This window comes from Bidens hawaiensis, unplaced genomic scaffold, assembly GCF_021521415.1.
Source record: "Bidens hawaiensis isolate Kalapana, Puna unplaced genomic scaffold, B.hawaiensis_p1.1 tig00013080_1, whole genome shotgun sequence".
Classification (NCBI taxonomy): domain Eukaryota; kingdom Viridiplantae; phylum Streptophyta; class Magnoliopsida; order Asterales; family Asteraceae; genus Bidens; species Bidens hawaiensis.
The window spans coordinates 368361-440449 of record NW_027492104.1 but is presented as its reverse complement, the minus strand read 5'-3'; positions in this window follow the sequence as shown (position 1 = coordinate 440449).

Genomic DNA, 72089 nt, shown 5'->3' with positions numbered 1-72089 from the left:
TCATCTCCCCTAAAAAAATTTAAATTCTATCGCCCCAATCAAGTCAAAGTCTTCAGGTAAACGGCTATCCTGAAGATCCAATGGATCAGCTGGACCGACCACATACGAGTACGTGTCCTTCTAACTAAGTATAAACGACTACTTTTCAGCGAAAGAATAAAAACCCATCATAAACCGCCTCGGTCACTTTCAGTCATCTGGTTAATGGCTATCCTCATAATCTACTAGTAGAAGTATGTTGGTACATGTGTCAGTAGTTCATAGTCTAGCAATTTGTAATCGAGTCTGTAATGTAATTATGTTTTGTTTATGTTTAGTTATGTAAAACGCGAAGTTGTCAACAGGTTCGCTATGGCGAACTTGTTGAATCAGCGAAGTTATTGACAACTTCGCCTGTGGCGAAGTTGTCGTGTTTATATACTGTTCAGCGAACAGTTTACAAAAAAAAAGTTTTAGGGTTTGTTTCAGTTGTTCAGTGAACGTGTTCGTGTCATAGTCTGTAACAGTGACCTCGGGTCACGTGGTTGTTATTAATATAACGTGGTTGGTTTATTGCTTTCGTGTTCGATCTCTACATACTCTACACTCGTATCTACCCACGCAGGGATTCCGCACCTGCGTTGTTAGCGACATCCCGTGTACGATCCGTCCAGGAACCTACAATTGGTATCAGAGCCATCGGCTCGATTGTGAGGTTCGGGATTTCACGCGGGTGTAGAAAACGTCTCGTTTGACCTATTCGCGGGACGTGTTTTTGTTGGGATTGTGTTTTGCTCGTGCTTGATAGTCATTTTCAAGCCATTGCATTGATCGGAAACTGCTGGATCGACGAAAACAGATCTGAACAGTTTCCTTGTTCATCGGGCGAAGTTATCGTTCTTCGGGCGAAGTTACCTTTCTTCAGGCGAAGTTGCCGTCACTGGAATTAGGGTTTTCGGCGAAGATATAAGGATTAGCGAAGTTAACCACAACATCGCTTAACATCATAAGTTCGCCTTAGCGAAGTTATCCGCAACTTCGCTTCCCACCCAAGTTCGCTTAACTCCTAAGTTCGCTCATTCTAAGCGAAGTTATTTTTAACTTCGCCAAGTCTAGCGAATTTAAGAACTCAGCGAAGTTCTCTTTTCAGCGAAGTTAACTTTCAAGCGAAGTTATTCTTAACTTCGCCTACTGAGCTGTTTTAATATTTTTTTTGTATTTTCAGGTTTTTCAGGTTTTCGCAAGGATGTCGTCGATTAACATCTCCGATTTGGTCAAGATGGAAGTAGAAGCGGGGTCTGCCACTAAGGCCCCGAGGCTGATGAAAGGAACTGACTTCGTGGCATGGAAGGACAGATTCATCCAATACATCAAATACCAGGATGCCAAAATGTGGGTGTGCATCCAGGATGGATATATCCCTCCAACTGCGCAATACGAAGGTCGCGATGTGGTTAAGAAGTACAGCAAAATGGAGGACGAAGAGAAGAAAATGTACGAGGCCGAAAGCAAGGCCCATGCTGCGATAACAATGGCACTTCCTCAAGAGGTTCTCCATACGTTCCGAAAGTACACTTCTGCAAGAGAGCTTTGGGATGTTCTTGAAAATAGATTCGAGGGGAATGTGGGTATCCGTGCATCGAAGGTAAAACTTTTGAAGACCCAGTTCTCCGTCTTCAAATTTTTGAAGAACGAATCACTGGATGATATTATCACCAGATACTATCATCTAATGACAGAGCTCAGCAATTATTCAATTGCTTACCGAGAAGAAGAGATCGTTGAAAAGCTTCTCGATGCTCTCCCACCGAAGTGGGGAATGTACACCGTTCTTATGAGGGAAGACAGAGACTTTCCAAATTGTGATCTTGAAACGGCAGTAAACAAGCTCAGAACTTATGAGCTTAATATGGTTCGAAAAGAAACACCAACAGATCAGATACAAGACCCTGGTATGTATGGTGCAAAGGTTAAATCAGGCTCAAGTTCGAGGCCTGAATCTGCTGCTTATTACTCAAAAGGGGAGTCAGGTTCTGACTCTTCTCATGAAGGAAACGTCTCTGTAAACTCGAATGGTGACGTCTGTTTCGTTGCTGGAGGATCAAGTACTTCAAAGCCTCAAGCATCCTCAAGTAGTTTTTCTGCAAATGCCTCAAGCAATAATTATTCCAAGATGCCTATGAGTGTAAAATCTGCTGAAGAGCAGTTTGCAGTCTATGCATCATTTATTGCTTCCTACGAAAACTACATCCAGGGAAAGATTGTGGACCCTGCTGCTCTTGATGAGGATTACGACCAGATCGATGCTGATGATCTGGAGGAGATGGATTTGCAGTGGCAAATGGCAATGATTGTGAGGCGTGTGAAACGGTTTATGAACAAAACTGGAAGAAAATTTGTTGGTGGTCGGCCCGGGTTCGACAAATCCAAGGTAAGGTGCTATAATTGTCAACAGTATGGGCACTTTGCCAAGGAATGCAGAAATGAGAGGGTTGAACGAGGACAAGGTCGACCTACACAACATTCTGGAGTTAACAGAGAGATTAACGCCATGTTGACCAGAGAAGCAGGTGAGTACAACTGGAACTCGCATTCAAGTGGTTCTGGTGAGCAAGCGAACATGGCTGAGGCTGAAGTGAAAGAATGTGAGAAGGTTGAAGGAATTGAGAAAGCTACTGAAGAAGAAACAGCTTTCATGGCAGATGACAAGGATAATCGCTCCGAGGTAAGTACTAAGGATATTTGTACTAGTTGTGAGAATTTGTCTGAGCAACTTAAAACGATAACTGATCAGTATGTCCATTTAGATGCTGACTTTAAAACTATTAAAGAAGATCACCATTTTACGAAAGCAAGAGAAACGAGTTATAAAATTAAAATAAAAGCATGTGAAAAAGACGTTCAAAGCTTAAAAATTAAACTTGCTGAGAAAATTGAAATAATTGATCTTAGTTATGAAGTTTTGGAGGAAAAAACTAAAGTGATTGCTGATCGGGATAAACAGATTGCTGACCACCAGGTAAAGGTGGTGGAACTGAACCGCAAACTTGAGCAGTTCAGAAATTCCTCGGCCATCCTTGATCACCTCGTGAGTGATCCAGGTACCTCTGCAAAGAGGGGAGGAATCGGATATAATGAAGTTCCACCACCCTTTAACCACAACTATACTTATAATCCGAGTGTTCAGAAATCTGTCGATTTCGAAGTTCCTCAGACAACTCCAATCAAGATTACAAGTGTAAAACCAAGTGTTAGCTGTGGAGAAACAAGTTCGAAAGTTTCTAATGTGAATATTTCTGTTTTGAGTCCAGTCTCATCGGATTCGGATAAGTTGTCCGAATCTGATCAGACAAAAGAGAAGGTAGGGTTACCCACCGATGGAGATAAAAATAAAGTTTCTAAAAAGAGTTCTCCACTCAATCCGTACGTCCCACCTTATGTGAGACGAACGGCTGGTAACACTACCTCTACATCCAAACCAACATTTGACAAGAAATTGGAGAGTCGGTGTTGCTTTAGATGTAACAAATTAGGGCATTTAGTTGCAGATTGCCCTCTGGAGCCGAGATTAAGAGGTGTGAAGCCAAATAAAACTGAGTATAAGCGTGATTTTGTTACTGCTAAAAATGAAAACTTTAAAAAATGCCAAAATGTAACGAATTCAAGTTTTCATAAAAACCAACCTCAGTTTTACAACCAAACCTCAAGATATAACACCTTCAATTCACAAAGGTTTGGAAGGCATTACACACAATCTGCAGGGAGATTCCCTAACAGGACTTACAGAAATTATCCTGATGCTAACTTAAGAAAGCCAGGGTACGGGACGTATCGATCCAAGACCAATTGGTCTTGGGTCCTAAGATTCTAACTCTTTGTTTTATTGTGCAGGAACAGTTGAACAGGGCTGCAAACAATCTTTGGATTGTTGATAGCGGCTGTTCCAGGCACATGACAGGCAACAAACACTTGTTGCAAGACTTAAAACCTGTTCAGGGAGCTAGAGTTAGTTTTGCTGGTGAAAGCAGTGGAAGGATTACCGGTAGAGGAACTGTGTCGAATGGGAGAATGACACTTGAAAATGTAAACTTTGTGGAGGAATTAAAGCACAATCTGCTGAGTGTGTCGCAGATTTGTGATAAAGAGTACACTGTCCATTTCACAAAGAATGAAGCGATCGTATTGAAGCCTGGTTTTCAAATACCAGACGAATGGATAGTGATGAAAGCTCCACGTGAAACGAATACATATGTGATGGATATGAGGTCTACTGAAATGGCCACCAGAGAATCTTGTTTAATGACAAAAGCAAGCGAATCAGAATCAGAATTGTGGCACAGGAGAATGGGACATATTCATCTTCGGAAGATGAACTTCATTGTCAAGAATGGGCTTGTGATGGGCGTTCCCTTAAAAAGTTTTAACTTTGAAGACAAATGTATAGCATGCAAGAAGGGAAAGCAACACAAGAAATCCCATCTCACCAAGAAGATTAACTCAATTGCCGGTACTCTAGAACTACTTCATATGGATCTCTTCGGTCCCGTGAATGTACAAAGTCTAGGAGGTACCTCTTACTGCTTGGTGATCACTGATGACTACTCGCGATACTCGTGGGTATATTTTCTGAAAACGAAAGACGAGACGGCTCAAATGGTGAAGAATCTAATTACAAAAGTTGAGAACGTCATGAGTAAATCAGTTAAATTCATCAGAAGTGACAATAGGACAGAGTTCAAGAACTTTGAAATGGAAATTTTCTGTCTTCAGAAGGGAATTGAACATCAATACAGCGCTCCGTATACTCCGCAACAGAATGGAGTGGCTGAAAGGAAGAACCGAACGTTAATTGAAGGAGCCAGAACTATGCTGGCAGACTCGAAGCTTCCTGTGATGTTCTGGGCTGAAGCAGTTGTTACAGCCTGCTATGTTCTAAATAGGGTGTTAACAGTTAAGAAACTTGGAAAAACTTGTTACGAGCTTATGCACGGAAGGAAGCCCAACTTGTGCGGTCTTGAACCATTTGGGTCTCCTTGTTCGATTTTGAAGACTAATTCGAAATTTGGTGAAGTAGCTGATGAGGGAATCCTTGTCGGTTATGTTGTTGGGACTCCCAACAGACGGGTCTTCAATACGTCGACTTGCAAGGTGGAGGTGGTTTGTAACACCGACATTACTAGTTACCAACCGCCAAAACCAAGCAATGGACCTGCTGAGCTTTTCGACTATGTTAAACTTTTTAAGTCGTTTAACGTACCTAATTTGGAAATTTCTGAAGAAGACGAAAGAGCTGTGACGAAGATGATACTTGATGAGGAAGAGAATATATTGCAACATCAGATTTTTAAGAAATCTCAACCTTCCACATCAAACACGATCGATACCCCTGCGGCCTCAACTGAAGATGAATTTATTAATCCTTTTCACTCTCAGCCAGAAACAACCATAGATGAGATCTCTTCGAACTTGGAAGACAATTTACATGTCGGTGCTGTTCCGGCCACGAGAATTCACAAAGATCACCCATTGGAGAACGTTATAGGTGATGTGTCCTCGAGTGTACAAACAAGAAGTAGCTTGAATGAGCACACCTGTGTTTATACAAGCATAAAAGAAACGGGTATAATGAATGAATGTTTGTACTCCTGCTTTATAAGCCAAATTGAACCAAAGAATTATCAAATGGCTTTAAAGGACAGCTCGTGGGTCGAAGCCATGCAAGAAGAGTTGGCTCAGTTCGAGAAAATGGAAGTTTGGACCTTGGTTGAAAAACCAAGAAATGTGCATGCTATAGGCACAAAATGGGTGTTCAAATGTAAGAGAGATGATAAGGGAATTATCGTGAGAAATAAGGCGAGGCTGGTTGTTAAAGGTTTTAATCAGCAAGAGGGTATTGATTACAATGAGGTGTTCGCTCCTGTTGCCCGGTTAGAAGCGATTCGATTGTTTTTGGCGTATGCCGCATTTAAAAAGATGAAGGTATTTCAGTTGGATGTGAAGAGCGCGTTTCTAAACGGGAAAGTTGATGAGGTTGTGTATGTTGAGCAACCTCCGGGTTTTCCTGACCCAGACTTTCCTGATCATGTATACAGGTTGAGCAAGGCGTTATATGGGTTACATCAGGCACCTCGTGCCTGGTATTCAACGTTATCGGACTACTTGCTGGAAAATGGTTTTGAAAGGGGATTGATTGACAGTACGTTGTTTGTGAAGAGAGAAGGATGTGACTTCCTACTGGTTCAAGTCTACGTGGATGATATCATTTTTGCTGCATCAAGAGTATCCATGTGTCAGGATTTTGAAGCTGTCATGAAGAAACGATTCGAGATGAGTGCTATGGGTGAACTAACTTTCTTTCTAGGATTGCAGGTTGATCAGAAGAAGGACGGGATGTTCATTCATCAAACGAAGTACGTTCATGATGTGCTGAAAAGATTCAAGATGGAGGACAGCTCTCCATATGATACTCCCATCTGCGTCAATCACAAATTGGGTGCTGAATCAGATGGTGACGCAGATGTGGACCCAACTCTGTATCGGGCGATAATAGGTTCATTAATGTATTTAACTGCTTCTAGGCCTGATATAATGTTTGCTGTTTGTCTTTGTGCACGTTTTCAGGCAAATCCGAAAGAATCTCATTTGAAAGGTGCAAAGAGGATACTACGGTATCTCAAGGGCAAGCCGAAGCTAGGGTTGTGGTACCCAAAGGGAGGAGACGTTGAACTGGTAGCTTATACAGATTCTGATTATGGGGGTTGCAATCAGAGTCGGAAGTCAACAAAAGGAGGCTGTCAGTTTCTTGGAGGAAGATTAGTTTCCTGGCAGTGCAAGAAACAGACATCAGTTGCAATTTCAACATGCGAAGCTGAATACATGGCAGCATCCAACTGCTGCTCTCAGGTTTTGTGGATTCAGCAACAATTGCGCGACTATGGTCTGAATTTCTTACTCACTCCTATTTTAATTGATAACACTCCCGCCATCTCAGTAATTAACAATCCCGTGAAGCACAGTAAAACTAAGCATATTGACATTCGTCATCACTTCATACGGGATTGTGCTGAGAAGAAACTGATCAAGATCGAAAAAGTTGATACACTTGAAAATTTTGCTGACTTGTTTACAAAAGCGTTTGATAAATCCAGATTTCAAAACCTAATTGAGCTAAACTGGATGATCAATCCCGAGTAACCATGCCTTTGTGTTTATTTAAAAAAAAAAAAAAAAAAAAAAAAAAAAAAAATTTGTCATTATTGCTTAAAATTAGTCGGTTATCTCAGTTTGATGGACATATCCTCGGATATGTTTTGGTCCTCGTTTCGACTTAGAGAATGAGGATAGCCATTAACCGGAAGACTGAAAGTGATCGGGGCAGTTATGACGTGTGTTTTCTTTCTGTTGCTGAAAATTAGTCGGTCATACATAGTAAGAAGGACACATACTTGTATGTGGTCGGTCCAGTTGATCCATTGGATCTTCAGGATAGCCGTTTACCTGACGACTTTGACGTGATCGGGGCGATTGAAATCAAAATTTTTTTTAAATGGGAAATGAAATTACGTTTCAAGTCTACTACTTCGTAAGAAGTTCTTTGCTGTGTTTAACAGAAAATTGATCCAACCTTGGAAAATGATATATATACTGATTGTGTGTGCTTAACTAGTGAAGTTATTAGGCTTAAAAGGCTTTAGAACAGTCATTGTATGTCATGGTAAATTTTTATGGTGCGTAAAAGTGTATGTGATACTAACTTAAACTACTCGAATTTACGTGGAAACTCCTTAAGAGTTTTGAATGTCTTCACACATATCTTTCCGAATGATAGGCAGAAAAGTGACTACCCAGTCATACACGAGCCCGTGAGTGTTCTGATTCCCGTGAGGAAAGCATGTCAAGACACTGCAGTGATCCAGATTCGGGACTTGCAGTAGTTTAGTACTCCGAAGTCAATAAGAATGTTTGGTTAAAAAAAAAAAAAAAAAAATGTATATTTTTAGTACTTATGAGACATAATAACAATCAAGACTTCCCATGTCTGGAGTAAGAAGAGAACGGGAAGCTGACAACGAGTATATACAAGTTAATCAGACACTATGGGTCGAAGTCAACTCGGGATGACTTGGGTATAGCCAAATACGCTTTGAGAATAGATAGAAGACATCATTATCTCTGAGTTGTTGCCAACTTAAAATTTTGAGCTTAACTGAACCTTAATCCGTATCACAGAAACGATGAAAACCATTTAAGTTATTTACATGCTTGCAACCTGTTTCTCTATGTCATAACACAGCTAAACACGGATCCAAGTGACAGTCACATAGTTAGTATGATTCCTGTTGGGATCTTTTCTAAAACGTAGTGGTCCCTGACTAGACTGAAATTTGATCCCTTATTTCGTTAAAATTTTTATAAGTTTTTCTATTTTTATAGTTGTGTTATTATAAAACTGGTTACTTGGACATGATCATTTTTGTTTAACTCTTTTTGGAAACTTCTAATGTTAACTGCAAGATTATTCAAACTTAAAGGGCTGATTTTGAACTTACGGGCGAAGTTGTTGAATTCGGCGAAGTTGTGCTTAACTTCGCCTAGGCGAAGTTAAGCGTAACTTCGCCTGAACCAACTCTGCCCTATATAAGGTTTTTGATACTGGAACAGTAACATATTTTGAAATTCTCCGGCGAACATAATATCAAAACCATATTTATCCGAGATCTTGTTTACTCTCCGATTTCGATCTTTGTTTCCTGTTTCTAGTGTTGATTCACGGTATGTGTTGTTAATATCATTCCCAACCATACTCGTTCGGTATAAGTTTTACCCGGTTCGAGACCTCGGGTCGTCGAACCTTCAAAACCAAGTTTTTCACCTTTGTGTTACGTGTTCATGGACGTCCTTTACGTCTCAATGTCATTAACCTATGTTGTTCTTTGCTGATGGATCGTCAAATCGGTCCGAAATCATCGGATCTAAACCTTGAATCTGAACAGTCGCCGTTTCAGATTCAGGCGAAGTTAAGGTTTTGGCGAAGTTATCCACAACTTCGCCAGGAGGTTAATTTCGCCTGTGGCGAAGTTGTCCGTAACTTCGCTTTGAAGCTTAAGTTCGCATGTGGCGAAGTTATCCGTAACTTCGCCTTGAACTCAAGTTCGCCTGTGGCGATGTTGTGATAAGGCGAACTTATCATCAACTTCGCCTATACCATTTTACTTAACAGTTTTAGACGAAATTACAGTTGAAGCGAAGTTGTTCCTAACTTCGCCTCACCTATAAGTTCGCCTGTACTGGTTTAATCACAACTTCGCTCGTGGTACTTAGCGAACTTGTGAGCTGCTTACACACTGTCTAACTTGTTTTGTTTGGTGCAGATATGGCTGCTATTGGTGGTGCTGGTGGTGATGATGGTGATGAGCAACGACAATTCTTTCCAGCCCATAACCAGTACATCACGTTAGATCCAGACGCACGAGGCGTCGAAGACTACAGGGAGATTATTACGTTTCTCCTGCGATCAAGAGTCTTTCACGCGCTGACAAATACACTGCCTATTTCTCTGCCTAACATTGAAGACTTTTGGCAGACAGTGTACTACGATTGCAGGCCTGAGCCTCCGGTGATGCGAGCAACCGTAAATGGTCACAACATACAGTTTTCCTCGGAAGACATACGGTTGGCTCTGCAGTTCGGTGAAGAAACTAGAGATGACCCAACGGAGTTCGTAGCTCCTTTCCGGGATGGAGCTTATTTGAGGATGGGTTATTCGGGTCCGCTGGGGGACTCGCAGAGGAGGAAAGGGTTTCTGCTAGATCAGTGGTGCTTCCTGATGCATGTTTTAATAGTATGCATGTCCGGCAGGAAGGCAGGAACAGACGGGATGGGCGCGACGATGCAGTCGGCCATGATAGCGCTGACTTACAACCGCAGATATTCATTCAGTCAGCTAATCTTTTACGAGATTGATCGTCAGCGAAGGGCTGTGGCGCGCGAGCGATTCACTATGTATCCTCGTTTCTTACAGATGATTTTAAATCATGTCGCTCCGTCGCTGCCACAGAGACGCCCAATAAGATACGTAGAATGCGTGACGAAACGTATCTTTGCTCAGTGCCGCACCTCGAGCACTCGTAGCAAGCCTGAGCTGCGTCCCAGGCATACTCCTTTATTCGGGTATCTCATCAACCCGGAGTATGTTCCTGCAGGAGGGGACGAGTTCAGAGACCCCCAACCACATCAGGCGGCAGCACCTCATGCTGTATCAGCTGCGCCTGTGGTTTCTACTGTTGCCTCTGCTGCTGTGCCAGCTACTGTATCTCATGCTGTGTCTACTGCTGAAGACGTTGATCTTAATGCTGCCTTTGGCGTACATGGTGTGTTTGATATGGATGTCTCGGGTCCTCAATTTATGGATGTTACCAGAGCAGCTACTTCGGTAGCTGACTCTGATCTAGACGAGACGTTTGCTGAGGCAAGAAGACTTATGGTGTCTCGGGAACGGACTACGGGAAAGAGACCGAGAACGGAAAACGAGGATGAGGAAGAAGTTGATGAAGAGGAGGCAGTGCAGATTGTGCTTAGACGTTCAAGAAGAGAACAGAGAGGTATAGGTTCGGGAGCTGGAGAATCTTCAAGGCTAGTACGTTTTGCTCCACCTGCCTTGTCTGGTATGTCTCTTATTACTACTACAGCACAGGTTACAGCGGTCGAGACGTCGGCCCCAGCAATTGTGTCCCTACCACCCCAACCGCTTAATCCACCGGTGGTAGTTGCACGATTTGTGGAGTCGACAATCACTTCTACTGCAGGGTTACCAAGTGTACCACCTGCGGTCACTTCTGCTGATGTCCCGCCAACTCCAACGCCTACTTCAGATTCCGAGAGGATTATTTCACTAGAGCGGATTGTTGCTGATCAGACAAAGACCATTCAGAGCCTAGTGGAATCCAATCGACTACAAGCAGCCCTCCTGGTAGAACACGGTAAAATTATAGATGCCAGAAGACGTGTAGGGGTGATGAGTTGAGGACTAAACGAAGAGAAGATCATGACGATGATCCCAATGCACCAGAAGGTGCAGGTGGTGAGCTGCCAAGAACCTCTCAGGCTCTTGGGGCTTCCACAACTGAGGGGGAGTCTACAAATGCAGCTGGTGACGATGTTGTAACAGTTGATAATGATGATGATGTTGAAGACATGATAGATGCATTGAAAGAGTTGGATGAGGAGGATGATGAGTTTATGATGGAAGATGATGTGCTGCCAGTGGATGAGATTGAGAGGATTGGAGAACAGATTACAGTTGAAAACGTATTAGAAGAAAGTGAGATTGTTGATAACTCCGTGGAACATGAGATTCCGGAGGTTGACGGAAAAGGTTTGGGTGATGAGAATGCTGAGGAAGATGCTGAGTGGGAGGAACAACCGAACTGGAAGGAAGGTTGTGCCCACTGGTTCGTAAAGACGAAGAAGCCGGCGGTCCCTAAGATGTTCAGAAAAAGTTACAATATTAAGGGATACGCGGAAGCCAAGAAAGGTATTATCTGCTGGTTATACGACGAGCAGCTACGGCTCTTTGTGATCAAGAGGTACGATGGCGTTCAGTACTTCCAGAGAAAGTTGAGATCTCTAAACACACTGCCAGAATGTGAAGTAAAAGATCTAGCCAGATTGGGATTGGTAAACAGAAGCGAAGATAACATGGCTAGAATCATTGCGAAGATCGTGTGGAAAGAGTGCGTTAAAGAGAAAAAGTTTGAGCTACTGAAACCACAAAAATGAAAACTTGTCGAAGACAAGGATAGAGATCTGAGAGTTGATGGAAAACCTTGGATGGTTATGAAATACAAACCGATCCGGTGCCTTAAAGAAGTACCGATGAAGTTCATGCCCAAGGACGTGCTCAAAGATCTAAAATGGTGGTACGTAGATTGCGAGACAGCTGAGGCGGTAATGGAAGATGAGGATGAACAAGAAGTACTTCGGGTTTACGACCCGATGCATCTTGTTAATCTATCGAAGGCTGATCTGAAGGCGCTCAACGAGAAGAAGATCTTCTACATTCCTGCTTGGAAGGATCAAGCTAGGAAATATCAACGGGTGGTGTCGGTATGTGTTAGAGAAGGGGCGCACGCGTAGAGATGAAAGATTACAAGACTCAAGATTTGAAGATCAAGATATGAAGCTACTGCCAAGGGGGAGTCTGTTGGTACATGTGTCAGTAGTTCATAGTCTAGCAATTTGTAATCGAGTCTGTAATGTAATTATGTTTTGTTTATGTTTAGTTATGTAAAACGCGAAGTTGTCAACAGGTTCGCTATGGCGAACTTGTTGAATCAGCGAAGTTATTGACAACTTCGCCTGTGGCGAAGTTGTCGTGTTTATATACTGTTCAGCGAACAGTTTACAAAAAAAAAGTTTTAGGGTTTGTTTCAGTTGTTCAGTGAACGTGTTCGTGTCATAGTCTGTAACAGTGACCTCGGGTCACGTGGTTGTTATTAATATAACGTGGTTGGTTTATTGCTTTCGTGTTCGATCTCTACATACTCTACACTCGTATCTACCCACGCAGGGATTCCGCACCTGCGTTGTTAGCGACATCCCGTGTACGATCCGTCCAGGAACCTACAAAGTAAGGACCAAACATATCCGAAGATGTGTCCTTCTAACTGAAGCAACCGACATAATTCTAAGCGATAGTGATGTTTTTTTTTTGTTTTTTAAGAAAAACGGAAAACAAGGTTACTCGGGATTGATCATCCCATTAAGTTCAACAAGATTTTGAAAACGGGATCGGTCAAACGCTTTAGTAAAAAGATCGGCGAAATTATCCAACGAATCAACCTTTTCTAGCACAATTAATTTCTTCTCAGCACAATCCCGTATAAAATGATGACGAATGTCAATATGTTTAGTTTTGCTGTGTTTGACGGGATTGTTAGTTACTGAGATTGCAACAGTGTTATCAATGCAAATAGGGGTTTGAGTGAAATTCAGACCGTAATCGCGCAATTGCTGTTGTATCCAAAGAACCTGGGAGCAGCAGTTCGATGCTGCCATGTACTCTGCTTCGCAGATGGAAATGGCTACTGAGGTCTGCTTTTTGCACTGCCACGACACCAATCTTCCTCCCAGAAACTGACATCCACCGGTTGTTGACTTCCTGTTCTGATTGCAACCTCCATAGTCAGAATCTGTGTAAGCTACCAAATCTAGTTCTCTCCCTTTCGTGTACCACAACCCCAACTTAGGCTTGCCTTTGAGATACCGCAATATTCTCTTCACTCCCTTCATGTGAGATTTCTTCGGGCTTGCCTGAAAATGAGCACAAAGACAAACTGCAAACATAATATCAGGTCTAGATGCAGTTAAATACATTAAAGAACCTATGATTGCTCGATATTGGGTGGGATCCACGTCTTCATCACTGTCAGAATCAGCACCCAGTTTGTGGTTGATGCAAACTGGAGTATCAAATGGAGTGCTATTGTCCATCTTGAAGCTTTTGAGCATATCATGGACATATTTTGTTTGATGAATAAACATCCCATCTTTCTTCTGATCTACCTGCAATCCCAAAAATAAAGTTAATTCGCCCATGGCGCTCATTTCAAACCTCTTTTTCATGACTGTTTCAAATTCCTGACACATGGCGACTCTTGATGCAGCAAAAATGATGTCGTCCACATAGACTTGAACGAGTAGAAGATCACCCCCTTTTCTCTTGACAAACAGCGTGCTATCGATCTTTCCTCTTTCGAACCCATTCTCAAGCAAGTAATCAGACAGAGTTGCGTACCAGGCACGAGGAGCCTGATGTAGCACATATAGAGCTTTACTCAGTTTGTACACATGATCAGGAAAATCTGGGTCAGGGAAACCCGGAGGCTGTTCAACGTACACCACCTCATCGACTTTACATTTAAAAAGGCACTTTTCACATCTAATTGGAACACTTTCATCTCTTTGTGTGCAGCAAATGCCAAAAATAGTCGAATTGCTTCCAATATTGCCACAGGAGCAAACACTTTGTTGTAGTCGATTCCTTCTTGCTGATTAAACCCTTTTACTACCAGCCTTGCCTTGTTCCTTATGATTATCCCTTTCTCATCTCTCTTACATTTAAAAACCTACTTTGTACCAATAGCATTTACATTCTCTGGTTTTTCAACTAATTTCCATACTTTCATCTTTTCGAACTGTGCTAACTCTTTTTGCATGGCTTCGACCCACGAACTATCCTTTAGAGCCATTTGATAATTCTTCGGTTCAACCTGGCTGATGAAGCAAGTGTACAAGCATTCATTTATGATACCCGTGTCTTTAATGCTTGCGTAAACCCATGTGTGTTCATCTAAGCTTCTTCTTGTTTGAACACCGTCAGACAGATTACCTATCACATTCCCCAAAGGGTGATTTTTGTGAATTGCAGTAGTCTGAATCGGACCGACTTCCAGATTGTTTTCTAAATTCGAAGAGAGTTCATCAGTGGGTGATTGATGTTGAGAGTGAAATGGGTTGTAGAATTCTTCTTCAGTAGAGGCAGCAGGAGTATCAACGGCACTTGACGAGGAAGGTTGACTTTCGTCGTATTGCGGACGTTGCATAATATTCTCCTCCTCGTCATACAGAATCTGTGAAGCAATTTTCACATCAACTTCTGCAAAACCCAAGTAAGGCATATTAAAATATTTGAATAGTTTATCATAGTCAAAAGCTTCATCAGGTCCCGTGCTAGGCTTTGGTGATTTGTAACTCGTAATGTCAGTGTTACATACCACCTCAACCTTGCTGTTCGATAAATTAAAGACTCTTCTGTTGGGTGTCCCAACAACATATCCGACTAAAATACATTCGTCGGCTTTTTCACCAAATTTTGAGTTTGTCTTTAATATCGTACATGGGGACCTGAAAGGTTCAAGACCATTCAGGTTTGGCTTTCTACCATGCATGAGTTCATAACAAGTTTTATTTAAACTTTTAACAGTTAAAACACGATTAAGAATATAAAAGGCTGTGGCAACAGCTTTAGCCCAGAACACCACGGGAAGTTTAGCATCTGCCAGCATGGTTCTGGCTCCTTCAATTAGCTTCTATTCTTCCTCTCAGCTACCCCATTTTGTTGCGGAGTATACGGGGCGCTGTATTGATGGTCTATCCATTTCTGTAAGCAGAACATCTCCATCTGGTAGTTCTTGAACTCTGTACCATTATCACTCCTGATGAACTTAACCTTTCGCCCAACAATATTTTCAACCTTGGTAATCATGTTAATTACCAATTGAACTGTCTCATCTTTTGCCTTCAGAAAGTATACCCAAGAGTATCGAGAGAAGTCATCGGTTACAACCAAGCAGTATGATGTTCCACCTAGACTCTTTACATTCACGGGACCAAAGAGATCCATGTGAAGTAGGTCTAGGGTACTGACAATTGAGTTAACCTTATTGGAGTGATGAGGTTTTATATGTTGTTTTCCCTTCTTGCACGACAAGCATTGATCTTCAAAGTTAAAATTCTTTAAGGGAACACCAAGCACCAGCCCATTCTTGACAATGTAATTCATCTTGCGAAGATGTATATGTCCCATTCTTCGATGCCATAACTCTGACTCAGACTCAGTTGCCTTTGACAGAAGACATGATTCTCCTGTTGTCATCTCAGTTGACCTCATATCCATTACATACGTATTCTTTTCTCTTGGAGCTCTCATTACCACCCATGCCTCTGGTATCTTGAAACCAGGATAAAGGACGATTGCCTCGTTTTTAGTAAAATGCACCGTGTATTATTTCTCACAAATCTGAGATACACTCAGTAAGTTATGCTTCAATTCTTCTACAAAATTCACCTTCTCTAACTTCATTTTTCCATTCGTCACAGTTCCAATACCACTGATTCTACCTCCACTCTCTCCAGCGAAACTAACCCTACCACCTTGAACAGGTTTCCAATCACGTGACAAATTCTTGTTACTAGTCATGTGCCGGGAACAGCCACTATCCACAACCCACAGATTGTTTACAGCCTGTTCGACTGTTCCTGCACAATTAGAGAAAAAGATTAAAATCTGGGGACCCAAGACCTACTGGTCTTGGGTCGATTAAATCTGTTGACCGGCATCCAGCACTTTGGTTGCCCAGAGTCAGTTTGAGAATGATTTCTGTAAGTTCTGAAAGGAAACCTTCTCGAGGATTGACTATGAGGCCATCCAAAACCTTAGTGAATTAACTGAGTTATAATTGTTGGTTTGGTTGTTAACTGGGAAAAACTAAGACCGATTTCTTTGAAATCTTGGATTAGTCCAATATCTGAAATTTGATGAGTTCGCAATCTTACCCGTATTATAATTAAAATTCCTTTTATTCTCAGTTTTCGAAGGCCTCATACCTCTAAATATTCTCTAGTTTAGAGGACAATCAGCAATAAGGTGTCCTATTTAATTGCATCTGAAACAACTTCTGTGTTCAACTTTCGTCTCAACAGTTGTTGCAGATGTCGAGGTTGCATTACTACCCGTTTGTCTAACATATGGTGGGACGAACGGGTTTAGGGAATAATTCTTTTCATCAGGCTTATATTCCTCCCCACGTTTTAGTAACACTACCTTTTCTTTTATCTCACCCTATTCGGATGACTTGTCCGAATTTGATGAGACAGAGCTAGGAACAGAAATCTCAACATTGGAAATTGGCTTACTCGTTTCGCTCTTATTAACTTCAGGTTCTTTAGTCGAAATTTTGACTGGAACTGTCTGACTAATCTCAACATCAGCAGATTTCTGATTACTAGGATTATAGGTATAGTTATTGTTATACGATGGTGGAACTTTAGAAAATCCAATTCCCCCTTTGTTAACTGGGGAACGTTGAACACTTATGATGTGATCAAGCATTGCTGAAGAGTTTCTAAATTGTTCAATTTTTCTGTTTAGTTCCACCACTTTTACCTGGTAATCAGCTATCTGTTTATCTCTTTCAGCAATCAGTTTGGTTTTTTCTTCTAACACTTCATAACTAAGATCAATTACTTGTATTTTATCAGCTAGACTTGCTTTAAGACTTCTGATATCCTTTTCACTAGCTTTTATTTTTACCGAGTAACTGTTTTCTCTAGTTTTAGTGTAGTGATGATCTTCTTTTAACGTTTTAAATTGTGCATTCAAACTAATAAACTGATCAGTTACTGTTTTCAATTGTTCAGACAGATTTTCATATTGTATACAATGAGGTTCAGAACTTACCTCAGAGAGCTGATCGTTCACTTCTGCCATATATGCTTGATTTTCTCCCATCTCCCGCTCACTTCCTCCAGTTTCGATGTTTACCAAATTAGCCTGTTCGAACACTTCCTCAACTTGTATATTCCAGTTGTATCCACCATTCTGTCTAGATACCATAGCTCTATTCTCACTACCACCCCCATTCTGTTGTGCAGGCCTGTTCTGACTTCGTTCGACTCTCTCATTTGTAAATTCCTTAGCAAAGTGACCATTCTGTTGACAGTTGTAACATTGAACCTTTGATTTATCAAACCCTGGTCTTTCTCCAACGAACTTTCTACCCGTTTCTTCATGAATCTCTTTACCCTTCTTACTATCATAGCCATCTGCCACTGCAGATCCATCTCCTCCAAATCATCAGCATCGATCTGATCATAGTCTTCATCCAAAGGTGCAGGGTCGACTATTTTACCTTTGATGTAGTTCTCATAAGATGCAATGAAGGATGCATAAAGAGCAAACTGTTGTTCAGCTGATTTAACACTCATGGGCATCTGTGAGTAGTTGTAGCTTGGAACATTTGGCGAGAAATTTCCAGTTGTGGCTTGAGGTTTTAAAGGATTACTACCTCCAGCTACGAAACATACGTCGCCATCCATATTGAGAATCACATGACCATCACGAGTTGAGTTTGAATTTGATTCTCCCTTTGAGTAGTAGGCAGAGGATTCTGACTTTGAACTTGAACTTGAAGTGACTTTCGCACCATACATTACCGGATCCTGAACCTGATCAATTGGTGTCTCCTTTCGAACCATGTTAAGTTCAAAATTTCGTAACTTGTTGACTGCTATTTCCAAATCAATATTGGCAAATTCCTTATCCTCTCTCATCAAAACCGTATACATTTCCCATTTCGGTGGAAGAGCATCAAGAAGTTTCTCTACTATCTCTTCTTCTTTGTATTCAATGGAGTAATTACTGAGTTCGGTCATCAAGTGATAATATCTGGTGATGATATCGTCAAGTGATTCATTTTTCAAGTACTTGAATACAGAGAATTGGGTTTTTAGCAGCTTTGTCTTGGAAGCACGTATCCCCACATTACCTTCATAACGATTTTCTAGTGCTTCCCATAGCTCTCTAGCAGTTTTGTACTTCTTGAAGGTATGAAGAATCTCTTGTGGAAGAGCCATGGTTATTGCTGCATGAGCTTTACTCTCTGCCTCATACATTTTCTTTTCCTCCTCCTCCATCTTACTGTACTTCTTAATTTGATCACGACCTTCAAACAAGGATGTTGGTGGAATGTATCCATCTTGAATGCAAACCCACATCTTAGCGTCTTGATACTTCACGTACTGTTCAAACCGATCTTTCCATGCAACGAAATCGGTACCCTTAAGCATTTTTGGAGCTTTAGTTGCTGAACCGGCTTCAACCTCCATTTTTACCAGTTCTGTAATGTTTATCGAAGTCATAGTTGAAAGAAACACGTCTCGAAATACAAAGAAAGTATTTAATTTTTCTTTATTTTGAACAGTGATCAGATGGCGAAGTTGTGCTTAACTTCGCTTGAGCTTAACTTCGCCTGCTTAACTTCGCTGCTTCTTCCTATCTTCGCTTGTCCTTAACTTCGCTTGCACTATAACTTCGCTTAACAACTTAACTTTGCATAACTTCCCAACTTCGCTTTCTCCATAACTTCGCTTAAACCTTATAAGTTCGCTTAAACCCTACAAACGATGACGGCAACTTCGCCTGATGAACACAAGGTTTTTGCAGGTTTTAATTTGACGTATTGCGAGGTATGTGAAGGTGTAATGGGTTATATTTGATGGTGGGAGATGGGTAAGACACAAAAACTAGGTATTTCAATGTAAACTTGTTCCACGAATAGTCAAACGGAACGATCTTGACACCCGTGTGATAATCCCGAACCACATAATCACGAGGAGCAAAAGCTCTGATACCAATTGTAGGTTCTCAGCCGGATCTACACAGGAGTATCTCGTAACACGAGGGTGCGGAATCCCCACGTAATACGATACGAGCGTAAGATATATAATACGTTGAGAAGATACACAAACACACGTTACAATACTAATAAATACGTTGTATTGCAACTCTTCAACACGTGATCTTGAATATCACTTACACGTACTGCTAAAAAAAAACTTTTTCTAAACAAGCCAAAGTTAGGCATATATAGGCCTCGACAACTTCGCCTAACAGACTAGGCGAAGTTGTCTTAACTTCGCTTGTCCACAAGTTCGCTTACATCAGGAGAACTTGTGTGACACCATATCTAAAACCAAAACAACCAATCTAACATGATTACAGACACATACAAAACACTAGATACTGAACTACTGACATTATGCACCAACACATAGAGAAAAAGAAACGTAGAATTTTGTAAATAAACTAAAGGTTTATAATATTACTTTCTAAGTAAAGGTTTTAAAGTAAAAGAGATTTTGAACTAAAAGTTCATCGAGGTAAAGTTTATAATATAAGACTAAAGGTCTTAAGTCGGATTGTATATCCGAATAACAAATGGTTATACTCGTACTATAGGTGCGAGATAGCAAGGGGAAAGACCCTCGGACGGTGTTTGAAGCCGATCCAAATTGAAAAAGGTGAATACGCCCCAACTTTACAAACTTGTTTTCAAACGAGTCAAACATGTTATATGAAAAACTTTACATTAGACTAAGTGTCTCTAAAACATTTATAAACAAGGGTATAAACACTGGCCTCAGGCTATCGTGTACGTTTCTCTGGATCCTTACATATGTGATAGGCACATCACACCTGGTCACAATTACGCTCGCTTGCGAGGAGTATGACCTTGTGTATACGTATAGGCACTCAACTAGTCGAACGATGCAGTGTTTGCTGGGGGATCCGAGTGTAGAGACTTGAGTTTATGAATTGTGTTATTTTAACTTGGTTATTCCTAAGCCACGATGGGTCGAGACCTACATTGTCTCGAGGGGTGATTAAGTAAAGAAAATATTTTTAGCGTAAGCATATTCACCAGCATTCGTTGCTGACGTATTTTCTTAACATTTTGCGGGTGAACAAAACTAGGGCTTGGAGTAGCGAAGTCTCAAGATATCCGATAGCTCGGATCTTTTTGTTTAACTTTTCATAAAATGCATGGTGGTTTTGTATACATAAAACAAGTAATCTTTTAACATTAAACGGGAAACTTTTAAATCTCGTCTTTTGTATGTAAATATTATATTATAAATCCACATGTTTATAAAGACTTCCGCTTTCAAATTTAACTCTGATTTAATTACAAATGCGGTACCAACATATGAGTCACACGCCTAGGCCATAGTTTGGGGTGTGACAAGTGTTAGTATCAGAGCCATCGATCTTAGCGAATTAGGTATTACAAGATAATACCTAAGCTTCGATCCAAGTATAGGAAAATATTTTCATTACTTGTTTTATTTGAAATAGGGATAAGATAATTTGGTAAGCCTTGTCTTTCCCTCCTCACTCTAAACCACCCAAAATGTTAGATGCCGTTCAAGAACATGATGAAGAACTATGTACATAAAGCAAATGAGGCTGGAATTGCTGAACGTCTCCCCAAACATAATATGAGTGAAGACTATTATGAAGCATTTTTTGATCAAGACGTGGAACACGACCTAACCAAACCATTTCAATTTCCCGGTACTAAACAAAATCCGATCAACCTATCTGACAATACACCATGGCAAGGATATCAAGCACCGAGGCATTCAAGCTACCACCCACCAACAATACCCATGTACCATCCATCTGAAGTTCCAACATATCACCCATCTGAGATCCCAACACATCAACCATTCGAGATACCACCGTATTACCCAACTGGAGTTTTGACATACCTACCACCAAATCCTCACACATCATACGCTTTTCTCTCCAACCGACCAATCAAGGAGGAACAAAGATCTCCCTCATCTGACTGGATGCAAAGCCATTCTGATCAACATATATGGCACAATGGAAGCTCTGCCTTTGACTCATGTCCCAACAGAGATGAAGGACCATCCCGTAAACCCAAGATGAGAGTAATGAAGCCCTACGAGAGTTTCCGAATGCCCCCGATTGTGAAAGAGACTGTTAAATTAATGGAAGAAGAAGAACCTGAGGAAGAATCTGAAGAGGACCGGAAGAGGAATACCCTGAGAACCAAAATGAAGTGTCGACCCCAAATGAGGAATTATTCTCTCCCCAAAACCTGAGTTTTGGCTCTGTCGATCCGTATATGCAATACCTTGAGGAACTGAGAAACAAATCATCAAGTTTCCCACCCTTCCAAGGCACGATCCCCACGAAGGAAGAACAAGCAGACGAAATCTGCCAACATAACGAAGGTGCCGAGGCGTTCTTCAACTACTCATCTGATGTGACTGCATCTCCATATCCGGAGCCGAAGAACCATTTCGATTTAGTCCTGATGGGTTACCGTGACCCTCCGCTAAGATACGGATATCCCAATGAGATCCCTCAATCGCAGGAAGAGCACCTGGATCGAGCTTTGCATGACACGAATGATTTGAGGAAGAAAATATCAATGGATGAGAAGAAAAAGAAGAAGATAGGAGACAAGCTTCTTCGGAAGTGTAACAAGTTGACCAAAATGGTGAGAATGTTTATGAAGGACTAAAGATGAGAGATGGAAAGGAAGTGTGTGTGTTAAATGTAATTTTGTGTGATATATGTGTTATGTGTGGATAAGAATAAATATATACATCAAGTAAGAATGTATATATATGTTTGTGTGATGTAATAATATATTTATATATCATATACGATATATACATATGTTGAATAAATAAAACATGTGTTTAAAGAAAGAAATTTGTTAAAATTTAAGATAAAAAGAAAAGTGGAAAAAGAAAAAGAATAATGTCTCAACAAATTAATAACATTGAAAAAGCTCGAAATAATGCTGATAATCGAAAAGAAAAGGGGAAAGACCCCGAGAAAGAACAAGATGAACCAATTCCCGATAAATATATGAATCAAATTCAAAGAATAATAAAAGAAGCCGTTAGGGCTAAGTCCGAAGCAATATCTCAATCTAAACAATCAAAACATTCTCAATCTGTTGAGCTCTCGCGAAAATCCGTTAAATACCGTCCGAAACCATCCCATGTTGAGGAGAGTGTTCACGAGTCAAATGCTGATGGTGTTATTCGTCAAGAATTTAAGAAGTTAAATATTGGTGGATGTTCGTTCAAAGACTTCAAGCATTTTGGGCCAAAAGAATTTCATGGAGACAAAGGAGCTATAACGACTGTTAGGTGGCTCGAGGAGATGGAATCGATTGTTATTATAAGCAAATGTTCTCAAGTCAAGAGATGATACAATACTCCGCCCAAATGTTCAAGGGCGGGGCATTGGAATGGTGGAAGTGGAACACACTTATCTTGAGCAAAGGACTTCAAGTTTTATACAATCTTTCATGGGAAGAGTTCAAAGCAATGTTAATGGCGAAATTTTGTCCGATGCACGAAACTGACCAAATCCAAACGAAATTCCTAAATCATAAGGTCGTAGGGACAAATATTCAAGAGTACAATACGAAGTTCCATGAGTACTGTCGCCTGGTTCCCCAGCTGGTTAACCCTGAGTCCAGCAAAGTCACGAGATATATATAGGGATTGCCGCGGGAAATCCGCGACATGGTGAGGTCTCATCTTCCTCAAACTGCCGACTCCGCGATGGAGTTTGCTGGATATTTGATGGGCGGCCTTGTCCGCAACAAAGAAGAAGACAAGAAGATGACAACGGCCAACAATCAAGGAAGAACTGGTGGAAGCACCCACTTCAAAGGCAAGGGTGCAAATCAAAGCCGAATCGGATTTAATTCAATCGCACCGTTTTGTAAGATTTGCAGAAAGCGCCACCGAGGGAAATGCCGACACGTTTCAACAACTGTTTGTGAATCCTGCCAAAGACCCGGCCACGCAACGGCAGATTGTTGGAAGAAGAAAATGATGTGTTATAACTGCAAGGAGATGGGACATCTAAGCTTCGAGTGTCCCAAGAACAAACCCGCGACTGGTGGTGCGGGTGGAAGTGGTTAAAACAAGAAGGGAAACACAAGAGTCTTTGTCCTTGACATGAAAAAGGCTGCTGACATGCCGGAAACCATTACCGATACGTTTCTAGTAAACGAAACCTATGCTAGAGTTTTGTTTGATTCGGGTGCCAATTTTAGTTTTATAGATTATAGCTTTTGTAGTCTATTAAACGAACCTCTAACAAAATTAAATAAAACTCTAAGTGTCGAGACTGCAAGCGGCGAAATAGTCAAAATCTCCGAAGCCCTTGAAAACGGAAAAATCCTCTTAGTTGGTTATACTCTTCCTATTCAACTGTTACCAATGACTCTTGCTACTTTTGATATTGTACTTGGTATGGATTGGTTATTCAACAACCATGCTCGTATCATTTGCAATAGCAAAACTGTTGAACTTCAAGCCCCTGATAAATGAACCATCGAATTGAAGGGGTCAAAGACGCTGGCCAAGTTAGCATAATTTCCATGATTAGGGCTAACAAATATTTGAATCAAAGATGCTTAGCATTCATGGACTACGTCACTGAAGAATCCAAACCAAAGGATATAAAGGACGTACCTATAATCTCTGACTTTTCTGATGTCTTTCCTGATGAACTTCCTGGAATCCATCCCGATCGTGAAGTAGAGTTTAGGATCGATCTTATTCCCAGTACTGCTCCGATCGACAAGGCACCGTATCGTTTAGCGCCAACTGAAATGAAGGAATTAAAGAAACAACTCGACAAACTTCTTGAGAAAGGCTTCATTCGACCGAGTTCATCACCATGGGGAGCGCCAATACTTTCGTCAAGAAGAAGGATGTATCCATGAGGATGTGCATCGACTATCGAGCTCTCAACAAAGTCACAATCAAGAATCGTTATCCACTCCCTCGAATCGATGATCTCTTTGACCAACTTCAAGGTGCCAGTTTCTTTTCTAAAATCGATCTTCATTCTGGTTACCATCAACTCAAAGTTCAATCCGAGGATTTTCCGAAAACCGCATTCCGAACAAGGTATGGACATTATAAGTTCACGGTCATGCCGTTTGGACTTACTAATGCTCCAGCTGCGTTCATGGATATGATGAATCGAATTTGCAAGCCTTACTTAGATAAATTTTTTATGGTATTCATCGACGACATACTCATTTATTCTAAGTCTAAACCTGATCATGAAATTCTCCTCCGAACCTTACTTGAAATACTTAGAGCCGAAAAGTTGTACGCCAAGTTCTCAAAATATGAGTTCTGGTTGCACGAAGTACAATTTCTTGGGCACGTCATCAACTTCAATGGTATTCAAGTGGATCCCGCTAAAATCGAAGCCATCTCGAAGTGGGAAATTCCAAAGTCGCCAACCGAGATTCGAAGTTTCTTTGGTTTGGCTGGCTATTATCGAAGGGTCATTGAAAACTTTTCTCGTATAACCATTACCCTAACTTCTCTAACTCGCAAAAACGTCAAGTACGAATGGGGAACAAAACAACAAGAGGCGTTCGATATACTCAAACAAAAGCTTACCCAAGCACCTATACTGGCCTTGCCAGAAGGTACTGAGGATTTTGTTGTCTTTAGTGACGCGTCTCATTACGGCTTGTGATGCGTACTTATGCAACGCAAGAAAGTAATCGCTTATGCCTCTCGTCAACTCAAGGTGCACGAAAAGAACTATACAACTCACGTTCTAGAGTTAGGCGCCATAATCTTTGCATTAAAGATATGGAGACACTATCTCTATGGAGCAAGATTTATCGTGTACACTGATCATAAAAGCTTAAAGCGTCTTCAATCAAAAAGAGCTTAACATGCGTCAACGACGATGGATGGAAACTTTAAATGATTATGATTGTGAGATCGTCTATCACGAAGGCAAGGGCAACGTTGTGGTTGATGATTTAAGTCGTAAATAACATGAAAAACCAAAAAGAGTTCGAGTGTTAAGGCTAGTACTTCAAATTGATCTTTTTGAACAAATCAAATCTGCCCAAGCTCAAGCGATTCATGAAAAGCAAATCTCCGATGAAAAACGAAACGGCACCATTGACTCATTAGTCAAGGGTGACGATGGTATCATTAGACTCGGTAATCGGATTTGGGTACCAATTGTTGGGGACTTGCGTGAGAAAATTTTGAATAAAGCTCATAAGTCCAAGTACATGATGCACCCCAGTAGTGACAAAATGTATCAAAATGTCAAACCTAACTACTGGTGGAATGGGATGAAAAAGGACATCGCTTCGCATGTAGCGAAATGTCTAACTTGTTTGAAGGTCAAGGCTGAACACCAAAAGCCTTCGGGATTGCTTCAGCAACCCGAATTTCCGGTATGGAAGTGGGAGTTAATTACCATGGATTTTATTACTAAACTCCCGAAAACGACTCGACAACATAATGCTATCTGGGTTATTGTGGATCGATTAACAAAATCGACGCACTTCATACCCATCAATGAATCATACTCAATGGAGAGATTAGTGTGTATCTATGTGAACAATATCGTTTCTTTACATGGAGTACCACTGTCTATAATTTATGATCGAGACAATCGTTTCACGTCACTCTTCTGGAAAAGCTTCCAACAAGCCTTGGGCACCAAGCTAAACCTTAGCACCGCCTATCATCCACAAACTGATGGGCAAAGCGAGAGGACAATTCAAACATTGGAAGAAATGCTCCGTGCTTGTGTGATTGACTTAGGTGGAAGTTGGGATGACCATCTACCCCTAATGGAATTTTCGTATAACAACAGCTGTCACACATGTATTCAAGACGCACCATTCGAAGCGTTATATGGTCGTAAATGTAGAACGTGTGTGTGCTGGTCTGAAACCGAAGACAATCAATTATCTGGACCCGAGATAGTCCAAGAAACCTCCGAAAAGATTCTCCAAATCCGAGAACGACTTAAGACAGCATGTGAACGCCAAAAGAGTTACGCCGATGTCCGTCGTAAGCCGTTAGAATTTAATGTTGGAGACAAAGTTCTTTTGAAAGTCTCACCATGGAAAGGCGTCGTTCACTTCGAAAAGAAAGGAAAGTTAAGCCCTCGATTCGTTGGACCCTTCGAGGTACTTGAAAGAATTGGTACCGTCGCATACCGTTTGCGACTACCCGAAGAAATGCAAGGGATACACGATGTGTTCCATGTTTCGAATATGCGTAAATGCTTAGCCGACGAATCTCTATCTATGCCATTAAAAGATGTTGAAATAAACGAGAACTTAAAATTTATTAAAAAACCAATTCAAATAGAAGATTCGAAAGAAAAGAAATTAAAAAGACGAACGTTGAAAATCGTAAAGGTCAAATGGGACTCACGAAGAGGACTCGAGTATACATGGGAACTTGAATTGAAATGAGAAAGAAATACCCCCATATATTCTAAATAAGCAATCTCGAGGACGAGATTTATTTCAAGGTGGGGAGGATGTAACATCGTGAAAGTTTCGGATTCAAAATATCAAGTTTCCTAAGTTAAGGGACCAAAACTATCAAATTCCAAACCATAAGGTTAAAAAAAAGAAAATTTTGTTCTCCGTCCTATAGCGATACGCGACGGGACAATGGACAAGCCCATCGCGTATCGCGAAGGGTTTGGTCAAACCATCTAGATGACGGTCAACAGCGATACGTGATCGTCGTGGAGCTTATATCATCGTGTATCGGGATGACGTGGTCTGACAACTCTGGCACAAGATCTGCCACGTGTCCACACGTGGCACAGGACACGTGGCCACACGTGGCACGTCGTCCGCCACGTGTCAACACGTAGCATAATTTCTGCCACGTGGCAGACCTATTTGGTGACTGCGCAAAGCTACGTCGCGACACGCGACGGGCTTGCTTAAGGCCATCGCGTATCGCGATGCCTTGCCAGATTTTGCCTATAAATAGCAAGTCCGGGTTCTTCATCCATCACACCACAAATCAGCTTTCCACTCCCTATAACATCTCCCTAAGTCCCTAATTTCATAACATCAATCCACCTCAAAATCCGTGCCCCGATTCCTCGATTTCCGTGCCCATTCCCTTGATTGTTCGTACCACTTTCCACCTACGTATCAAGCAAGAAGGAGTTTGCCATCCCCGACATCATGATGATTGAGCGTGCCGACAAGTGGTGAAGTATTGGTGTTCATAGATTTGCGTGCCAAAGAAAAGTGACGAGAAGAGAAGTTGAGCAAGAAGATAAAGAAGGTGAAACGATGTCGAGGTGCTGCTCGAGTATTTAGGGTTTATAAGCCGAGCAAAGGTAGGCATAATGCCCGAATAAAATAATAATAAAATATTATAAAAGGCTTAAACCTTAAGTCGAGGTTATACTTGATACCTCGATAAAATAAAAAGAAAACATAACAAAGAAAAGAAAAAGATAAAATTATTAATATATATATATATATATATATATATATATATATATATATATATCGATGTGTGATTATATTATATGAAATTCTTTGTTATGAAAATATTATTTAAGTAATAATAACTATTCTTAAATTATAAAGAAAAGAAAAGAATATGTTTCTTAGAGAAAAAGAAACGTAGGGTTTTATAAATAAACTAAAGGTTTATAACATTACTTTTTAACTAAAGGTTTTAAAGTAAAAGAGATTTTGAACTAAAGGTTCATCGAGGTAAAGGTTATAATATAAGACTAAAGGTTTTAAGCCGGATTGTATATCCGACTAACAAATGGCTAACTCGTACTATAGGTGCGAGATAGAAACGGGAAAGACCCTCGGACGGTGTTTGAAGCCGATCCAAATTGAAAAAGGTGAATACGCCCCAACTTTACAAACTTGTTTTCAAACGAGTCAAACATGTTATATGAAAAACTTTACATGAGACTAAGTGTCTCTAAAATATTTATAAACAAGGATATAAACACTGGCCTCAGGCTATCGTGTACGTTTGTCTGGATCCTTACATATGTGATGGGCACATCACACCTGGTCACAATTACGCTCTCCTGCTGGGAGTATGACCTTGTGTATACGTATAGGCACTCAACTAGTTGAACACTGCGGTGTTTGCTGGGGGATCCGAGTGTAGAGACTTGAGTTTATGAATTGTGTTGTTTTAACTTGGTTATTCCTAAGTCACGATGGGCCGAGACCTACGTAGTCTCCAGGGGTGATTAAGTAAAGAAAATACTTTTAGCGTCAACATATTCACTAGCATTCGTTGCTGACGTATTTTCTTAACATTTTGCAGGTGAACAAGGCTAGGGCTTGGAGTAGCGAAGTGCTCAAATTATCCGATGGCTCGGATCTTTTTTTTTAACTTTTTATAAAATGCATGGTGGTTTTGTAAACATAAAACAAGTAATCTTTTAACATTAAACGGGAAACTTTTAAATCCCGTCTTTTGTATGTAAATATTATATTATAAATCCACATGTTTATAAAGACTTCCTCTTTCAAATGTAACTCTGATTTAATTACAAATGTGGTACCAACATATGAGTCACACGCCTAGGCCGTAGTTTGGGGTGTGACATATGATAATCGCCAACATACATGTATTAGGATACCAATAGTTTTAAAAAGCGTTTACAAGATAACTTGTTTTCAAAAAAAATTAGTTGAAGACAAAAAGGAGATTTCTCGTATGTGACCCTCAACATCCATAGGGTTATACAAGTGAAATCCCTCCATAAAGGTATCCTAACTATGCATTAAGGTCCCGTATACATGATTCCTTGCGCAGTTGTTAATTCCCTGAAAAACATACGTTTTAAAAAGTCAACACAATGGTTGGTGAGTTCACAGGTTTTGAGACTTTGTATGAAATAACATTTTCGAAAATTGTTGAATCAGTTCACAAATAAGAATACAATAATTTGCTGAAACAAATACGATGACCCTCCGTAGACTAGCTAAATCTACCAATTAATATGACGAACCCTGAGCCTATAACCAAACCACGACTTATATCCTTTTTGCCCTGTTCAAATCTCACAGATGAAATATACGCACCCTGTTTCGATGCAATATCGGAGGTTAGCGCGACTAACCTAGCGGTAGGGGAAAATGTCAACGTCAATAGTACCATTTGTATATTCCTGTGGCTAACTCCTTTACCTAATGGTCATAGTATATGAAAGCAAGGGGCTTATAGCACTACATAGTTCAACTCATGTTCACTTAAGGATTGTGTGTTTTGTTTCTAACTATCGTAAATAAAAGTAGTTGTGTATGCCCCCCCCCCCCCGGGATTAATAAAACAGTAAAACAGTAAAAAGGGGTAGTGAAACTCACCTGCTGAGTTTAGTTTTGTACATACTGGTGATTTGATTAAGTCCAGTTCTCGTGACCTTCTAGTTTCCTAAATACGAAAGGTCAGATAGTTTTAGTTATCGACTAAAAAGTCTGTTTATGCTAGTTACTTTCACCCAACTAGTCGTTTTGTTAATTCATTTATGTCGGTTGCTTTTACCAACTGAACGTTTCGTTTGTTTGTGTTGGTTGCTTTCACCAACCAAACATTTCGTTTGTTTGTGACGGTTGCTTTCTCCAACCGAACGTTTCATTTGTTTGTGTCGGTTGCTTTCACCAATGCAACTTTTCTTTTGTTTGTGTAAGTTGCTTTCACCAACCGAGCATTTCGTTTGTCTCATAAGTAACTTTTCATATGATAGTTTTCGGACGTTTTGTTAATGATAATTTTCTATATTCCGTGTGAAAATAAATCTTTAAATACTTATATAAATCATTTAAATACCACCGACTCATTTGGTCGAGTTATAATTATATAATTGAAATTATATTTCTATTGCTAGATAATATGTCTAAATTTTGATATGTAATATGCTTATATTTCCGTTCGGAAATATTCAAACCGACTTTATATACAATTTTGGCCGCTTAGCTCATAAATATTATTATTTTTACGTCAAATGTATACGTATTTTTTCAAAGTATATATTTAGGTAACAATACTCGTTTTGACACAAAGTGTCGTTATTACAAATAGTATTTATTATTTGTCGTTTTAAAGCATAAAACTTATAGTTTTATTCAAAAATCATATTTAAGCGTAACTTGTATAGATGTACTTTCTACACAATTTTATTTAAAACTAGTGGGTAGACTCGCCGCGATGAGGTGGTGTTTAAATGACAATTAACGTAAGTAGTTAGGCGACCCAAGTTTCCGTCAGAACCCGCGTTTCACGGGGAAGGGGTTGGCGAAGAGCGACACTGGGCGAGGGAGACGAGTGAGCTGAGGGAGGCTTCTTTGGTGTTAGTTGATATAACACATCGTAACCTTAGTACATGGTGAAGTGTTATATCTATTAAGGTAATATAAACAAATCAAGGTTCTAGCATCAACTGATATTGGCAGCACAAAGTTACATAGACACCATTACTACAAATATGTACATGATGTAGGTTTTTTATAAATGCACTAATTCTCACATACCAAAAGCTTATTGCATATGATTAGGATTATAGGTGCAGGTTATATCTTATATGAATCCTTCTTCGGGATAAAAAATTTCCTTTACCTTTCCTACTAAGCATTTGCCACCCAGAAGGTTTTAATTCTTGGAGCTGTTGTACCTTGTCCATTTGAGACCAAAAGATTTTCATTTGCATCGTTTAAGATAAGGGCGACCATGTTTAGCTGTGGTGCTTCCTGTTATGAGAATACATGTGTTAGTATGCTATTTGTGCATTATTTTTAGGTGTTTGATTCAATGATTTGTGCCTGGGATGTCGATTTGCAGTTGTTGTTTAGATTGAAGCTACAGGGGTGATCCAGGACAGGACTGCATGCTTCATTGATTCACCTGTCATTGAATGTATGTTGGGTCAAGAAATTGACCTAAGGGGGAGATTGTTAAGTCAAAGACTTGTTCTATGGAACATATGAAAGATTGGAATCTTCTCAACCTCCTCATAATTCGCTAAGTATGGATCCGGGCACACCTTAGACCTCCGAGCAAGCTTTTACTTAGCCGGGCACGATATTTTGTCCATCGGGCAAGGTTATCTTCTGGAAGTCTTCTTAAGTGAATATCCGAGCAAGGTTTGCAAACTTGTGTATTACCGGGCAAGGTTCACTAGTTTATGCAAATCCGAGCAAGGTTCACTTTATCAAGCAGGTTTGTTCTTCATAGCTAAGTAAAGTTCACTTCCGAGTAAGCTTTAGGCTAACCAAGCTCATGAAGACAAGTAATTGGAAGACCGGGCAAGGTATTCATTAATAAGTTTGGTCCAAGTAAGCTTGATGATTTAATGATATATCTCAAGTATCATCGGGCAAGGTTCAACTTAAGCAAGGAACAGTGCTACCGAGCACACTTTGCTAATAAGTTTTTCTCTAGCAAAGGGTTGAAGAGACCATTGAAGAACAAGGTTGCTCGTAAGGATTTGTCGGGCAAAGTCTGACAAAGTCAAGAAGATTGAAGTCTACCCGGTGAGTATTTTACTTGGTAAAATACTCTTCAAGTAAAGTTTACCCGAAAACTGATCCCGAGCACACTTCTATGTTACCAAGTCCTGAAGGATGGCAGAGCATACTCGGAAAGACAAAAGTGATGCAAAGCCTACCCGGAAGACTTGTTTTACACTTAGATTATTTTGAATATGTAATTTGAATATGTACGATTGTATTTAGGGTTTCTAGAAGGAATGACAGCTGTCCAAGGGTGTCAGGCCTATAAAAGGAATAATTAGGGCACACTTGAGGAGAGAGACACAACACGGAAAAATATGCGGCTGAATACGATAATCTTTATTGAGCTACTGCCCTTTTTTTTTCCAAAAAGAAACCCTAAATCGATTATCCACTTTGTATGATGAATATTATATAAATGGAAATCTTTTGAGTGAATCTTGTTTGTGTTTTCTAACTCTGATTATTAATTGCAACTACCAAGTTTGTTATTGATTCCGCCTTTAACAAACAGTAATCTTTCTAAATATAGCAACCCGTCATTAACTCCCTTGTCGACACATTTATTTGTGTGAGTTACGACATGATTTGAGTAAGATCCAGCTGAAATTCGGGACTTGACAAGTGGTATCAAAGCCTGTTGTTGCTATTTTGGAAAGATTCTTGTTGTTGATTGAAGATTTGAAGAAAGATGACGTAAGCAGACCACTGTTCCATTGATTTGTGACGTCAGCAGCTCTGTTCTTCATTTTTCTTCCAGATCTACAATTTACCGGTGTTTTCTCTTCCTTATTTCAATTAAATCTTTAATCTTTATATCTAAATCTTGCTCTAATCATATCAGACACATCAGATCTGAACAACCTGGTTTCAGATCTGATTATTTTAAAACTTTTTTTTTTAAAGACTCTTATTTTATGTCTTTGAAAATGTCTGGATATGAGGAACAAGAGGTGTCTACTAACAAGATACCAAGATTGTATGGACAGGAAAACTTTACCAAGTGGAAAGTGCTTTTTGAAGCAGCCGTATGCTACAATGATGTTGATATGTGGAACTCCATCAAGAATGGTCCACAAGCTGCAGTTGAGAAAGGTGCAAACACAGCTGGAACTGCTGCTATAAGAGAAAGAATGAGAAAGGTGGATGACAGGGCCTTAGCTATGATTAAGCTAGGACTGTCTTGGGAGATTTTAACCAAGGTGGCACATCATACAACTGCCAAAGAAATGTATGATGCCATACTTGAGATGTATGAAGGGAATACTGAGCTAAAGAATATAAAGAAACAAAGATTGAAGCAACAGTTGGAAAGGTTCAAGTATAAGGAAGGAGAAAGGTTAAAATCAATTCTAGAACGTTTTCTAGCTATTGTGAATGAATTGAGGACAACTAATTATGTAATGACTGACTTTGATTTAAATACAAAGTTACTCAATTCAATGCCAAAGGAATGGTATACTGCTTGCAAGTTCATCCTTCTGAAGCATAATTTCAATGAATTGAAATTGGATGATGTAATATGCTTTCTTCAGGCTACAGAGCTTGAAATGATAGAGAATGAAATGATTAAGGAAGAAAGACCCTGCTTCAATGTTTCAAATGCATTGATTGCACCAATGGGTAACTTGACTACCAAGAATCAACAGCAAATTCCCATCATTGAAGAACCAGTTGAGCATAATGCTGATACTCCAAAATCTTTCATTGGAGGTAGCACAAGTAATCAAGGAAATCATCAGAGGTTCAATGTGCAACTGATTGATGACATTGATTCTGCCTCTATGGCAAGTGGGAATTTACCTCATTCTAGTGGTGGAAATGGACAAGGCAATGAAACACAGACCTTACTTTCTATGTTCACTGAGTCATATAATGCCTTTGTTGCAAAGAACTTGATTCACACAAGTGTGGTACAAGATGACTTAGAGCAAATTGATGCAGATGATTTGGAAGACATGGATTTGAAATGGCAAGTTGCCATGTTGGCTTTAAGAAGTAAAAGGCTGTATAACAGAACTGGTAGGTCTCTGGTTTCTGGTCCAAATGACAGGATTGGATTTGACAAGTCTAAAGCAATTTGCTACAATTGTCAGCAACCTAGTCATTTTGCAAGATAGTGCAATCAACCAAGAAACTTTCAGATGAATCAATTCCAGAATCAACAACCAAGAGGTCAGCAGCAATACCAACAAAATCAGCCAAGATTCAACAATAACAACAACTTCAATTCCAACAACAAGTACAACCCCAACTTCAACAACTTTCAGCCTCAAATGAACAATCAACAACAAAGTATGCAACAGACTCAAGGTTTTCAAATGAACAACAATCAAAACCTTCAAGCAACTCAAAATGTTCCAAACAACACTGTTCCAGCAAACCAAAATCAAATCAGAAATCAAGGAAATGTGGTAGTGACTACACAACATGAAGGAAATTTTGATTGAAGCAATCATGAAGAGGACATTGCAGATGATATCAATAAAGCAAATGTGGCATTCATGGCCATAATTGAGAAAGAAAAAGGATCATCATCTCAGGAACAGTCCACTCCTCTGAATGACATATGGTATATGGATAGTGGTTGTTCTAGGCACATGACTTGTGACAAAAGATCACTTGTCAATTATGAAGAAACGTATGAAGGTCCTGTAGCCTTTGGGAGTGATGAAAATAGTGGAAAGATTATGGGGAAAGGAATCTTAACAAATGGAAAGGTTTCGTTTGATAATTTGTTTCATGTTGAAGGTCTTCAGTTTAATCTACTGAGTATATCACAAATGTGTGATAATGGATACAAAGTCAGTTTTGATGATTTCCACTGCTTCATCTTAAAACCTGAGTTTGTAATTCCACCTGAAATGATTATGATGATGGCACCAAGAAATGGCAACTTGTATGAATTGAATATGAAAGAAGCTATTTCAAGAGAAGGTGCATGTTTTATTTCCAAAGCCACTGAAAATGAATCCAAATTGTGGCATAGGAAACTATGTCATGTGAACTTATAGAACATGAATAGACTTGTCAAAGGTGAGCATGTCATAGGCTTACCTACAAGAGAGTTCAAATTGGAAGATCATTGTAATTCATGCCAAAAGGGAAAACAACACAAATCTACTCATAAGCCTAAGCTTATCAACTAAATTGATTAAATACTTGAATTACTTCACATGGATCTCTTTGGTCCTGTGAGTGTGCCAAGTATAGGAAAGAAAAGATATTGTCTTGTGATCATTGATGACTATTCAAGATATACTTGGGTTTATTTCCTAAGTACCAAAGATGAGACTGCAGAGTTGATTAAGGGTTGTGTAACAATGATTAAGAACAAGTTGAATAAGAAGGTTAAAATGATGAGAAGTGACAATGGTACTGAGTTCAAAAATGGAGTTATGCAAGAATTTTGTGCAGAAAAAGTAATACTTCAACAATTCTCAGCTCCTAGAACTCCTGAACAAAATGGTGTTGCAGAAAGAAGAAATAGAACTTTAATTGAAGCTACAAGAACCATGTTAGCAGATGCTAACTTGCCTGTTACTTTTTGGGCTGAAGCCATAAACACTGTTTGCTATGTTCAGAACAGGGTGCTTGTAAACAAAAGGCATAACAAGACTCCATATGAAATATTCCACAACAGAAAGCCTTATATCAAGTTTTTCAAGCCCTTTGGATGCAAATGTTTTCTTTTGAACACTAGGGACTATTTGAACAAGTTTCAAACAAAATCTCTAGATTGTTTCTTTGTTGGATATTCTACACACTCAAAAGCATACATAGTATATGTGAAAGACCATCTGAGTGTTATAGAATCATCTGACATCATCTTTAATGAGAATCAATTCAATACAGTTGATGGTGCAGCATGGCTGTTTGATCATGAAAAGTTAATAAGGTCTTTCAAGATTTATCCTGAAGACTTTGATGACTCATTCTACAAGACCAGTGAAATTGAAGAGAAAAAGAAGAAACCACTGGACTTGGAAGAATTGTGGAAAAAGGTTGCTAGAAAAGAAAAGGAATATACTTTTGTGAAGAATTCCTCAAGTGATATTGTTGAACAAGTTCAAGAAGATAATCAAGAAAACAATCACAGTCCTGAACATGATCATACTGAGATAAATCAAGTTAATCAAGATGAACAGAATGATCAAGTTCAGAATGAGGGAGACTCAAGCAACCAAGCAAGTGAAGAAGAAGCTGCATCTACTGCAAGATTTCAAGATCTGTTTCAAAGATTGAACTTAGAAAACAATGGTGCATCTACTTCAAGACAAAATAATGATGAAGCACCAGAATTTCATGATGCAGAGACTGATTTGATCATTGAAGAACCAAAACTCAATGAGTCAAATCTTGACACAACTGTGTCTACAGATATGATTGTTCAAACTCCTTATGTGGAAAAGAATCATCCTTCTGAAAACATCATTGGAGATTTGCATGAAAGAGTCACAAGAAGTCACTCAGAAATTGCAAACATCTGTCTTTACTCATGTTTTCTATCCCAAATAGAGCCTAAGAATATTGCTCAAGCACTGAAAGACAACAGTTGGGTAGAAGCAATGCAGGAAGAACTGGCTTAGTTCGGAGATCTACATGTGTGGGATCTTGTTGATAAGCCATTTGACAGATATGCAATAGGAACCAAATGGGTTTTTAGAAACAAAAGGGATGAGAGGGGTTTGGTGATTAAGAATAAAGCTAGGCTTGTAGCACTGGGATGCCTTCAAGAAAAAGGAATAGACTTTAAGGAAGTCTTTGCACATGTTGCAAGACTTGAAGCTATCAGGATCTTTCTTGCATATGCTGCCTCAAAGAACATTAAGGTGTTCCAGCTTGATGTTAAGTCTGCATTCCTAAATGAAAAGATTGACGAGGAAGTGTATGTAGCTCAACCTCCAGGTTTTGAGGATCCGTTGTATCCAAAAAGAGTGCATAAGCTAAACAAAAGCACTTTGTTGGTGCATTTTGTGACCGTCGCTATGCAATTCTGACCAGCGGAGACGAAGTGGTGAAGTTAGAACAACTTTACCATAGGCGAAGTTAGAACAACTTCGCCTACAGGCCCATGCCCAAGCCCGCGAAATTGGTTATCTATATATATGTGTGTCTTGTTTAGGGTTTTGAATCCAGATAGTTAGAGTATTTTGTGTTCAGTTAAATTGTTTAGAGAGAGTAAGAGAGAGAGAGTGTGGGCAGACCCAAGGTAGAGCTCACCTCGGGTCGGCCGTGTTTTTGTTTATGTTCGGTATGTAACATGTTATGGTTATTATATAAAGGATCTGCAGATTCGTTTTATCCCATTCGTGTGTTTGTTTATGTGTAATCGTGTTCTTCGTCTACAACACCATAAACGAGTCTAGGAGGATTCCGCACTCCTAGACATCGTGCGGATCTCGTATCGATCACGAACGCCCCAGGGGGACTTATAAGTGGTATCAGAGCCTTAGGCTCTTATGCTATGGTTCGAGATCTGCGTTTTGGTGTTTCTGGCCTGTTTCTGATCGTTTTTTGGTCAGAACAACCGTTTTGGCGAAGTTGTCGCTAAAATTTTAGGGTTTTGGCGAATTTGACTTTTTGGCGAAGTTGACTTTTTTGGCGAAGTTGACTTTTTGGCAAAGTTGACTTTTGGCGAAGTTAAAAAAAAAGTTGTTTGGAGGTTTTGTCTGTATGGCCAGGTGTACACGTTTATTGTGAGACCGAAAATGTTGTTCCAACAAATAGAGACAATTGGTATCTCTTGGTCTTACGCGTGAACAAATACGGGTCAACTCTGGATATGGAGTTGAAGTTGCGAATGGGATATTGATTGAAACTGGATATTGACACATATTTGGGTGTTTTTGGCCCAAGAAATAAGTGTTGTTCGAGGTTGACCAACTGAAGAAAGTTAAATTTTATTCGGGTTTTCGTCATTACTGGATTGCGGTCAGAGCATATTATTTATGTTATTTTCAAGGCGTTCGTGAATTGGATCCTGAAAACGTGGGATACGAGCATCCGAGATGCTTATTTATTAAGGTGAAAATTTTGGAACAAGTTAGATTTAATCGGGAATTAAATTGTTTTAAGTTCTTGATCGTTATCCCTGGTGATTGAAGATGCTTCGGATTTATTAATGGTCATGTGTGTTAGATTCTGTCAAGGTGGTTTTGTGATGAAACTGATCACTTGATGTTGAGTAATTGAAGATTGAACCTTATCTTACTATGCAATTCCGACTAGTTGGGTGAAGTTGTGGAGGGAGCACAACTTCACGTGTTGGTGAAGTTAGGAACAACTTCACGTGTTGGTGAAGTTAGGAACAACTTCACGTGTTGGTTGAGATGATTGATTAGGAACGGGGATGCAGGTCAAGGATCTCGATCGATATAGTTCGGAGGAGCTTACACTGAAGAGGAGATCTGATATGGAAGACGCCGGGTGATTGGTAGATTTGTGGAGCTACAAGACAGTTTCAGACACGGCTGGTTGAAGACAGGATGGATGTTGCATGTATATGTGAAGTACAAGTTTGAAGATCACAGTGCAATCGAGTCCTACCAGAAGAAGAAAACAGAAGATCATCAGTTAAGGGGGTGTCTGTTGGTGCAATCGAGTCCTACCAGAAGAAGAAAACAGAAGATCATCAGTCAAAGAGGAGTCTGTTGGTGCATTTTGTGACCGTCGCTATTCAATTCTGACCAGCGGAGACGAAGTGGTGAAGTTAGAACAACTTCACCATAGGCGAAGTTAGAACACCTTCACCATAGGCGAAGTTAGAACAACTTCTCCTACAGGCCCAAGCCCAAGCCCGCGAAATTGGTTATCTATATATATGTGTGTCTTGTTTAGGGTTTTGAATCCAGATAGTTAGAGTATTTTGTGTTTAGTTAAATTGTTTAGAGAGAGTAAGAGAGAGAGTGTCGTGTGGGCAGACCCGAGGTAGAGCTCACCTTGGGTCAGCCATGTTTTTGTTTATGTTCGGTATGTAACGTGTTATGGTTATTATATAAAGGATCTGCAGATTCGTTTTATCCCATTCGTGTGTTTGTTTATGTGTAATCGTGTTCTCCGTCTCCAACACCATAAACGAGTCTAGGAGGATTCCGCGCTCCTAGACATCGTGCGGATCTCGTATCGATCACCAACGCTCCGGGGGGACTTACACACTTTATGGATTGCATCAGGCTCCTAGAGCATGGTATGATGAGTTGTTAAATCATCTTCTTTAAAATGGATTTAAAAGAGGAGCCGTTGACAAGACACTCTTCTACAAAAGAAAGGGATCAGACTTACTTCTGTTACAAGTGTATGTAGATGACATCATCTTTGGTTCAACCAATGAACAAATGTGTTTGGAGTTTGAAGGGGTGATGAAGTCCAAATATAGCATGAGCTCTATGGGAGAAATGAACTTCTTTCTTGGATTAAAAGTTCAACAGAAAGCTGAAGGAATCTTCATTCACCAAAATAAATATGTGCAGGACATCTTGAACAAGTTCAACTGTCATGAGTACAAAACTGCTTCAACTCTAATGGACACCAAGGAAAAGATGATTGCAGACGAAAAGGGGGAGCCTATGGATGAACATGAATATAGAGCCCAAATTGGATCTCTGATGTATCTGACTGCTACAAGACCAGATATCATGGTTGCTGTGTGTGTGTGTGTGCAAGATATCAATCAAGTCCAAAAGTCTCCCATATGAATGCTGTTAAAAGAATATTCAGATATTTGAAGGGAATACCAGATTTGGGAATTTGGTATCCAAAGAATAAATCTTTTGATCTGATTACCTACACAGATAGTGACTATGATGGCTGCAACATGAGCAGGAAGTCGACCTCAGGAGGATGTCAATTCTTGGGAGAAAGGCTGGTGTCATGGCAATGCAAGAAGCAAACAACTGTCTCAATCTCAACTGCAGAAGCTGAATATGTTGTTGCATCTGCCTGCTGTGCATAAGTTCTATGGATTCAAAATCAAATGCTGGATTATAGTTTGAATTTTCTGAACACCCCTATTCTTATTGACAATACTGCTGCATATTTTACTGTTAAGAATCTAGTCCAACCCTTAAAGACTAAGCATATTGAAATCAGACATCACTTCATTAGAGACTGTAATGAAAAATGTCTGATTGAAATGCAGAGAGTTGACACAAGTGACAACTTGGCTGACCTATTCACCAAGCCACTTGACAGAACCAGATTCAACTTTCTTCTGAAAGCTCTGGGTATGATCAAGTTAGATGAGGTCTGATTGAGGATGTATGCTTAGGGTGTGTCTCAATATGCTAATTGATTATTTTTAATTGAGAACACATACTTTGAATGTTGAATGAATATGTTGAATGAATATGCTTGATTATGTTACTTGATATGTTAACTGTTATGCGCTTTAACTGATTTTGTATGCAAAGTTTAACATGATTATTTTGGTTGAAATGTGTGCATGTTTATCAGTTGATGTGCTTTTGTGATGTTTAGATGAGTAATCATGTTATGAAGTACTTGTTAAATGCCTATCTAACATCACTGCTTAACTGTTTGAATATGTGTTTTATCTGATATTTTAATGTTATTAAGAAAGAATAGACTCTGAATGTTAGTACTGTCTACTTATCCTGATAATATTAAGTTTGATTAAGATTTGTTATGTGTTACAACTGTTTGTGTCAAAATGAGTCTTATGTCAAAATTAAGTGATAAAATGAATTTTCTAATGAATTTTTCATAAATACTATATTTTGAATCAAAACATGAGCATGTTGTTAATGGTGTTGAGACATGATAATACTATTCAGTTCAAGCTTTAAAGAAGCTTAAAAGGATTTTCAATGAAAATTCTCAAAAGTTACTTTTGCTGAAAATTATGTCATTTGCTCAAGTTGGAAAGGCATATACTTGTATATGTTGCACCTGTCATCTGTTCTCAGACAGATAGGATAGCCATTAACCTGGAAAACTGAAGGCATTTGGGGCAATCTGTAACTTGTTTTCTATGCATTCACTTAGAACTATGTCAATAATCCTGATTTGAAATGACATATACTCACATATATGTTTGGTCCCGCTGACCACTTGTGGTCAAACAGAACAACCATTTACCAGTCAAACAGAAGATATTGGGGTGTCTGAGTTTAAAACTGTTTAAATTAGGAAATGATAGTACATTGACTACTTAGCCAATCATATGGATTTATTAGTCTAAAATGACTCTTGGTACAGTCATTTACATGTATGGTTGCTTTCTCATGATATGTAATATCTAAGGTGATATAAATATAAAGAAAATGCTAAGATTTATGTGGAGTTACATTGTTGTTTATGCATGTTCCTAGATAAATCTTTTCAAATGATAGACAGAAAAGTGATTATCCAGTCATACACAAGCCTGTTGGTCTTTGGTTACCCAAAATGAAACATCTTTTAAAAGGAATGACAAAGAACAGCTGTGAACTACTTTAATTTCAAATGTTTATTCAACCAAAAGATGATACTTGTTCACAAATTTTTATTAAGAAAATACAAACATGAGGGTTAATAACAGAACTACAAGGGTGGAGGCAATCATATAAGTCCTTTAAACACCCTGAATGAAAGGCCTGTAAGTCCGACTTGCGTGGCATGTAAGTCCAACGTTCAACCTCACACATGTTTGTAGATTTAAAAAGAAATATCTTATAAATTTTCAAAAATATGTGCTGTCATTAAAAGTTTTTAACCAAGACTAGGGGGTCAAAGTCAAATTGGGGTGATCTGGAGAAAGCCAAATAAGCCTTGAGGATAGATAAGGAGCATCAGAAAACAATATGTGTTGTCCATTAAATTTTCTGCAACTTAATTGAAACTTAATCATATCACCAAAGAAATGAAAATCATGTTAAGTCTAGACCTGTTGTTGACCTGTCTTTGTTATCATAATAATGCTGAGAATGAAGTATTGAGAAAGCTACTTAGTCAATATGATCCCATTCCTGAGATCTTTTCAGTTTACAAAAGAAATTGTTTTGAAATGAAACATAACTGAAATTTGATCTCTAAATGCACCATTTGCTCTTAAACTATGATCTGAATTGATACATAATTTAGAAATGTCTCTGACAAGTGGTTTAAGTCAAAAAGTGTTGCATTTTGCCTAAAATAGGTTGAATAAGTTAGTTCGGGTAAGGTTTGATGTTCTCAAACCTTTCCGGGCACAAAATAGTTGAATATGTGTAAATATGTATTTTCGGGTAAGGTTTTAATGTTTTATAACCTTTCCGAGTACACTTAGATACTTTTATCTAAGTTTACTATTTTCGGGCATGCTTTGAAGTATTTGATACTTTTCCGGTAGAGATACTATTTTAGTTACTTTCCGGGCAAGCCTGATTGCTTATGATTGAATATGTATTTTCGGGTAAGGTTTGAAGCTTTATAACCTTTCCGGGCACACTTAGGTACTTTTATCTAAGTTTGTCTTTTTCGGGTATGATTTGATAATTTGAGTTTTATCGGGTAGACTATCCTGTTTAGTTTAGTTCCCAAGCATACCTGATGTGTGAATATGTTAATCCTAGAAAGCTTAGTGCTAACATAAGATTGTCGGACAAGCTCTTTGAAATTTTAGACTATAGTACACTTAGGTGTTTTATATTTAATTTCATTCCGGGCATGCTATGTATTTCTTGTGATTATGATTTCTTTGAAATTACAAGTGTTTTTCGGGCAGACTTTGTCTTCCGGGCACACTATATATTCCGGGTACACTATTGTTTCCCCAATATACTTGGTAATTTCAAAATTGGACTTTCCGAGTACACTGTCTGCACGATATCATTTCGGGCACACTTTATACTCTATGAAAGTTGTTCGGGTATACTTTGTAAAGAAGGTTGCTCAGGCATACTATCTTATGAATGTTGCTCGGACACACCGTTCATCAAAATGTGTTTGATTGAATGTGTTTCTGATTTTGATAGGGTTTGTGCTAGATTAAGTTAATTGATTTACACATGAGAAATTTATTTGGGTATCTTAATTGATTCCTAGCAAGAATGTTTATTTGATATTTTATACTTGATTAATTGTCGTGTGATTAAGTTCTCAAGAAATCTGGTATTTCGGGTAAGCTTTCATCATAATGTCTTGACTTTAAATTATCTAGCTTGACCAAGCAAGGTTTGTGATTAAAATGGATAGGGTAAACCTTATAAAATTAAAAGAAAATGTTGTCAAGAAAGGTTTAATATTTATTCGGGTAGCTTTGTGTAAGTGGAAGTATACCGAGTAGACTTTGCAAAGGTTTACTTTTCCGAGTAAGGTTTTCTAAGTCTAAAATGATAAAGAGTTATATGCTTTAAAATTGTTTTTAAAATATCAAATGGATAATGTTACTATTTGAAAGCTAATAATTCACAAAATGACAAAAAACATTTAAAACCCACATTTCAAAAGGTATATAAGAGGGAGTTAGGCAAAGTTTTCAACATTACATTTCCCTCTCTCTCTCTTTCCACTGCAACTGCTTACTCGTAAAGAAACCCAAACCGACCTATCGCATTCATTATTAATCCAAACCCTAATTTGAATCATCCCCCTAATTCCGACTCGGTAAGCAATAATAATGTGTTTTCCGATCACGATTAGATTATAATGGGCTTTGATTATGTATTTGATTACTAATATCTTGTTTATGTGTTTAGGTTATAAACTTGTCGAATAACAGGTTCTTAATGACTCACTTCTCTTTCTTCTTCATTTTTATACCTTGAAATTACCTAAAGTACTGAACTTTATGACTAATTTCACTTTGAATATGTTTGATTGTGATGTTCAGATATGGCAGAAGAAGAACAACCCAAGTATGTTTTTGAAAAGAAGCATAACATGTGTGCACTATTGCAAGTCACACCTGACAACGAGCTGGTGGCGCCAATGATTACATGCATGGCTCGATCAAATGTCAGTTTTGCTTTTACTGAATGCCCTGTCATCTACAGAAATCATTCACTGGATTTCTGGAGATCTGCTGAACTGGCTGAAGACATCAATGGAAAGAGAATTGAAGCAACTGTTGCAAGACAAGAAATACACATAACTGAAAGAATGATCGGACGATGCTTGTAGTTACGCGATGATGACCATAATCATATAAACTTCAACACAGCACACCTGATGAGAATATTTGAAGAGACGATGGGTTATCAAGGAACTGTACATGATGGGCAGTTTCAAAAGGGGATGTTTCCGATGCTGTATAGATTCCTCATTCACCGTGTGATACAGGGGTTTGCTCCAAGAAAAGGATCATGGACTTTGATGAGTCATGATTTAGCAAATGCCACTGTAGGGATTATGTATGATCTACCCTTCAATTTTTCAAAGATGATATTTGATGGGCTGGTAGCAAACTTGAAGAAGGCAGAGAAGGACAAGTTCTTACAATATCCAAGGTTCCTGCAGATAATCTTTAACAGTGAATTAAGAGATCTACCCACTATGGGAATTACAAACCTACTTGTAGGTTCCTGGACGGATCGTACACGGGATATCGCTATCTACGCAGGTGCGGAATCCCTGCGTGGGTAGATACGAGCGTAGAATAGTTAACACACGAACACACGATACAAACGAAACCACGTTATATTATAACTCGAACCACGTCTATTACCGACACTGACACGTGAAATGATCACAGCTATCACGATTACAGAAACAAACTAACAGAAAAACCGAACCTAAACAGTAACCCGTAGGTTACTTATATACACGACAACTTCGCCTCAGGCGAAGTTGTCAATAACTTCGCTCGTTGAACAAGTTCACCAAGGCGAACTTGTCAACAACTTCGCTTGGTAAACAAGTTCGCCTAAGCGAACTTGTCAACAACTTCGCTGTTACACAAACAATTACATAAACAATATTACAGACTCGATTACAGACTTTATACATATGAACTACTGACATCTATGTACCAACAGACTCCCCCTTGGCAGTAGCTTCATATCTTGATCTTTCAGCTCTTGTCTTGTAATCCTGTATCTTCATGCGTGCACCCCTTCTCTCACACACACCGTGACTACTCGCTGATATTTCCTTGCTTCATCCTTCCAAGCAGGAATATAGATTATCTTCTTCTCGTTGAGCATCTTCAGATCAGCTTTCGATAAGTTTACAAGATGCATCGGGTCGTACACCCTCAGCACTTCTTGTTCATCTTCGTCTTCCATCACGGCTTCAGCAGTCTGGCAATCAACGTACCACCATTTTAGATTCGTCAACACATCTTGAGGCATATTCTTCATTGGAACCTCCTTGATGCATCGGATCGGCTTGTACTTCATCACCATCCACGGCTTGCCATCTGCCCTCAATCCCCTCTCTGTATCTTCCACTAACTTCCCTTTCTGAGGCTTCAGAAGCTCAAACTTTTTATCTTTTACGCCTTCTTTCCACACAATCTTCTCAATCATTCTCGCCATATTATTGTCACTTCTGTTTATCAGGCCTAATCTGCCCAAATCTTTCACCTCGCATTCTGGCAACGTGTTGAGAGATCTCAACATTCTCCTGAAGTATTGAATGCCATCATAACGTTTTACCACAAATAACTTGATCTGTTCATCATAAATCCAACAGATTATCCCCTTCTTCGCCTCAGCATAGCCTTTAATGTTATAGCTCTTCTTGAACATGGCTGGAACAGAAGGCTTCTTGGTCTTGACAAACCAATGAGCACAGCCTTCCTTCCACCTAGGCTGCTCCTCCCACTCAGTAGTCTCATCCATCTCAGCCCTCACATCGGCTTTCTCAACCTCAGGGATCTCGTGTTCAACGTTTTCTTCAACGATCTCCCCTTCTTCTATCACATCTTCTACCACAATTTCTGCACCAATCTTTTCAATCTCACTGATTGGCAGAACATCTTCATCAGATAATACATCGTCGCTGAACATGTCATCATCAAGTTCCTTCAGCGCATCGATCACATCATCCTCCACCATCACTACATCGTCACCACCAGCCGCTTCGGTAGACTCCCCCTCAGCTGTGGAAGCCCCAAGAGTTTGAGAGGTTCTTGGCAGCTCACCACCTGCACCTTCCGGTGCATTGGGATCATCGTCTCGGTCTTCTCTACGCTTGGTCCTCAACTCATCACCTCTACAGCTCATCTCCCCCTGAGATGCCAAGAACGCTTTCAAGGCATCTATGATTTTCCCGTGCTCAGCCAGGAGGGATGCCTGCAGTTGATTTGCTTCCACTAGGCTTTGAATGGTCTTTGACTGCTCAGCTACAATCCGCTCTAGTGAAGCTATCCGTTCCGAGTCAGATGAGGGCGTGTCCGCAGGTGGTACCGTACCCGATACTCCTGCAGAAGTCGTGACCGTAGACTCAACAAATCGTGCTACTACCACCGATGGAGTAAACGTTGGAGGTGGTAGAGACACAATTGCTGGAGCCGACGTCTGGACGGCCGTGACCGATGGAATGACAGCTGAAAATGTAGCCACTACGGGAACAACCGTAGCGCTTGTAGTCGATACCTGCACAGAGGTAGGAACAAGGGACATACCAGACAAGGCAGGTGGAGCAAAACGTGCAAACCTTGAAGTCTCTCCGGCTCCCACACCCATACCTGTCGTGTCCCTTCGTGAACGCTTTCTTACCAGCCGCACAGCTTCCTCTTCATCTTCTTCCTCATCGTCGTCGTCAACAATTCTCTTCTGCTTACCCACCGTTCTCTCATGCCTCACCATCATCTGTCTGGCCTCTTCCATCACATCATCAAAATCAGCTTGTGGACCCGTGACTGGAATATTCTCATGTGGATCAAACCGGTCCATATCAAACAACCCTTGCCCGCCGAACATGGCGTCAAGATCAATCTCAGATGCTGGCACAGCAGCAGATACAGCAGTAGATACAGCAGGCGCAGCTGATACAGCCTGGGGTGCTGCCGCCTGTTGTGGTCTTGGATCCCTAAACTCGTCCCCCGCCGCAGGCACATACTCCGGGTTTATAAGATACCCAAAGAGCGGAGTATGCCTGGGACGCAGCTCAGGCTTGCTTCGTGCGCTGGAAGTGCGACACTGAGCAAAGATACGTTTCGTCACACATTCCACGTATCGAATAGGGCGTCTTTGAGGTAGCGACGGAGCCACATGATTTAAAATCATCTGTAGGAATCATGGATACATTGTAAACCGCTCACGCGCCACAGCCCTCCTCTGACGATCGATCTCGTAAAAGATCATCTGACTAAAAGAATATCTTTTATTGTAAGTCAGGGCAGTCATAGCAGACTGCATCGTCGCACCCATTCCATCAGTGCCCGCCTTCCGTCCCGACATACAGACTATCATGACATGCATTAGGAAGCGCCACTGATCTAATAAGAATCCTTTCCTTCGCTGTGTATCACCTAAGAGACCTGAATACCCATCCTTAGGAACGCGCCATCACGAAAAGGAGCAACAAACTCCGTGGGGTCATCTCTTGTTTCTTCTCCAAATTGCAACGCCACCCGTATGTGTTCAGAGGAAAACTGAACAACTTGACCATTAACGGTGGCTCGCATCACCGGGGGCTCAACCCGGCAATCATACTCTACCGTCTGCCAAAAGTCTTCAATATTCGGCAGTGAAATAGGCAGGGTAGTTGTGATAGCGTGAAAAATTCTTGAGCGCAGGAGAAAGGTGATTATCTCCCGGTAGTCCTCCACGCCTTTTGCATCTGGATCTAGAGTGATGAACTGGTTATGAGCTGGAAAGAATTGCCTCTGATCGTCACCGTCATCACCACCAGCTCCTCCAACAGCAGCCATATATTAAAGAACCTATTATCGCCCGATATTGAGTTGGGTCCACGTCTGCATCACCGTCTACTTCAGCACCCAATTTGTGATTGACGCAGATTGGAGTATCATATGGAGAACTGCCCTCCATCTTGAAGCGCTTGAGCACATCATGAACATACTTCGTTTGATGAATGAACATCCCGTCCTTCCTCTGATCAACCTGCAATCCTAGAAAGAAAGTTAGTTCACCCATAGCACTCATTTCAAACCTTTTCTTCATGACGACTTCAAATTCCTGACACATGGAGACTTTTGATGCAGCAAATATGATGTCATCCACGTAGACTTGAACTAGCAGGAAGTCACTTCCTTCTCTCTTCACAAACAAAGTACTGTCGATCAAACCCCTTTCAAAACCATTTTCTAGCAAGTAGTCCGATAACGTTGAATACCAGGCACGAGGTGCCTGATGTAATCCATACAGTGCCTTGCTCAAACTGTACACGTGATCTGGATAGTCTGGGTCAGGAAAACCCGGAGGTTGCTCAACATACACAACCTCATCCACTTTCCCATTGAGGAACGCACTCTTCACATCTAGCTGAAACACCTTCATCTTTTCATGAGCAGCAAACGCCAGAAACAATCTTATGGCTTCCAATCTGGCGACAGGAGCAAACACTTCGTTATAATCAATCCCCTCTTGTTGATTAAAACCTTTCACGACAAGCCTCGCCTTGTTTCTTATAATGATCCCCTTATCATCTCTCTTGCACTTGAACACCCATTTTGTGCCTATCGCATGCACATTCTTTGGTTTTTCAACCAAAGTCCAAACTTCCATCTTCTCGAATTGAGCCAACTCTTCTTGCATGGCCTCGACCCACGAGCTGTCCTTTAAAGCCATTTGATAATTTTTCGGTTCAATCTGGCTTATAAAGCAGGTATACAGGCATTCATCGATTATTCCTGTCTCCTTAATGCTTGTATAAACACAGGTGTGTTCATTCAAGCTGCTTCTCGTTTGTACACCTGAGGACACATCACCAATCACATTATCCAAAGGGTGATTTTTATGAATTCTCGTGGTCGGAACAGAACCGACATGCAAATTTTCTTCCAAATTAGAAAATATCTCATCAATGGTTGTTTCATGCTGAGAGTGAAAAGGATTGATAAATTCTTCTTCAGTTGAGGCAGCAGAAGTATCGATAGTGTTTGATGAGGAAGGTTGACATTTTTCAATCAACTGTCTTTGCAATAGATTTTCTTCCTCATCGAGCATCATCGTCGTCGCAGCTCTTTCTTCTTCTTCAGAAATCTCCAAATCCGGTACGTTAAACGACTTAAAAAGCTTAACATAGTCGAAAAGCTCAGCAGGTCCATTGCTTGGTTTTGGCGGTTGGTAACTTGTGATGTCAGTGTTACATACCACCTCCACCTTGCAAGTCGAAGTATTGAAGACACGCCTGTTGGGAGTCCCAACAACATAACCGACTAAGATTCCTTCATCGGCTACTTCTCCAAATTTCGAATTTGTCTTCAAGATCGAACAAGGAGACCCGAATGGTTCAAGACCACTCAAGTTGGGCTTCCTTCCATGCATAAGCTCGTAGCAAGTTTTACCAAGTCTCTTAACGGTTAACACTCTATTCAGAACATAGCAGGCTGTAGCGACTGCTTCAGCCCAGAACATCACAGGAAGCTTCGAATCTGCCAGCATAGTCCTGGCTCCTTCAATTAAAGTTCGGTTCTTCCTTTCAGCCACTCCATTCTGTTGCGGAGTATACGGATCGCTGTATTGATGTTCAATTCCTTTCTGAAGACAGAAGATCTCCATTTCAAAATTCTTGAACTCTGTCCCATTGTCACTTCTGATGAACTTAACTGTTTTACTCATGACGTTCTCAACTTTAGTAATCAAACTCTTCACCATTTGAGCCGTCTCATCTTTCGATTTCAGAAAATATACCCACGAGTATCGCGAGTAGTCATCAGTGATCACCAAGCAGTAAGAAGTACCTCCTAGACTTTTTACATTCACTGGACCGAAGAGATCCATGTGAAGCAGTTCTAGAGTACTGGCAATTGAGTTGACCTTCTTGGTGAGATGGGATTTCTTGTGTTGCTTTCCCTTCTTGCATGCAATACATTTGTCTTCAAAGTTAAAACTTTTCAAGGGAACGCCCATCACAAGCCCATTTTTGACAATGTGGTTCATCTTCCGAAGATGAATGTGCCCCATTCTCCTGTGCCATAGTTCGGATTCTGATTCGCTTGCTTTTGTCAACAAACATGATTCTCCCAAGGCCATTTCAGTAGACCTCATATCCAACACATACGTATTTGTATCACGTGGAGCTGTCATCACTATACACTCTTCTGGTATCTGAAAACCAGGCTTTAACACAATCGCCTCATTCTTCGTGAAGTGAACAGTATACTCCTTATCACAAATCTGCGACACACTCAGCAGATTGTGCTTCAGTTCTTCCACAAAATTCACATTCTCAAGTGTCATCTTCCCATTGGACACCGTTCCTTTCCCAGTAATTCTTCCTCCACTCTCACCAGCAAAACTAACTCTGGCTCCCTGAACAGGTTTTAAGTCGTGCAACAAGTATTTGTTGCCCGTCATGTGCCGGGAACAGCCGCTATCTACAATCCAAAGACTGTGGGCAGCCCTGTTCAACTGTTCCTGCACAATAAAGCAAATGATTAGAATCTAGGGACCCAAGACCAATTGGTCTTGGATCTATACATCCCGTACTTCTGCTTTCCGAAGTTAGCATTTGAATAATTCCTGTCAGTCCTAGTAGGAAATCTCATTGGAGATTGAATGTGAGGCCTTCCAAACCTATGTGTATTGAAAGTATTATATCTTACGGTTTAGTGATTAGCATTGTAAAACTGAGGTTTGTTTCTGTGAAAACCTGAATTAGTTATATTTTGAAACTTTAAAGGGTTTTCATTTTTAACAGTATTAAAATTACCAGTAGACTTATGCTCAGTTTTAATAGGCCTCCCACCTCTGAATTTCGGCGTCAGAGGACAATCTGCAACAAGATGTCCTACCTTATTACACCGAAAACAACACCTATACTCCATTTTCTTTTCAAATGTTGTTTTGGATGTAGAGGCAGTGTTACCAGCCGTTCGTCTCACATAAGGTGGGACGTACGGGTTGAGTGGAGTACTCTTTTTAGAAGTTTTATCTTTATCTCCACCAGTGGGTAACACTACCTTCTCTTTTGTCTTACCCGATTCGGACAACTTATCCGAATCCGATGAGACTACACTCGTAACAGAAATATTTACTCTTGAAACAGGCGAACTCGTTTCGCCACTACTAACACTTGAATCTTTACTTGTAACCTTGATAGGAACTGTCTGAGGAACTTCAAAATCAGCAGATTTCTGTACACTAGGGTTAAAAGTGTAATTATGGTTATACGGTGGTGGAACCTCGTGATAACCAATTCCTCCTCTCTTTGTAGAGGTACCTTGATCACTAACAAGGTGATCAAGAATAGCTGAGGAATTTCGGAACTGCTCCAGTTTTCGGTTCAGTTCCACCACTTTCACCTGGTGGTCAGCAATCTGCTTTTCACGTTCAGCAAACAGTTTAGTCTTTTCTTCTAAAACCTCATAACTAAGATCAATGACTTCAATTTTCTCAGCAAGTTTAGTTTTTAAGCTTTTAACATCTTTTTCACATGCTTTAATTTTAACTTTGTAACTGTTTTCTCTTGCTTTTGTGAAGTGATGATCTTCTTTAAGAGTTTTAAATTCAGCATCTAAACGAACATACTGATCAGTCATGGTAGCAAGTTGCTCAGACAAATTCTCACATTTAGTACAAATAGATTTAGAACTTACCTCGGAGCGTTGATCATCGTTATCTGCCATGAAAGCTTTTTCCTTACCAGCAGCTTTCTCTTCTCCGGTAGTCTTCTCACGTTCTTCATTCTCAACCTTAGCCATATTTGCCTGTTCATTATTTTCATTCAAATGCAGGTTCCAATTGTATTCACCTGCTTCTCTGGACAGCATGGCATTGACTTCTTTAGTACTTCCAGTGTGCTGTAGGGACCGGCCCTGACCACGCTCAACTCTCTCGTTTCTGCAATCTTTGGCAAAGTGCCCGTTTTGTTGACAGTTATAGCACCTTACCTTGGACTTGTCGAACCCTGGCCTGCCACCAACAAACTTTCACCCCGTCTTCCTTATGAACTTCTTCACTCGCCTCACTATCATGGCCATCTGCCATTGTAAATCCATCTCCTCCAGATCATCAGCATCGATCTGGTCATAGTCTTCATCTAGCATTGCCGGATCAACTACCTTTCCTTGAATATAGTTTTCGTATGAAGCAATAAATGAAGCATAGAGGCCAAACTGCTCTTCAGCAGATTTGACGCTCATTGGCATCTTTGAGTAATTATTGCTTGAGGAACTTGAAGATCCACCACTCTGGCTTGCTGTCTGTTGAGTACCACTAGATCCACCCGCAACAAAGCAAACATCCCCATTTGAATTTACTGACACATGCCCCTCCTGTGAAGAATTGGCACCCGATTCACCTTTCGAGTAGTAGGCGGCAGAGTCAGTTTTTGAACTTGTATTGGAGTTCACTTTCGCACCATACATGCTTGGATCTTGAACCTGATCTATAGATGTTTCTTTCCTCACCATATTAAGCTCAAAAGTTCTGAGCTTGTTGACAGCGGTTTCAAGATCATAAGTAGAGAAGTCCTTGTCTTCCCTCATTAATACAGTATACATTTCCCATTTTGGTAGGAGAGCATCGAGAAGTTTTTCTACAATCTCTTCTTCTCGGTAGGAAATGGAGTAGTTACTCAATTCAGTCATGAGATGATAATATCGAGTGATAATATCATCAAGAGATTCGTTCTTTAAGTACTTAAAGACTGAAAATTGAGTTTTAAGCAGCTTTATCTTTGAGGCCCGAATGCCTACATTTCCTTCGAATCTGCTCTCAAGAGCTTCCCAAAGCTCTCTAGCCGATGTATACCTTCTGAATGTATGGAGGATTTCCTGCGGAAGAGCCATTGTGATTGCAGCATGAGCCTTGCTTTCGGCTTCGTACATCTTCTTCTCCTCCTCTTCCATTTTACTGTATTTCTTTATTTGGTCTCGACCCTCATACTGCATAATTGGTGGAATATATCCATCTTGGATGCATACCCACATTTTTGCATCCTGGTACTTAACATACTGTATGAACCGATCCTTCCACGCAACAAAGTCGGTTCCTTTTAGCAATCTTGGGGCCTTTGTGGCTGACCCCGCCTCAACTTCCATCTTGACAAGCTCTGAGATGTTGATTGACGACATCCTTCTTGAAGACTAAGAAACCCGAATAAATTCTGAAATGGGCGAAGTTAGAAAAATTTCTTCGAAACAGTACTGTAGGCGAAGTTAAGTATAACTTCGCTTAAGTAAAAACTTCGCTGGATCCTTTGTAAATTCGCGTAAATGGGCGAAGTTGAGAATAACTTCGCTTAGGATAAGCGAACTTAGAAAGTAAGCGAACTTGAAGAGAACTTCGCTGAACAATGCGAACTTGAGAAGAACTTCGCTGAGTTAGGCGAAGTTGAGGAGGTAGGCGAAGTTATGAATAACTTCGCTTCTCCTTATATCTTCGCTGAAACCCTACGAATCCTGACGACAACTTCGCCTGATGAACAGCAACTTCGCCTGACGAACTTGAACTTTCTGCAGATCTGAAAAACGGATTTTAACGACGATTTTGATGATTTGAAGGCTTAAACACACTGGTAGGAAGCTAGAATGAGCAAAAACACCACAAACTCGTCCCGGTAACACCCGAAATGAAACGAATTCTACACCCGCGTGAATATCCCGAACCAAACAATCGAGCAAATGCTCTGATACCAATTGTAGGTTCCTGGACGGATCGTACACGGGATATCGCTATCTACGCAGGTGCGGAATCCCTGCGTGGGTAGATACGAACGTAGAATAGTTAATACACGAACACACGATACAAACGAAACCACGTTATATTATAACTCGAACCACGTCTATTACCGACACTGACACGTGAAATGATCACAGCTATCACGATTACAGAAACAAACTAACAGAAAAACCGAACCTAAACAGTAACCCGTAGGTTACTTATATACACGACAACTTAGCCTCAGGCTAAGTTGTCAATAACTTCGCTCGTTGAACAAGTTCGCCAAGGCGAACTTGTCAACAACTTCGCTTGGTTAACAAGTTCGCCTAAGCGAACTTGTCAACAACTTCGCTGTTACACAAACAATTACATAAACAATATTACAGACTCGATTACAGACTTTATACATATGAACTACTGACATCTATGTACCAACACTACTGCAGAACCCTGACACATACAAGAGAATTAAGAATCCAGGTGTTGCCAATAGATTCAATTCTGAAGTTCCATTTGAGATCTTACCATGGTTGTTGAACCATGACTTGAATGTGATGCCAGTGCCTGAGTTGAGCTCAGAGGAGGAAGGAGGGGTAGATAATGATGAGGATGCTGATAATGGTTCTGATGATAACAATGATGATGGAGATGAAGGAGGAGCAGGGGTAGCTATAAATGTTGATGCACATGATCAGGGGGAGCAACTTAAGGAACAAGAACAACCTATTCCCTCACCACCACAATCACCACCACACATTGATCAACCCATTATACCCTCACCACCACAAACTCCACCACATCAAACCACTCAATCCCCACCCCAAACCCTAACCATAAGCCAACCTGATACATCAACACCACCACAAACATCTGACCCAATTCATTCCGATCCATTAATTCCAAGCCCACCTTATACACAATCACCACCACAATCCATTTTCCAAACTCACACCACAACCCATGAACAAACTGAATATGACCTATTTTCTATATCACAACCTACAACACTACCCACTGACACTGACTTATTGACCTTGTTGAAAGAAAATGATGAGTTGAAGAGAAGGAATGAGGAGGTCACTATGGAGAAAGTCATGTTATTAGATCAGTTGGTAATGGAAAAAGTGAGAATTCAAACCTTGGAGCAGGAGGTTAAGAAGACCTCAGCTGCCCCATAACAGGGGGAGAATGACAAGATGCCAACTGACTCTTGTGAAAATGTTGAAACTGTGAGGGAAATAGATACAAGTGTTGAAACTATGGATGCTTTGAAATTGATTTTGAATGTGTATGATAGTGAGGATGAGGATAGTGAGGAGAGGAGAATTGAAGAGATAGATTATGAAGCTGATATGTCTGATGGTGCAGAACAGGATTATGATGTGAATGATGAGACTATGAGAGTAGTATGGACTGAGGAGAGTATTGAGGCAAGGAATGAAAAGGAGATTGAAAATGAATCTATAAAATGTGAATAATGAGGTGAGAAATGAGAATGAACTTGAAAGGACAAATGTTGAAAAGAATGCAGCTGCTACTGATATAGCAACTGATGTCTTAACTAACATACAGACGGATGTAGAAACTGAAGTGATGAATGAAGGAGATACTGCTACTGAGGAGCTGTTACTCACTGAACCAGAAACTGAACAACCAGAAAGCTCCAAGAGGGTAGAGTATGACCCTGAATTAGAAGCACTTGAGAAGGAGATTGATGACTATAGACAATCTGATGAAGAGGAGGAAGTAGTGCCTAAAAGGATGGATAAAGGCAAAGAAAAGGTCACAGAAGAAGAGATTGTTAAGGCCTATCCAGAAAAGGATGTGTTATTTACAGAAGATGCTGAAGCTGCTGCTGCTGCTTTAAGGGAACAAGAAAACATTTTAAGAGAAACAAGGGACAGAGAGATACTGGCCCAAACCATGGACCCTGTAGAATTGGCAGAGCAGGAAAACTTGATCAACCAAGCCAAGTTTGCAAAAGAAGTTATTGATGAAGTGGCTGATCAAGAGGTGATTGAAGCCTTGATTAAGTTGAAAGAGCAAGAGGAAGCTGATAATTCCTTAGCTATAGTGGTTAGCATGTTTCAAACTGAAAGTCAACAAGAAACAAAGTCAAATGAGACTGCTGAACCAGAAAATCTGAATACTATATGATGGTTGAAGAGGATATTGGTGAGTCAATGGCCTCAATGGCTGAAAGAAATGGGCTCAACAGATTAAAGATGAAATTCGACAAAATCCTGATGAATGGGAGTATGTGGATGATCCCAAGTATGGAAAGAAATACTCAAGAAAAAGGGATAGACCGGAAACATTTATGCCAACTGAAGGTACTGAGTCTGCAAAGAAGGGAAGATGGGATAACAAGAACAAGTACTTTGTTGAAACTCCAGATGAAGATGCTAGTCCTATCAGGGCAGTCCCATTACAAACCTTACAACCAGGTGAAAGGGTTCAAGGTGTTCCTGATGTGCCTGTTCAAACTAAACAGAATCCAGATCATCCACCCTCAGATGAACCAAAGATAGATGCAGTTAATGTATCAACTGAAGAGGATGATGAAACTGATAATTCTGATGAAAACAATGATGATCAAGGGAAAGGAGGTGAAGCTGTTAATATTGAATCTCCACAAGTTGAAATGACTAATGAGCAGAGAGCCAATATTGAGTTAAGTATGAGAGAAGCTAAGAGAAATCATCCATTGGTTGTAAAGCTGAGAAAGCATGGAATTAGTTTTGAAGATTTGGCTGATCTTGATGATGATCAGTTGCAAAAGAGACTTGATAAGGAGAGGGATGATTTCAAGAAAAATATGGAACAAACGAACAGAGACAGCCAGAAATTCAAAGAATATCTCAGAAGGCGCATATATTCAGAGAAAGATTTGTCTCACTTCAACATTGATCAACTGCAAGATCTGTATAACAGTGAAAGAGAAAAAGTGATTGAAGAGTGTGTAAGAGAAAATGAGAAACTTGAAAAGATTGAATTTTTGAAGAAAAAGTATGGAGGCATGTGTGGATACTTGCTTGAGAAAGGGTTAAAGCCTGAAATGGTTGAGAACCTATCCAGAGAATCAGTGTTGGATCAGTACAATAAACTGAAAAGAAAGGTAAAATTGAAGATGCTGAAACATCTGTTGAGCCTCCAATAAATAAAAGAAAGATAATGACTTTGGGGGAGAAACAGAGAATTCAGGGTGAAAAGGAAAAGTCAAAGGAGGTACCTGTTGTTGAAATCCCTACTCCACAAGAAGTGAATTCTGAATCTGAAGATGAACCTTCTGTACCTTGAGAAAATGAAGAGATGATCAACATTCTAAGGAACATAATGATTACTCAAAGGGGAATGGATGAAGCCTCTTTTAATACCTTGGAAAAGGAGGATTTGAAATACCTCTTCTATACCCAAAAAGCTGAATGGGAGAAAGCTCTAAGGGAAGGTGAGAACCCTAGATACTATGCAGATGGGAGATTTGTACCTGCTGGTTTGTCAAAAACTCCTGGTATGGAAAAAATGTTGCTAGCTCTTAAAGATGCAGGAGCAAATATTGTTGAACTTACCAACCTTCCAACTGAAATGGTAGAAGCAATCTACATTAAAACCTTTAATTTGGGGCCTAGAAAACCCAAGAAGTCTATTCCTTTCAGGCCACCAATTTCAAGAAGATATCCACAAGGTGGAAAAGGTGAAGGTGGAAGGGGTGAATCAAGTAGGTCTGCACTGCAAAGAACATCAAGACCACAATCAGATGTGGATCTTCCCAGAGAACTTTACTATGATTCTGTATCTGAATGCTTGAGAGTGATTATGGAAAGCAGAAAGCTAAGAGAGATAGTTGTGAGAAGTGACTTTTATGATTATACTCAAGAACAACTAGAAAGAATGGCCACACTTGACCTGTATGATTATAGAGACAGAAACAAGATGGCAGGTAGGCAAATGAATGATCTCTCAAAGTTTTTGAAGAAAGAAGCTGACCAGGGATTCCGTTTCTTAAAAGAAAAGAGAAGTTGGAGAATGATTCAACTTCACATATCAAAAAGGTTAGAGAAGTTGATAAAAATGGACAAAGCTGAACTGTACTACCAACTGAATGTCAGAGACAGGAATCCAGTGTCAAACCTGAATACATGCTTAAGCCTTGGAAAAAGAATGACACGCCCCAACTATACAGTCCAAAGAAATGGCATCATAACTGAAGTGGAATGCAAAGAAGATGTTGACCATTATTTGCTGAGAAATTCTGATGGAAAAATATTGGGGATTATCAAGAAGGATGAAGACTTGAATTGCTTACATGATGAAGATCTAATGGATATAAGGGACTTGGTTATACCTGAAGGTCATACTCATTACCGAGCCCTTGATATCTTTAAAATGAGAGCTGCATCAGTGATCATAAACAGAAGGCAAGCCGCATACAATGCATGGAAGAGATAAAATACCTAGATTAGGCTTTGATATGTAATGTCTTCGGACGACATTTTGAATATGTAACTGTTTATGTAATTTGATTAGTAACTTTGAATTTAATTTGATGTGTATTTTGACTAAGTGTAAGTAACTTTAGAAATGTTTTAGGTCAGCTGAGGTGTTCCAATCTAGGGAGAGATTGTTGGGTCAAGAAATTGACCTAAGGGGGAGATAGTTAAGTCAAAGACTTGTTCTATGGAACATATGGAAGATTGGAATCTTCTCAACCTCCTCATAATTCGCTAAGTATGGATCCGAGCACACCTTAGACCTCCGAGCAAGCTTTTACTTAGCCGGGCACGATATTTTGTCCATCGGGCAAGGTTATCTTCTGGAAGTCTTCTTAAGTGAATATCTGAGCAAGGTTTGCAAACTTGTGTATTATCGGGCAAGGTTCACTAGTTTATGCAAATCCGAGCAAGGTTCACTTTATCAAGCAGGTTTGTTCTTCATAGCCAAGTAAAGTTCACTTCCGAGTAAGCTTTAGGCTAACCAAGCTCATGAAACCAAGTAATTGGAAGACCGGGCAAGGTATTCATTAATAAGTTTGGTCTAAGTAAGCTTGATGATTTAATGATATATCTCAAGTATCATCGGGCAAGGTTCAACTTATGCAAGGAACAGTGCTACCGAGCACACTTTGCTAATAAGCTTTTCTCTAGCAAAGGGTTGAAGAGACCATTGAAGAACAAGGTTGCTCGTAAGGATTTGTCGGGCAAAGTCTGACAAAGTCAAGAAGATTGAAGTCTACCCGGTGAGTATTTTACTTGGTAAAATACTCTTCAAGTAAAGTCTACCCGGAAACTGATCCCGAGCACACTTCTATGTTACCAAGTCCTGAAGGATGGCAGAGCATACTCGGAAAGACAAAAGTGATGCAAAGCCTACCCGGAAGACTTGTTTTACACTTAGATTATTTTGAATATGTAATTTGAATATGTACGATTGTATTTAGGGTTTCTAGAAGGAATGACAGTTGTCCAAGGGTGTCAGGCCTATAAAAGGAATAATTAGGGCACACCTGAGGAGAGAGACACAACACGGAAAAATAGGCGGCTGAATACGATAATCTTTATTGAGCTACTGCCTTTTTTTTCCAAAAAAAACCCTAAATCGATTATCCACTTTGTATGATGAATATTATATAAATGGAAATCTTTTGAGTGAATCTTGTTTGTGTTTTCTAACTCTGATTATTAATTGCAACTACCCTGTTTGTTATTGATTCCGCCTTTAACAAACAATAATCTTTCTAAATATAGCAACCCGTCATTAACTCCATTGTCGGCACATTTATTTGTGTGAGTTATGACATGATTTGAATAAGATCCAGCTGAAATTCGGGGACTTGACAATGTAGTTGTGTTCCAGTTAGTTTTCTAACATGGCATATATGAGTAGGTAAAATCTTGTACCTGTTTGTGGATGCCACCTCATGAACTATTGGGTGAATTTATATCAGCATGGCGGAGTGTTCTTCATCTTTTGTTACTATAAATGGCTTTTGTAATACGATAAGTACTATAATTGAGTTGAAAGTAGTTATCTTGTGGCATTGTTTCTTGTACAACGACATGATGTGGATTGTTTTCAGGAAATCGATCACGAATATTCTCAACCTTAAGAAAGGATCTACAAAAAATAAAATAAAAAATACACATTATTATTAAAGTTAATACAAATTCATATAAGACATGTAGTAAAATTATAATATCAAAAGGGTCTGTGAACTTAAAACACTCAAAATAAAAATAAAAAGTCAGATAAATAACTTTACAGGCTAACCATATGAGTGATTAAGTAAAGAGCATAGTAGTAGTAGTGAATTTGGTGACATCAAAAAGAGCTAAAACACTATCAGTGGATCTTTTTTCTGATTAAAGTTCCAAGATTTTGCAAATATGGATTAAGCAGATATAAACTTTGTTTTAACCGCCATCTTGATAAACTTCCTGGATAATAATGTCCTTCTTCAGGTGCCCATATAGAAAATGCGGTAACTTTACATGATCTTACACCAACAGCTAAAGCAGGGTTATCTTCTACCCTTAATTCTCTTCTAAACCACATTACACCACTAAGAGCATGCAAAACCCTACCATACTACCTAGCATCTCCACCGCCACCTAGGGAATCTAAATCGAACCCAAAAATAGTATGCACGTATTGAAAAAAATAAAATTAGTACATCAAACAACCTAATCGGTACATCAAACAATAAGAACTCACTAAATAACCAACTAAATAAAACAATTCAATGTCTAACACGACCCCCCCCCACACACATACAAAGAAAAGGTACCTAAAGATAAGACAAACAGAACGACACTTGATATGCATACCTCCGACCTGCAAAATACAAAAATAAGCTAAAATTAAGCAGCAAATTGAGTGAATAGAATAGAGAAGAAAAGCAACCATACCATTGATTGGTCGGTCAGAGGTGAAAAGAAAGTACCTCAAGCAGCAGACTTTTTGATTTGAATTCCTACAAAGTGCGGGTCATTCAAAGAAAAGCATGTAACCCAATCCCTCCCAAGCCTATTCGATTATTATACAAAATTCAAAAATCATGACATTATTTACCTAAACCTGAGACAGACATACGACGATGGATGATTCGTGATTTTGAAAACCCTAGAGATCGACCTTGTTATTGAAAAAACCAGTACAAAAGCTCAATCCCGATTTGTTGTCGATGATTCTCTCGCCATTGTTGATGCTTTGGATTTCAATGAGGATGATCAGAAAAAAGTGTGTGTGTGTGTGAGAGAGACTAACAGAGAGAGAGATGAGAAGCTTGCGATTAACAAACAGAAGGGGAATAATACGTGTGAAAGAGTGGGACACGTGTGGTTATACTGTGAGTTACAGAACTACATATGTATCAGTGGTGTGTGAAGTGGACTTTGTGGTCCAATAGAGACAATGTACAATAACTAATAGACAATGTATCACAAACAATGCAGAAAACACTTGTTAAGCATAAGTTACAACACCCAAAAGCAGATTCTCACTTGAAATTGTAATATTATAAATTATTATGTTTATTTAAAACTATAAAATACATTTATAGAATTAGATACGTTTATTATTGTATCAGAACATATTCTTTTATTTACAAAACTATGTCCATGAAGTAACATTTTAAAAATCCAACTTTATTCCAAATTTTACTAACATCTAGATATATGTTTCTCAAGAATCGTGCTGTAAACCAAGAAAATCCCGTTTCTACACGTTTAACTTTATGCATTCAAATCTAAATACCTTTATATATTCTTGTACAAAACTCCGTTTTAACATTAAGAGTTTACATACATGTAGATATATAAGATTTTATAACTCGCAATCATGTCAACTCTTCATAAACTCATATATATAAACGTTCTAAACTTTTGCATTTCGTTTTTGTCCATAAATGATTTCTTTAACACATGTATATTTATATTATATCTCCCTGTTTTAACCATCTTTTTTATATTCTTCCAAACCTTACTAATTTTTCATGCATAATAAGTTTATCTTTATATATTTAAACATGTAAATGTAAAGGGTGTCGTTTAGGTGAAAAGCTTAGCATAAACATTTATATAAATATGACTTTAGGTTTAGAAAATTGTAGCTCACTTACTTTTTAGGATTAAGGTTTAGATGGAGATTTGAGAATCTTGAGCTAGTTTCCCCGTGTAAAGCTCGATTAACTTCTCGGAAGAGATCTCCTACACCATATTGGTCTTGAAACACAAGGAAATCTAGATTTGTTAGGACGTTTGTGTGTGGTTGTATATGAACCGTATAGAGAGAATCAGAGTTTGTAGGGAGAGAGTGAGACCGAGAGTGTATATATACCATGAGAGAGCTTCTAGAGAGAGAAGGTGATGGACGATGATGGTGGTTCAGGGGCGGTGTTTCGTGGTGGTAGTAGCGTGTAGCGTTGACGATGGTGGAAGTGATTATGCTCCATTTCGATGGTGCTTCCGTACAGGAATAGAAAGGTGGCGGAGGTGGTCGTTTGATGGTGACCCGATAGTGGTGGAGGGCTGGATATAGTGTGATATCATTTTGTATGTATTGTTGAGTTAGCAAGTGTGTCTTTGTATATTTTTAGAGAGAGCCGAGAGAGATATAAGAGAGTGGTGATGAAAGTGTCTTGTGAATTTGTATGGTTTTATTCTTGTAATCGCAAGTGTGTGTGTGTCTATATATATATAAATACATATAGAAACAGAGGTGTGGTCTTTTAAGTATAATGATCAAGCATGGAGGGTGTGGTTGTGTGTTTGAAAAGTAAAGGAAAAAAGAAGGGGATAGGGCTCAGATTGGTGTCTGCCGAAATAGGGGGAGGGGAGTGTGAATAGATAAGGTGGTCAGGTAATGTTTGAAAAGAATGAACTTGACTTGGGTGCACGCGGGGGTGGGTTGCATTTGTGTAATGCATTATTTTCTTGATCTTTCTCCATTCAAAATTGAGGTGGGTGTGTTTGTTTGAGGTAGGATGAACGAAGGGACATAAAGCCATGAGCTTTGTGCTAAGAATTTAGATAATGAGTTAATTTGAGAATTAATGGTATTAAATGTTAATTATAAGCAACTTATTAGTTAGTTACACTTAATTGCATGTTAATCATAATTCATTTAAATTTATATGTGTTTAGTTGTTTAGTTATCTAAACATTGAAGAAAATGAGCCATAGTATACTTAACGTATAGCATTACGTACTCGTGTATATGTATATATGTGTGTGTATATATTTATAAGATATATTTCTTTTAAATATAGATACTTATATTACGAACGTCGTGATATTTAAACTTTGTTCACGAATAAATTAATATAAATTTATGCATTATTGTTTCCTGTAACGTTATTATTTTTGATCACCAAAGTTCGTATGTTTATGTGTCGGTTATATTTCATGAACTAGGTTCGTTTAAATGATGATCAACGCTCAAAGATTCAGTTTGTTTTCGTTGTTGATAATTTAAAATAATAATAAAATATATTCATATAATAGAGAATCACACCTTATAGGTTCGTTACATACGTTCAGGTAAGAAAGTTATCACCAATGCTCATATTCAACTAAAAAAATCCAAAAGTTCGAGTAATTTCTAAAATTACTCAAATGCCATGTATCGTGCATGAGTTCTTATGCTAACTCGTTGTGATTAAACTTAACAAAATTTAATCTTGAAGGAATTAACATAAAGAAATCATGTGTAGTAATTGTACGATAAACGACTAAATTTACAGGGTTTCACAATTATCGAGAACTAAATAAACTGACCACCAAGAATCGGTACCCACTATTGTGGATTGATGATTTGTTTAACCAGTTGCAGGGATCCAGTTATTACTCCAAAATTGATCTATGATCTGGATATCCCAAATTGCGAGTTTCAGAAGAAAACGTTCACAAGATTGCTTTTAGAACCTGTTATGGTCATTATGAATTCTTAGTAATGTCGTTTGGTCTAACTAACACGCCGGCAGTGTTTATGGACCTTATGAACATAGTTTGTAAGCCACACCTGGATAAGTTTGTGATAGTATTTATTGATGACATACTTATTATTCACAAACCAAGAAAGAGCTTGAGCAACATTTGAAGCTAATTCTGGAACTATTAACGAATGAGAAGCTTTATGCCAAGTTTTCTAAGTGTGAGTTTTGGCTTAGAGAAGTCCAATTTCTAGTACATATAATTAATGAAGACGGTATTCCTGTTGATCCCTCAAACATTGAAGCAATTAAGAATTGTAAGACACCAAGGTCACCTACTAAAGTGCGACAATTTATAGGATTGGCAGGTTACTACCGAAGATTCATTGAGAATTTCTCTTCTATAGCCCAACCTCTGACTCAGCTAACCCAGAAAAGCAAGAAATACGAATGGACTGATAAACAAAAAGAAGCTTTCTAACTGCTTAAGCAAAAGTTGTGTAACGCACCAATCTTGTCACTTCCATAAGGGACAGATGGATTTGTAGTTTATTGTGATGCTTCAAGAGTAGGTCTCGGATGTGTACTTATGCAACGAGATAAAGTGATAGCCTACGCGTCACGACAACTCAAAGTGCACGAAAAGAACTACACTACTCATGATTTGGAGTTAGGATCCGTTGTCTTTGCTCTTAAGATCTGGAGGCACTATCTTTACAGCACCAAATGCACAATTTTTACCAATCACAAAAGTCAACAACAGTTATTAGATCAAAAAGATTTTAACATGAGACGGCGAAGGTGGGTAGAACTACTCAACGATTATGACTACGATATTCGTTACTACCCAGGTAAAGCGAATGTTGTAGCCTATGCTTTGAGTAGAAAAGAAAGAGAAAAACTGTTGCGTGTTCGAGCACTAGGGCTGACGATTCACACAGATCTAACAACCCGAATTCGCGACAGTCAACGAGAAGCTTTGAAACCACGGAAGTATTGAATGTGAATTTGTAGCAAAGTCTAATGGCACACTATAATTGATAGACCGAGTTTGGGTACCTTGGTATGGAAACTTGCATAATTTAGTATTGGAGAAGCACACAAGTCCAAAGACTCAATCCACCCAGGTTCAACCAAGATGTATAAAGATCTCCAAGAGTATTATTGGTGGCCAAATATAAATGGAGATATAGCGATTTATGTCAGCAAATGTCTGACATGTTCAAAGGTCAAACCTGAACACCAGAAACCTCCTGGATTGTTACAACAACACGGAATTCCCCAGTGGAAATGGGATAATATCACTATGGATTTTGTAACCAAATTACCAACCACTCCCAGTAACCATGAATCTATTTGGGTTATCGTGTACCGATTAACAAAGTCTGCTCAATTCATTCCCATATGTGAGAAAAGTAACATGGAATAGTTAACTAGACTATATCTTAAAGAGAGTGTAGCCAAACATGGTGTGCCCGTTTCAATCATCTATGACATATAAAGTCATTTTGTTTCTCGATTTTGGCAATCCTTAAAGAATCCTTAGGCACCCGTTTAGACATGAGCACCTCCTATCACCCCTAGACAGATGGCCAAAACGAATGGACAATTCATACGTTAGAAGACATGTTGTGAGCTTGTGTCCTTGATTTCGCCAAAAGTTGGGATACTCATCTACTGTTAGCTGAAATTTCCTACAATAATAGTTATCACTCCAGTATTAAAGTTGCACCATTTGAAACTTTGTATGGGAGAAAATGTCGATCCTCACTTTGTTGGGCTGGAGTTGGAGAGAAATAGTTGATTGGATCAGAAATGGTTTATGAGACCACCGACCGTGTTTTCCATATCAAATAAAGGTCAAAGGAAGCTGCGGACCCACAGAAAAGCTACGCTAACAATCTTCGCAGACTGTTAGAGTTTCAAGTTGGAGATCGAGTTTTATTGAAAGTCTCGTCAGGGAAGGTGGTAGTCAGATTTGGAAAAAGAGGCACGCTGAGTCCTCGAAATGTGGGGCCATTCAAGATCGTTGATCGAGTTGGACCGGTAGCTTACCGACTTGAATTACCGGCAGAACTTAGCGGAATACACAAGGTGTTCCGCGTATCTAACTTGAAGCAATGCCTATCTGATGAATCCTTAATCGTACCGGTTGAAGATATTCGTGTAGATGATAAGCTTCGATTCATAGAAGAATCCATAGAGGTTATGGATTGGAAGATTACAAGTTGAGGCGGAACATAATCAAGTTAGTCAAAGTTTGTTGGAATTCACGATTTGGTCCAGAATTCACCGCGGAACGTCAAAACTAGATGAAACGATATCCTCACATGTTTCCAGTAGAGTCTGACACTAGTGTTACCTCCTAAATTCCGGGACAAAATTTCTTAAAGGAATGAATAATATGACACTCAACTACACTAAGCTTAGGTCAGAGTTAATGTAATATGTGCTTATGTAAATATTTTAATAAATGAAATAATGATATTATAATCCAAAAACTCCAACAATATGTGAGTTATATGTGTTGCGTACTGGTGACAACTCGGATACAACTAAAAGCCAAATATCTTCCCAAATGTCGAGAATGACTTCAAATATTACACTATTTATGAAAATATTAAATATAAGTCATAAACTTAGTATTAGAAGCATCGGTTCGTGAAACCAAGAAAGTAAGCGTTCAAAAGCCAGTATAGCACACTTTAGAGGCGCCAAACCCAACGTTCGCAAAAATTAGATATTTTTAGTCAGTTTTATAGGAAATTTAATATCAGGTCCAATTATCTAGTCGTTAGAAATTAAAGACTTCATTTGGCTAGTTAAAAATTACAAAACGTAGAATATTAGATATAATTCTTAAACCATTTATCAAAAATTAGCCAACACACTTCATAAATCCACCTCAAAAACCATCAAAGGCCCATGGATTCTTCCAAAAATCCTTCTTCTAATCATTACTGTAAGACCCCACTCCCGGTGCCCTACTTTGACATTGAATTTACTCTTAAACACAGTTCTAAATATCAGAGTTAATTACAACTTTCGCGAAATAAATAAAACTTCAATCATTCGTCACACACATTCAAACTTGTCTTTTAAAAATATAACATTAAACATCTTATTTAACATCCTGACAAATCTTTCTGCAGATGTCAGCTTCTTCAAACCATGTCATGTGTCTCCCTCAAGCTAATTGTTTCAGTCTATTAACCTGTGTGCATACTAAAAGTCAGACACGATGAATGAGTTCTAGTTAAAGCAGGTAACATACAATACATTCACATACTCACATATATATGTATCCGAAGATACATATTACATACTTAACCTGTTTACCTTTCTTTCATACATGCATACATACTTTCTCTCTTTCTTTCGTACTTTCATTATTTTAGCATGTACATTACATACATAACTATCTATTCGCTTTAAAGAGCATTTTGCCCTATAATCTTCACGGATATGATTAGGGTCTGCAATCCTGTAACTTTCGCATATATTATTAGGGTCTGCAACCCTTTAACCTTCGCATATATTATTAGGGTCTAAAACCCTATAACCTTCGCAGATATTATTAGGGTCTGCAACCCTTTAGGCATACCACCATACAACCATACAACCATACATTATCTTCTTTATATTTATATTTATGTACTTTCACACATACACTTACTCTTTTCTATAACTTTCATATATCATTCATACATCATTCATAAAGCAATCACATATCATACACTTACCACTTAAGGTAAGTGTATTAACTAGTCACATCCAGTATGCACACAGCCCCGAAAACGTAACAAGGAAATGGCGCTAAAAACTCACCTAAACTCAGTTCCTTTCAGAGTTAACGGTAACTCCTTTCCTTAACTGGGGGGGGGGGCAGATAACTGTATAACAATTACATGTGTCAATTAACTACTTCTAACTGTATCATACTTCTAAGTTATGGTAACCCCTAGCTACGGGGGTCCGGGGGCAGCGCCCCTAGCAGCGGGGTCTAGGGGAGGCAGCCCCTGGCAGGCTCCAAGGGGCAGAGCCACTGGGCTGGGGTCGAGATGCCAGGTCAGCCTGGAAAAAATTTATTTTCATTAACTGTTCTTTACTAATCGAATTTCTAAGTTTGGACTTAACTGTTCTTTACTAATCGAATTTCTAAGGAAGCACCTGGCTGGGGTCGAGATGCCAAGTCAGATAGGAAGAAATTCATGAGAAATTTCTAAGTCTGGACTTATCTAATCGAATTCTCAGCTCTAATCGAATGGACCTTCTATTCGAATGGATCTTCTGTTTGAATGGATTTTCTATCCGAATGGATTTTGTATTCGAATGGACTTTCTATTCGAATGGACATTCTATTCGAGTGGGCTCCTATTCGAATGCGCTTTTTATTCGAATGAACCATCAGTTCGAATTAACCCTCTGTTCGATTCAAACCTTCTATTCGAATGGACCCTTTGTTCGATTCCAACATTCTATTCGAATGGACCCTTTTTCGATTCAAACATTCTATTAGAATGGACCATTTGTTCGATTCAAATGGTATTTGCACCTTTCTCCTTCTTTCTTTTCTTTTCTAATCGAATGCTTTCCATTCGAATGCTTGCTTTTCATTCAAACATACCCACTATAGGGTATTAACACCGTTATCATCATTATTACCTCATATATTAACACCCGTTCTCATTTTTCAGTGTTGTATCATCTCCTAAACATTTTCCTTTCTATCTTAGACCAAGATCTAGCTTACTTATCAATAAAGTTTACACCTTTATTAATTTCAAACTCGTTTAAGCTAGATCTAGGGTTATTACGTGAACGTACATACTAACGAGTTCATTAAGTTCACTTTTAACATCAAGTTTACATTTTTATGGTATAAAGATACCCGATTTGCCTTAGTACCAAGTCTTAGGACAAACCGTTCTTAAAAACACAATCTTTAAGCTTAAAACATACCTTTTTGGTTCACTTTGAGCTAAGGCTAGCTTCAATACGTGACTAGGAACGTTATTCTTGCTTGTATACCAACGATATAACACAAACTTCTCTATATTTCGAATGCATATCTTGAGCCATAAGGTTTGAGAGTGTTTGTGTGTGTTTTTGAGTGTGTAAGGAATTTTATGGATAAGAATGAGAGATTTTAGGGTTTTAGGGAGGTTTAAGGAGTACTTATACTCCCTTAAGCCCATGGACCTAAGGCCCATCACCATCCCTTATTATATCTTTTATTAACTAAGCCCACACTCTATTATTTTATTTAACTTAACTAAATATTAACACACTTTTAAATAAACATATTTCCTTTTATTTATTATCAAAAGTAGGATGTTACAATATTTGTAGAGGAGGAAGATGAAAGGTTAGGGTGGTAGAGTGTTGTGTTGGATAGTAGGGTTGGAAGGTGGAAGGAATCTTGGATGAGTGGTTGTTGATACACGAAACGTCTTTAGCTTTTCGTCATGTTAGCGGTCGATTGATAGTAATTTTAGAACGTAGTAACGAGTTTTGCACTGCATGTTAATGTTCATGATCATTATGAACGAACATATACATTATCGGTTCATATGGGATGTATACGTTGATTGTTGCATATTGTTCATCATGATGTAATGAATGTATAAGTTGTTATACAGTTATGCGACTATTGTTTGCATGATGGACGTATAAGTGCATGGATGTGATAGCATATGAGGAGGCTGGTAATGTTGACTTATGCGCCTACTATTAGCCGCATATTGTTTGACATATATGAGTTACACGTTGCTTTTGGTTTCAGCATATAGATTGGCAACTTGGACTTACATGTTTATATGTTATACGCTGACTTGAATAACATAAGACTTATACGGAACATGGATGTGATATACGCTGCTGGGTAGCTACCGTTAATTTATAAATAGGTTTAGGTTGTTATTTTTTGATTAAGCTTCTGGATCATATACTATTATTGTTGTATTTGCGAATCTAGTCAAGCTCGTGCTTAATTGTAATATCATTTGTATCGTGTCACTACTATCAATAATACTTTGGGCTTAAACGAGATATCTATCGTGTTTTTCATCTTGTATTGATTTTCGCTCAATACATTAAAGAGTTGAATCAGTTCATTAACATGATTTCGATCCATATCATGAACTTTTAATTGGTATCAGAGCCATGTAGCTTCGATTCTACTCGAGAAACTCGATGTTTATCTCGTTTATATCATATTTGATGCATTTCGTTTCAATGAAAACTAAAGCTTGAAGATGACATTTCAATGGAGGTTGAAGCTTGATGATGTCATGTCAATGGAGGTTGAAGATTACAAGTCTTAAATGTGTATATCTTATCTTCACATGAAATATATCAACATCTATCATACATATATAAGTAAGTATATGACTTATATATCATTTGGTTCTACATGATTATATGCTCGGGTATGAGACTCGACATATACGAGCGTATATGTTAAAAAGAACATAGACGAAAACGTTACGTATACGCTATACTTACTTGCATATTGATGATTCAATGATATGTGTTAGAGATAAGGACTTAAATAATCGAAATGCAATAGTAGTGATGTTTAGAAAAGATTTTTGTTTTGGACGACCAAGTTTAAACCATTAGTATTGAAGGTTTGAGAACGATAAGCGTTTAAACAAACAAGATGAAGCAAAATCCGAGGGGGAGTCTATTGATACATGAAACGTCTTTAACTTTTCGTCTTGTTAGCGGTCAATTGATAGTAATTTTAGAACGTACTAACGGGTTTTGCACTGCATGTTAATGTTCATGATCATTATGAACGAACATATACGTTACTGGTTCATATGGGACATATACGTTGATTGTTTCATATTGTTCATCATGATGTAATGAGGGTATAAGTAGTTATACAATTATGCGGCTATTGTTTGCATGATGGACGTATAAGTGCATGGATGTGATAGCATATGCGGCGGCTGGTAATGTTGACTTATGCGCCTACTATTAGCCGCATATTGTTTGACATATATGAGTTACACGTTGCTTCTAGTTTCCTTATAGATTGGTAACTTGGACTTACATGTTTATATGTTATACGCTGACTTGAAAAACATGAGACTTATACGGGACATGGATATGATACACGCTGCTGAGTAGCTACTGTTCATCTATAAATAGGTTTAGGTTGTTATTTTTTGATTAAGCTTCTGGATCATATACTTTTATTGTTGTATTTGCGGATCCAGTCAAGCTTGTGCTTAATTGTAATATCATTTTTGTCGTGACACTACTATCAATAAAACTTTTGGCTTAAACGAGATATCTATCGTGTTTTTCATCTTGTATTGATTTCCTCTCAATACATTAAAGAGTTGAATCAGTTCGTTAACATGATTTTAATCCATATCATGAACTTTTAGTGGTGTCACTATTTAATGCTCCAACTCCCAACACACAAAAAAAAAAGATCCTTAGGTAATAATTAGAATGAGATTTGGTTAATAGGGTTAAGATGTGTAAGATGGAGAAAGCAAGAGTGACAAGTGGCTAGTTCTTTTTCCACTAACACACCATCAAATCTTTGGGTAATGATTAGAATAAGGATTTTTGGAAGAATCCGTGGGCCTTTGATGGTTTTTGAGGTGGGTTTATGAAGTGGTTTGGCTAATTTTTGTTAAATGGTTTAAGAATTATACCCATTATTCTACGTTTTGTAATTTTTAACTAGCTAAACTAAGTCTTTAAATTCTAATAACTAGATAACTTGATTCGATATTAAATTTCCTTTAACACTGATTAAAAATATCTAAATTTTGTGATGGTTGGGTTCGATGCCTCTACAGTGTGCTATACTGGCTTTTGAACGCTTACTTTCTTGATTTCACGAACCGATGCTTCTAAAATTAAGTTTATGACTTATATTTAATATTTTCATAAATAATGTAATATTTGAAGTCATTCCTGACATTTGGGAAGATATTTGGACTTTTATTTGTATCCGAGTTGTCACCAGTGTGTGTCTCGCGCAGTGTTCGCTATGCGACAAATATAACTCACATATTGTTGGAGTTTTTGGACTATAATATCATCATTTCATTTATTAAAATATATTTGCATAAGCACTGAATTACATTAACTATAACCTAAGCTTAGTTTAGATGGGTATCACATTCTCCCTCCTTTAAGAAATTTCATCCAGAAATTTAGGAGGTAACACTAGTTTCAGACTCTATGGGAAACAAGTGAGGGTATTTTCATTTCATCTGTTTTTGACGTTTCCTGGTGAATTCTGGACCAAATCACGAATTCCAACGAACTTTGACTAACTTGATTATGTTCCGCCTCAGCTTCTGAATCTTTTAATCCATAACCTCTACGGGTTCTTCTACGAATCGAAGATTATCATCTACACGAATATCTTCAACATGTACGATTAAGTATCCGTCAGATAGGCATTGCTTCAAGTTATATACATGGAACACTTCGTTTATTCCATTAAGTTCTGTGGGTAATTCAAGTCGGTAAGTTACCGGTCAAACTCGTTCAACGATCTTGAATGGCCCCACATATCGAGGACTCAGCTTGTCTCTTTTTCCAAATCTGACTATCCCTTTCAATGGCTAGACTTTCAATAAAACTTGGTCTCCAACTTGAAATTCTAACGGTCTGCAACTGTTGTCGGTGTAGCTTTTCTGTCGGTCTGCAGCCGCCTTTAACCTTTCTTTGATCTGGAAGACCCGGTCGATGGTCTCCTGAACAATTTCTGATCCA